Source organism: Pipistrellus hanaki (genome assembly GCF_964339955.1).
Source record: "Pipistrellus hanaki genome assembly, chromosome: 18".
In the NCBI taxonomy this organism is placed as follows: Eukaryota; Metazoa; Chordata; class Mammalia; order Chiroptera; family Vespertilionidae; genus Pipistrellus; species Pipistrellus hanaki.
Window position 1 is genome coordinate 70,361 of NC_140520.1, and position 67,575 is coordinate 137,935.

The 67,575-nt window shown below is 46.4% G+C and overlaps 8 protein-coding genes and 2 pseudogenes across 16 annotated transcripts; 4 read left to right on the top strand and 6 right to left on the bottom strand.

The window, feature by feature from the left end:
• Nucleotides 1-1,686: 1,686 nt before the first annotated feature.
• Nucleotides 1,687-13,736, bottom strand: ZKSCAN8 (zinc finger with KRAB and SCAN domains 8). Of its 3 annotated transcripts, none has more exons than XM_084865611.1 (6): nt 13,576-13,733; nt 10,030-10,539; nt 9,311-9,452; nt 8,738-8,826; nt 8,347-8,470; nt 1,687-7,694 (listed from the first exon to the last, which is right to left on the bottom strand). In XM_084865611.1, the coding sequence occupies exons 2-6, from the start codon at nt 10,444-10,446 to the stop codon at nt 6,733-6,735; spliced, it is 1,734 nt and encodes a 577-aa protein (XP_084721737.1). In that variant the 5' UTR covers nt 10,447-10,539; nt 13,576-13,733; the 3' UTR covers nt 1,687-6,732. The 3 variants fall into 3 exon arrangements, 2 of the variants coding, with proteins under 2 accessions (XP_084721737.1, XP_084721738.1); XM_084865612.1 differs by having other exon boundaries at nt 10,030-10,536; nt 13,576-13,732; XR_014793310.1 differs by lacking the exon at nt 8,738-8,826 and having other exon boundaries at nt 7,555-7,694; nt 13,576-13,736.
• Nucleotides 13,737-22,126: 8,390 nt separating this feature from the next.
• On the bottom strand, nt 22,127-29,204 carry ZNF165 (zinc finger protein 165). Of its 3 annotated transcripts, none has more exons than XM_084865243.1 (4): nt 28,341-29,204; nt 26,593-27,058; nt 26,198-26,336; nt 22,127-25,621 (listed from the first exon to the last, which is right to left on the bottom strand). In XM_084865243.1, exons 2-4 carry the CDS (start codon nt 26,998-27,000, stop codon nt 24,714-24,716), a joined length of 1,455 nt encoding a protein of 484 aa, XP_084721369.1. In that variant the 5' UTR covers nt 27,001-27,058; nt 28,341-29,204; the 3' UTR covers nt 22,127-24,713. The 3 variants fall into 3 exon arrangements, with proteins under 3 accessions (XP_084721369.1, XP_084721368.1, XP_084721367.1); XM_084865242.1 differs by having other exon boundaries at nt 27,853-29,204; XM_084865241.1 differs by having other exon boundaries at nt 27,788-29,203.
• Nucleotides 29,205-39,643: 10,439 nt separating this feature from the next.
• LOC311612665 (putative olfactory receptor 2W6) lies at nt 39,644-45,092 on the bottom strand. Its single transcript, XM_084865776.1, has 3 exons — nt 45,062-45,092; nt 40,920-41,848; nt 39,644-40,688 (listed from the first exon to the last, which is right to left on the bottom strand). The coding sequence occupies exons 2-3, from the start codon at nt 41,826-41,828 to the stop codon at nt 40,641-40,643; spliced, it is 957 nt and encodes a 318-aa protein (XP_084721902.1). The 5' UTR covers nt 41,829-41,848; nt 45,062-45,092; the 3' UTR covers nt 39,644-40,640.
• Nucleotides 45,093-49,734: 4,642 nt separating this feature from the next.
• Nucleotides 49,735-53,480, bottom strand: LOC311612510 (histone H2B type 1-C/E/F/G/I-like). Of its 3 annotated transcripts, XM_084865499.1 has the most exons (3): nt 52,967-53,480; nt 51,784-51,822; nt 49,735-49,995 (listed from the first exon to the last, which is right to left on the bottom strand). In XM_084865499.1, exons 1-3 carry the CDS (start codon nt 53,341-53,343, stop codon nt 49,896-49,898), a joined length of 516 nt encoding a protein of 171 aa, XP_084721625.1. In that variant the 5' UTR covers nt 53,344-53,480; the 3' UTR covers nt 49,735-49,895. The 3 variants fall into 3 exon arrangements, 2 of the variants coding, with proteins under 2 accessions (XP_084721625.1, XP_084721626.1); XM_084865500.1 differs by lacking the exon at nt 51,784-51,822; XR_014793298.1 differs by lacking the exons at nt 51,784-51,822; nt 52,967-53,480 and adding an exon at nt 52,101-52,450 and having other exon boundaries at nt 49,888-49,995.
• A 107-nt stretch (nt 53,481-53,587) lies between these two features.
• Nucleotides 53,588-54,447, top strand: LOC311612513 (histone H2A type 1-D). The gene has a single exon (XM_084865502.1). The coding sequence runs from the start codon at nt 53,670-53,672 to the stop codon at nt 54,060-54,062; it is 393 nt and encodes a 130-aa protein (XP_084721628.1). The 5' UTR covers nt 53,588-53,669; the 3' UTR covers nt 54,063-54,447.
• Nucleotides 54,448-54,543: 96 nt separating this feature from the next.
• On the top strand, nt 54,544-57,278 carry LOC311612511 (histone H3.1). The gene has a single exon (XM_084865501.1). The coding sequence runs from the start codon at nt 55,347-55,349 to the stop codon at nt 55,755-55,757; it is 411 nt and encodes a 136-aa protein (XP_084721627.1). The 5' UTR covers nt 54,544-55,346; the 3' UTR covers nt 55,758-57,278.
• Nucleotides 57,279-59,812: 2,534 nt separating this feature from the next.
• On the bottom strand, nt 59,813-60,173 carry LOC311613016 (histone H2A type 1-D-like; annotated as a pseudogene). The gene has a single exon. The product of its transcript is annotated as a histone H2A type 1-D-like (transcript).
• Nucleotides 60,174-60,329: 156 nt separating this feature from the next.
• Nucleotides 60,330-62,947, top strand: LOC311612595 (histone H2B type 1-C/E/F/G/I). Its single transcript, XM_084865649.1, has one exon. The coding sequence runs from the start codon at nt 60,490-60,492 to the stop codon at nt 60,868-60,870; it is 381 nt and encodes a 126-aa protein (XP_084721775.1). The 5' UTR covers nt 60,330-60,489; the 3' UTR covers nt 60,871-62,947.
• Nucleotides 62,944-65,850, top strand: LOC311612596 (histone H2A type 1-H-like; annotated as a pseudogene). The gene has a single exon. The product of its transcript is annotated as a histone H2A type 1-H-like (transcript).
• A 110-nt stretch (nt 65,851-65,960) lies between these two features.
• H1-5 (H1.5 linker histone, cluster member) lies at nt 65,961-67,281 on the bottom strand. The gene has a single exon (XM_084865629.1). It carries the CDS (start codon nt 66,744-66,746, stop codon nt 66,066-66,068), a length of 681 nt encoding a protein of 226 aa, XP_084721755.1. The 5' UTR covers nt 66,747-67,281; the 3' UTR covers nt 65,961-66,065.
• Between the last annotated feature and the right edge of the window lie 294 nt (nt 67,282-67,575).

Consider the following 67,575-nt stretch of genomic DNA (forward strand, 5'->3'; position numbering starts at 1 on the left):
CACTGCCTTGTGCCTGGCCACTCTAGGCCTGGTCGCCGCTGTTCCAACATTCTGTCCCTTTTTTCTCTTTTTTTTTTTTTCTTTTTTTTAAAAAAAAAACCAAACGCATTTATGTTGCAATGTTGGCTGGTGCGTTGAGTTCTGACTTAGTCTTTGATTTTTCAAGATCTTCTTTGTATTCTTTCTTAAGTAATTTTACTATCATTTGCTCTCACTTGATTTCTTCACATTGAGAACTTCTTTGGTTTCTTCCTCCTTGTCCTGGGAGCTCAGCAGGTTGGCCTGTGGCACCCCTTTGTTCTCCGCAGGCTCCTGTGCTGCTTCAGCCTGTTGCCGGGGTCGGCGCCGCCCAGGAAGCAGCCCCCGTCCTTGGCTCCATTGCCCGCGCTCAGCAGTCGAAGGCTCAGGGGCACCCCCCCACCTGGGGGCCCCGTCGCCCGGCTCCTTGCTGGCGCCCGGCTGGCCGGTGTCCGGCAGGGGCTCCTGCTCCTCGTCGCGTTCCTCCAGTCTGGAGCTTTCTTTCTCCCTCCCACTAGAGGAGTCCAGGATCAGAGTCAACAGACTGTCCTCTGCGCACAGTGTGCGCGACTCCGGGGGCTCGGCCTTTCGCCGCGCTCCCAGGACTCCACCTCACAGCTCCGTCTCCCCCTGCCCGAGCCTGGGTCCCCAGGGACTGGCCCAGACCTGGAGTTCGGGGCGGTCCGGACTGAGGCTCAGCGCCGCCGCCGGAGGCTTTGTTTCTTCCGGCTAGGGTAATCCAGCATCAGAGTCAACATTCAGTCCTCTGCGAGCCATGTGCGCGCGACTCCGGGGGCCCCGCATTTCGCCGTCCCCCGGGATTGTCTCCCCCTGCCGGAGCCTGGGTCCCCAGTGTCTGGCCCATAACTTGGGGCTCAGTGCTGCCGGTTCGGGGGTTCAGCCCAGGCTGGGGGTTCTATTTCCTTCCTGCTAGGGAACGCCAGGCAGCACCCAGCCCTCTCCTCCTCTCCGGCTGCGACCTCTCCGCGCGCGCGTGCGTGCGAGCGCGCCGCATGTCTCCGTACCTTAGGCTTTTTTTCAGCTCCTCTGATTTTCCTTCTGGTTTTCTCCCTCCTTCCTATTGTAGAGTTTTCAGTCAGTCGACTACCTGTAGCTCTGGGCAATGTCCACTCTACATTTTAGTTGTATTCCCTTGAAATTGTTGTGAGCTGCTGCGGCTAGGTGTATACCCGAGCAGCCATCTTGGATCCTCTCTCATCCATGTTTCTAACTCCCATTTTCTTCCTTTTTAAAATATATTTTATTGATTTTTTTTTTCAGAGAGGAAGAGAGATAGTTAGAAACATAGATCAGCTGCCTCTTACACACTCCCTACTGGGGATGTGCCTGCAACCAAGGTACTTGCACTTAACCAGAATCAAACCTGGGACCCTTCAGTCCGCAGGCCGACACTCTATCCACTGAGCCAAACCGGTTTTGGCACTATTTTTTTTTTTTCCTTAATAAAGAAGTCTGGCCAAATGAGGAGTTCATATTTCAACGTTTCACATATGCGCTCCTAAAATTGCAATTTTTGCCTTTACTCTTAGGTATAGGTAGTTAATGAGGAACTATGGAAATAGGTCTGTGACAAAGTACTAACAAGAGATATACATCCTTAAAAAAAGTGAAAATTTTCTATAGGTAATACCATAAATAATCCACACAATAATTGGACAAGCATTTATTAAATACCTACTGTGTGCTCAGCACCATATTAAGCAATAGGGGTGCAGAGATACAAATGTAAATTAATATTTCTGCCCTCAAGGAGCTTACAATTTAATTTTGGAAATAAATACAAATATGAAACTACAATACAGAGTGCTGGGAAATGATTCCAAATCTACACATTATTAGTAAGTGCTTGACCACAGTGTGAACTAAAAAGATCAGCGCTGAGGCAGAACAGAAAAGGGAGTCTTAGTGTAGGTGCAGTCAGTCAGGGAGGGCTCCCTCATAAGACATAAAGGAGACCAGACTTTGAATTCGGTGATGAACATGAGCTGGGGCCAAAGAGCAATCTAAGGAAAAGTAACAGCATGAGAAAGGCACAGAGGCAAGGTCAAGGGCCTGTAAGACAACAGTTAAGGTCACAGGAAATGTTACTGTGATGATGTAAGTGGAGATGTTGGAGAAGGAGGCTGCTACAGACAGAGCATGGAAGGCAGGTAACAGAGAACTTGGAACATCACTGCTTTGATAGGAATTATGTTCTGGGTTTTGTGGAGTGAAAATAAGACAATTAAAATGGAGTTTGAGAAAGATCATCTTGGATGCACACAAGATGAGAAACTTGAAGAGCAAGGACACTAGAAAGAAAGAATTGCAATCAACTGGGCCCCAGATAAATACAGATCTGAAAAAACTATGAGAAAATGTTGGAAGTTTTACATATTTTGTGCTGTAGATGAACTTACTACTGTCACCATAATTGTCCATCTCTAAACGTCCGGCCTCAGGAGAAAAGTTAGAATTGGAACAACTTAGCAATATTTTGGGCATGTAGAGTGGACTGGAACAAGACACCTCCACATTGTGGTAAGAAACAGCCATGGCCAGTTTAGATCAGTGGATAGAGTGTCAGCTCAGATTGAGGACTGCTGAGTTTGATTCCGGTCAAGGGCACCTGCTTTGGTTGCAGGCCCAATCCTTGAGGTTCATGTGGGAAGCAACCAATTGCTCTGTTTCTTTCACATTGATGTTTCTCTTTCTCTCTCCCTTTCATCCTGCCTGCCACTCTTTATAAAAATCAATGGAAAAATATCTTTGGGTGAGGATTAATAGAAAAAAAAAACATAAATGATAGTGAGTCTGATCAGGATAAAGAAATTAAGAAATGAAGCCTATATAAAAGGAAAATGGTGACTGGGAGACAAGGAGTGATGAATTCTATTTTCAAAGATCAAGTTGTGTAAGGCAACAGTGGGAAATATTAAGTTAATGACAATCAAAATGGATAAACTAGAGTGAGGACAGAAAAGCTAGTGAATATGCTCAGTGGAGAGGAGAAAATAGACCAATAGAGAAAAGCTAGAAATTGGAAAAAAGTGACCAAAAAGTGTCCCACAAGCTAAAGGAGAAGAGAATTCCTGAGATACAAGGTAAGTTCAAAGTATGCTGTGAAATACAGACCAAGGATAAGAACTAAAAAAGGTGTGATATCATCCAATGGTGATTGGAGGACAGTTCACTAGAGTGCTGAGTACAAAGTTCAGTTAAGGAGTTTTGAGAATAAATTACTGAGGAAAAGGATTGAACAATGGATGGCAGTTTCTAAAAACCATAAATGCTAGAAGGAAAACAGAGTGGTCTTTGGAAATGGAAGGTTTTACATATTTTATGCTGTGGATAAACTTACTACTGTCACTATAATTATCCATCTGTCTGGATGGTTGCATGGATATTTCATTTCCCTCAACATTTCTACTTTCTCTGGGGCAGTTTACAGGGAAGTGAATTTGGGTGTGCTTTATCCACCCAGTTACTCTTATAAACATTTTTACTTATGCACTTTAGTTTTCTAGTACTAAAATGCATCAGAAGTATCAATATTTAAAGGTAATGTAATTAAGCAAAATGGCATTTTCAACCAACCTTCCGGGAATTGTAATGGATTTGCCCTGTCCTGCACATTTCTGTCCCATTACTCCTGTATGAGGGACACACGATTCTTGATTCTCTTCTCAGGCCAGGCTAGAGTGCTCAATAGAGACCAATAGTCAGGAGCACAGACTCAAGAGCAAGGACGTATAGGTTCTAATCTCCGCTCTGTCACTTACCAGTTTTGTGACCTTGGTCAACCCATTTCCCTCTCTAAGCATGTCTTCTCATCTGTGAAATGGGGACTATATATCTATCAGAGTTAGAAATGCTTAACACAGGGTCTTACACAGTTAAGTGCTCCACAAACATCACTCAGTACTATCTGGAGCTTCAAAAGAAAGAGCAAAGCCCATGGCTCCACAGGGGAGTCAAGCACCACATTCTAGCACTGCCACCTTGCTCAAGAGAGGAAATCTCCCAGGTCTATGAAGAGGCGGCAGCAATCCGGAAGAACCATTTGTCACTCTAAGTCCATTTAAAACAAGGGCTGAAAAGCAGAGAAATTACTTCGCATTGTAATATAAACAGAACACGCAGGATAAGTGAACTTGGTGCATGTCATTGTCTTTTAATACTTGCCATTTTATGTGGGTGCTGAGTCATCCTAGATACTCTGTCAAGTCATTCTCTTTCTTTCTTTTTCTTTCTTTCTTTCTTTCTTTTTATAATATATTTTATTGACTTTTCACAGAGGAAGAGAGAGGGATAGAGTTAGAAACATTGATGAGAAAGAATCATCAATCAGTTGCTTTCCTGCACACCCCCTTCTGGGGATGTGCCTGCAACCAAGGTACATGCCCTTGACGAGAATTGAACCCTGGACCTTCCAGTCCGCAGGCAGATGCTCTATCCACTGAGCCAAACCAGTTTCGGCAAGTCACTCTTTTTCATTCATCGGTGTAACACTGATCTTTCTGGTCATATTTTCTTTTCTTTGAATTTCTTCTGGATGCTTACTATTCTGAGATTGAAATAATCTGGCTACACATGACTCTGAGTAAAGAGATGTTAGCTGGCACATCTGCAGTCATTACTTACTGGAATAGAAGACAATAGCACTCTAAGTTACAGGGAAGGGGAGTGCACATGCACACACAGAAACAGTCTCCCATTTCCATCTCATGGAACATTGGCTCACAGGTGGCATAGGACTCAAGCAGAATTAGTATCTTACAGAGCGTAAGGCACAATTGAAGAGCAATGACCTAGAGACTTCCATATTTATTAATTTCTAGCTTCTTGAAATTTTAAGTATAAGGGAATTATGAATAATAGTCCATGAAAGGGGGGGAAGGGAGGGAAGGAGAAAATTATTATGAATAACAGCATGAAGGACAACTGAAAGCACTGTCTGGAAAATTTACCAAGGAAACCAGGATGACAAATGATGGTGGGTAACAACAACTCAATGAAATAGGTGTAGGTAACCATGATGTTTGTGGTGAAGGTGGGCCAAAGGGCAGTGGAAGAAAGATATATTACAGGGAAGGAATTTATGATCTCAAAGATGGACCTCTGTGAAGGTTTTATGACTGATTTTAAAAAACATCAATCAATCAAAATATCACAATGAGCATTGTCCCTGTTCAGAATAGTCAGTGTGAAGTGATATAACTTGTCTTGGAGTTTTCAGCAGAACTTATAACTTATTCTGAGTAGAATTAATTAAATCAATTCCCATTATGAAAGATGACTTTGAAAGTAGCCAGAAGTTATTTGATTCAAAATTTGGTAAGTGGGTAATCAAAGTTAAAAAAAAAGGAGATGTGGCTCAAGATTAATAAAGAGTTTTCCCATGTGCTTTATCAAACAGGAATACCTGAAGGAATGCTTATTGCAGTGATGACACTACTAAAACAGTTACAACCACACAACTGAAAGCCTGTGTGGGTGTGTAAACTCTGATGTTGCTTTAAAGTAGCCTCCAAGATGAAAGGTTGTCCTGGTGACGATTAGTTTACCGTGGTCTTTGCTGGATTAAAGATGGAGTGTGCACCCAAATTAAGAAAATCGAGCAACAGTGAAGTGAGGTACTTGAGAGATCACCACTGTAACATATAAGCTAATGGCAAGAGGCATGTGAGGTACTGCCACCTGAGGAAGGGGGTCCAGGGTGGTAACAAGGGTGACCAACCATCTCTCAGGAACCATTGAGAGTAGCACTGAGATGGGCAAGGGGATGAGTGCACATTCTGTGTAAAGATTTGTATGCCTTCCTCAAGCCCACAGGCTCCCATGTGACACCATAACTAGAATGGTGTAAAGCACCCGTCTGTACCACAGCGTGCGTAGGGAGGTGGGAAGGATGACCAGATGTCACCACAAGGGGCAACCATCCAAGCTCAAGAGCAGGTGGACTGTCTGCACTCACCTTCCTTTGCACAGCCCACAACCATCACTAAGGCATCACTTCCTTGGCTGACTCAGGGTCTGGGGCTGGGGATGGAGGACACTTGTGGTGTTTAGTGAATCAATGGAGTCGGTGAAAGTGACATGAACAAAATGCTGGAGTGCTGTTAAAAACACAGCATTCTGAGTGTGAATGAGAATATGCACTTCACTGATTACCAGGAACATTAGAAGAAAATGCACACCTAAGCTTGAATACCTGTCTGTAAAATTCTCCCTAGAACTAGAATCTTAGAAAGATAAATATACACTAAGTCTCAAAGAGGCTGCTTTGAACTCTAAAGCAAGCTTCCTTGGTTGAAGAGCACACACATGCCCCTCCAGGAGACTAACTGGGGAGGGGGCCAGAGAGTGAGAGCAAGCAGGAGCCAGGAGCAAACTGACTTAAATCTACAACTACTAAGACAGAAGACAAAGTTTGGTGTTAGGTTCCTCAAGCCACCAGCAACTCACTCTTTAAGCTTCTAAGGAGTATGCTGGGCCACCCAGACACCTCCAGGACAGTCAAGCTAACCCACCTGCATTGAGGCACTGGGCCCAAAGTACTCAAGAGCTATTCTAACTGCCCCTGTTATAGATGCTGACCCTGCATCAGGTCAAGATAACAAACTTTCTGCCTTTTTACTGCACTGAAGGACCTCGCACAGCATGTGGTTCCTTTACTGTTGAATAATGCCCAAACTATGATTCAAATTTCCCCTAAACTCCTATAGACTCAGATTTTTCTCCAGTGTGGATTCTCTGATGTCGAATGAGACTGGACCTCTGAATAAAGGCTTTCCCACACTCATTACATTGATAGGGCTTCTCCCCTGTATGAATTCTCAGATGCTGAATGAGGCCAGTGTTTCCATTGAAAGCTTTTCCACATTCTTTGCATTTATAGGGTCTTTCTCCAGTGTGGATTCTCTGATGCTCAATAAGGCCTGACTTTTGACTGAAGGCCCTCCCACACTCATTGCATTTGTAGGGTTTTTCCCCAGTGTGGCTTCTCTGATGGCCAATAAGATGTGAGCTCCGCCTGAAGGTTTTCCCACACTCATCACACTCATAAGGTTTCTCCCCAGTGTGGATTCTCTGATGTCCAATGAGGTGTGAGCTATGACTAAAGGCTTTCCCACACTCATTACATTCATAGGGTCTCTCCCCACTGTGGATTCTCTGGTGCAGAATGAGGCCCGCACTCTGACTGAACGCCTTTCCACACTGATTGCACTGATACGGCTTCTCCCCAGTGTGGATTCTCTGGTGAAGGATCAAGCCTGTGTTTTGACTGAAGGCTTTGCCACACTCCTTACAGTGATAGCGTTTTACTTTGTTGTGGATATCCTGATGGGAAAGAAGGGCTGACCTGTAACTGAAGGCTTTCCCACACACATTACACTGATAAGGTTTCTCCCCAGTGTGGATTCTCCAGTGACGAACAAGGCCTGAGCTCTGAGCAAAGCTCTTTCCACATTCATCACATTTATGTCGTCTCTCCTGGGTGGGTTTCCCCCGCTGCCTCTCTAATCTGCCCAGAAGGTCTTGGGCTTCTCCACACCCAAGACCCCCGATAAGATCCCCGTTGCATTTGGCTGCTGTCTCTCCATGTAGTTGTGCTCCGGTAGATATTACCTGTTTTGAAGCTAATTCCTTGTTCTCATTCCTGGTTTCACCACCTGAAACAAATTTGTAATAAGTCGTCAAGCAAATGTTACTTCCTATTCTTTGTTAGGAGAAAGGAATCAAAGATAGGAGGAAAGGAAAATAAATATGGAACAGCTACACCAATTGCAAAGCTTACATTTTTCTCCAAGATGCCTTCATAGGAGCAAGTCAAACCCGAGTACCACTGGCTAACAGGGGAAGAAGTGCCGTGAAAAAGAGAAGGTATTGGAAAGGGGACTAAAGCAGGGAAGGGATCAGCTGAGAAGTGGAAATCAGGAAGTGGGAAGGAATATGGAACAATTAGAAGATCTAATGAGTGGGACAGAAATAGAAAAAAATTCCCAAACAGTCATAAAAAGGAAGGAGCATAAGAGGCTCAGGTGAGAGAAATCTATGTAAATATCCTATGGGAACTGGGACCAGAGGAAATGAGTGAACTCAGACAGCACTAAAAGTGTAAGCTAAATCAGTCCTGGATTTGAGTTCTGGTTCAATTTTAGACCTCAAGAAGATCAATATTGTATTTTTATGCTGAATCCTGAATTTACACTCAACTATGTCTTTCAGATAGCTCAAAATGTAAGTATACTTAAAAAACAAGCAAACAGACAAATGGCCAAACAAAAATCCTTAACTATGATTAATAACTGGAGTGCAACTCACCCAGGGAGAACATGCTTCTGTTACTCTCTGGCCTGTCATCTCTCTTCAGATCCTTCTGTGATGGATCAAGAAGCCACTCCTCTCGAATCAGGGATACAGCCATGTCTTCAATCTTCTCCAGAGTCTGAAACAAAAGAAACTCCCATTTGAGGACTGGATTGTTCCACAGCTCAAACCCAGGGTGCCACCGACCCACCAGGGTTACACATGGTCAAGAGCTGGGGATGTACTGATCAGCTGGGAAGAGGAAAACGTAACAAGTCAAATACCAATCTGTCTCTATCCCAAAGGATTTGGGCAAGTTCCAGGGTGAGCTCTGCTGCAGGCAGTCCACAGGCCACGCTCGTGACCAAGGGCAGCGACGGGGCTTCAGTGAACGGAGCAGACTCACCTGGAGCCCTGCAGTTAGAAGTGACGCAGCCACCTGGTTTCCAGGACTTCCTTTCTGGGAAGGGGTGGGACTGTGAGAAGCAGACAGAACTGAGGAGGAGAGAGAAGCTGTGAATAAGGCAGCCTTGTGTTGTGCTTGCAGGAGTCAGTAGTAACTCATTCTAAAACTATCTGTATTTCAGCCGAAATGCATGCCACAGATATCACTGTGAAATGGTGATAGCTTGCCTCTGGCTCCACACCTATGGTTGTCCATGAAACATCCACTTTGATGTCCCTCTCAGCCTGACGTTGCACATAAAACATACAAATTGCATGGCTTCCTAATAGGAACTGATGCATAATTTCTCCTCTGACCGAAGCTACATTCTGTCCTTGTGCCAGTCACAAGATCCCTTTAGTCCCAGTCTCTTGACAACCTCTATTTACTGTGATACAGCCTTGGGATTGACAGTCTGTGTGCGAAGCTTACATAAACACACCACAACTAAGAATGGTCTGTAAAGAGTGGTTCCCAGGAGCGAAGCGGGGTTCCTTCCTCCACCCTCCTCGTCAGTGAAACCTGGCTCCTCACCTCTGTCCCAGGGCCCGTGGAGCTCGGGAGCCATGTGCCCGGTTGCCGGAGGCTGAAGTGGAGCATCTGGAGGCTCTGGTGCGGGTTCCGAGTGCACTACCTCCTCCCAGAGGATCCTGTGACCATGTGCATGAGCCGGGACCTGGACACAACGAGCAGCTGCGTTACGAGGAACCCCTCTGAGAAGCGAGGTGAAGAGGGCCCAAAGCACATTTTCAGGATGCATGCTCAGCAAGGAAGCAGCAGACCTCACTGATTTCCTCTAGCAGCAAGGAGCACACACACGTTGATTTGCACAGAAACCGAAGGAAAACTTGATGCCCTCCCCGTGTCCAACATATACTGTGCACTCCCAAGGCCAGGGAAGAATGACTATCAGGAGCAAAGCAGAGCTATTCTGATGAGGAATTAAGAAACCTGAGCTCTGGTCTCAGATCTACCTTTAATGTTTGGGTGTCCCTGACAAAGTAACTTAAGCTCTCTATGCACCTTGCAAATAGGAGCAATAGCACAGCATAATAAGGAGAAAAATGGATTTATACTTTAAAAAATAATTCTGTAAATATAAGACAGGTCACACTGTGACTGCTCTTGTCCTCCAACAGCAGGAACGCATGCCTAGCATTGGCCTAGCATTGATGTTCTCACTGCAGTGCAAACGCCCCTCCGCCCAATCGCCAGGATGCCCACGCACAGCACACACGCTGCCTGCCACTTACTGGCCGTCCTAGGATGTCAATCTGCCTCTCCAGATCCTCCAATAAGGTCACCACCTCCTCCCCACTCTCCAGCTGATGTTCCTTCACCAGGGCCTGCAGCTCCATGGGCAGGATGCTCAGGAACTGCTCCAGGACCAGCAGCTCCAGGATCTGCTCCTTGCTGTTCAAATCTGGCCTCAGCCACTGATGGCAAAGTGCCCGGAGTTGGATCAGAGCTTCCCGGGGTCCTTGTGTCTCCTGGTAGCACAGCTTCCTGAATCGCAAGCGGAACAGCTCTTGGCCAGGAGGGTTGTGTTCATGTGGGCTGGATTCCTGGTCCCAGCCATGATCTTCCTCAACCTTGACAATTACAAGGTCCTCTTCAGGAGCCTGGTCGGATGGAGATGGGGCTAAAGACTTTCTTGATTTTTCAGCCATGTAGGGCTGGGAAAGATGAGGAGACTTGCGTCCACCACCGTCTTTATTTTCTTAAAAGAAGGACCTTCTGAGGGCCTCTTCTTTAAAGGACTTCTTTACAAATAGAAAATGCTAGTGTTAGGGGAAGTCAAAGGTCACACTAAGACATCTTAACAAGCTCCCTACAATGCCATGCACGTCACAGCTCAAATGTTTGAGTGACCCTCTATACTCTTGCAGAAGGATTGTCTTACCTCGATAGCCTTCTGTCATACCCACCCATCTAGGGAATAACCCCTTCTTTCTGTTTTCTCTCATTGGGGATGTGGAACATGAGTAAACAAAGTCAGGAAACCAGATAGACTGCATCTAATAGAAGTTCTGGCCCTCAGAGTGGCTGACAAATTTTTTCAGCATTTGCACATCAGCTTCACTGTTTCTACACACTTCAACTCTCAACCTGTCCCTCACTCTCAACAGATGAGAGTAATTCTACTTATATAAAAGCCTAAGCGACCATTACGACCCAATGACCAGAATGACTGACTAGTCGCTATGACACACACTGATCACCAGGGGCCAGACACTCAACACAGGAGCTGCCCCCTGGTGGTCAGTGTGCTCCCACAATGGGAGTGCCGCTCGGCCAGAAGCCACTCAGGCAGAAGCTGCTCATCCACAAGCCAGGCTCACGGAGCAGGCGCAGCAGGGCTGGGGTGAGTGGGAGCGGTGGAAGGCATCCAGCATGGCCAAAGAGTCCACCAGGGACCTCCAAGCCGGCAAGGTGCAACCCTGGCTGCAGAAGGGACACTTGCAAATATTTTTTTAGGAAGCTGCAAGGAGGACAAAATTTCCCACGTGACTTCAAAGCAGCTCAAGAAACATGAAAACTCCTCAGGCACTTGGGTGTGGGCTCCCAATTTCCTTTCAATGTGTACAAAAATCTGTGCACTAGTTTCCAGATAATTTAGCTCAAGGTACTGACAAGGACTATCCTTCTGCTGACATTCATTACCCTTCCTGGGCACCAACCTTCACTCCGATCTCAGGGCTAACTTCTAGTGTGGACCCTTTTCCAACCTTTGTCTCTTTAGAACACTGGTCCTGCATCTCCTAGGAACCTGGATGCCCCGTCACCACCTGCAATCCCAAAGTCAGGTCCCCAACACTACTGACCTACCAGAATGTTTTATAAATAAAGTCATACAGCAGAAAGTCTCTGGAGGCTGGCATCTTTCGGTCAACATAATACATCTAAGATCATCAATGTTGTTGCATGTTATCAGTAGTTTATTCTAATATACTAGAGGCCCAGTGCATGAGATTCGTGTGTGTGTGTGTGTGGGGGGGGGGGGGGGGGAAGGGGTCCCCTAGGCCCAGCATGCACCCTTTCCAATCTGGGATCCCTTGGGGGATATCCCACTGCCTCTCGCAATCTGGGACCACTGGCTCCTAATTGCTTACCTGCCTGCCTGCCTGATGGCCCCTAACTGCTCTCCTACAGGCCTGATTGCTGCTAACTGCTCCCCTGCTGGCCTGATCACCCATAACCACCTATGCCCTACCCTGCACTCAGGACACAGGCTTTCCTCCCTCTGGCCAGCCGCTGGCACCCAGGACCTGTGCTGGCTTCACCTGGGCCTGCTGCAGCCACAAAGAACCATGGGCAGGCGGCTTTGCCTGGGAAGCAGCCATAGGTGCACAGGACCATGGGGCAGGTAGCTTGTTCCTCTCCTGGGCCACAGCCACAGGCATTGGCACCCGTGACTGTGGGGCAGGCAGCTTGTCCCTCCCCCAGGCTGCAGCCTGGCTGGTCCCCATTCCTCTCTCCCCAGTGTTGATTGTCTGAACTGTTTTGGTGTGAGTGTGAGGGTGTGATGACCATGTGCATATTAGCTCTTTTTTATACAGGATATTTATTTCCTTAAGAGCTAAGACATCTCAGTGTATGCACATCTGTATTTATTAAGCTGGTAGCACCTTGTGGGTAGAGACTGCTTCTTAAATCTCCTTTTAACAATACTCAGTCACTTTATTGATTTAGAAGTTAGAAGAGTCTGCCGAAACCGGTTTGGCTCAGTGGTAGAGCGTCGGTCTGCGGACTGAAAGGTCCCGGGTTCGATTCCGGTCAAGGGCATGTACGTTGGTTGCGGGCACATCCCCGATGGGGGGTGTGCAGGAGGCAGCTGGTCAATGTTTCTCTCTCATCAATGTTTCTAGCTCTCTATCTCTCTCCCTTCCTCTCTGTAAAAAATCAATAAAATATATTTAAAAAAAAAAAAAAAAAGAAGAAGAAGAAGTTAGAAGAGTCCATCTGTAAGGCTTCTGCTTTAAACTCTATAACCCTGAGAACCCCTGAAGGAACAGCTCAGTTTGTGAGAGCATTAATTTTTCAATAGGTGAGGAAGAAACATTTTCTTTTTTCAGACTAGTTAAGTATAATTTGAGATGTTTGGGAACTGATAAACAAAACAGAACAAGAGGAGCTTTTCCAGGTTTACAAGACTAAAAAGGTGGGAGAAGCAAACACCGGCCACTCTGTGTCTCTCAGACCAGAGGCTGAACGCTTTGGCGTCCAGACTTCACCCGTAGCCACACCGGAAGCTCACGGTGTGTTTGCCACAAACATGCATATTAACCGGCTGTTTGGAGGCGGTGGCGGCAGTGGCTCAGGAGACACCCGAGTGGAAAAGGGACACCTGCTTCCGGGTAAATCCGGAAAGGCGAGCTCTGCACCGCCGGCGGTGCCGGAAGTTCCTTTCTGTGCAATTACACAGACACCACCCCCATTTCCTGAATTCCCCACGAAGAGCTGAATGACACAGCAGCAAAAATAGGTTTCTTCCTTAGATCACCGGGGCTTCCCATAGAAAAATATGTCTCTTTAAAAAATGAAAAAAGGGAGACTTTTACTGTGAGGAAGGCAGCCTTGCTGCACAAAGTAACTCTCTCGGCGGGAACAGCTGTTTGTCTTATTTTAGGACTAACCCGTGAGCGACAAAGAAACGAGCCTCGCAAAGGCCACGCAGAAGTCCGGGGGCGCTGCCCGGCCGGGATCCCTGATCCCCGCGGTTCGGCCCCGCGGAGGCCTCGGGCGGCCCCGCAGCGGGCGGGCCACGGAGCGCCTTCAGGCGGGCGGACAGCACTTACCGAGCTCCAGCACGGACCACGCGGGGCAAGGAGACCGCGGGCGGCGGGCGGACCGGGGAGAACCGGCAGAAAAGGGACGAGAGCAGCACCCACCAGGCCCTCCGGCCCAACTTCCGCACCAGCTGGGGGACTCCAGCCGTCAGCGCGCTCCTCTCACGGACACTTCCGGCCTCTCTGGGAAGCCGGGAGGACTGAGCGCTCTATGGTCGACGCCAGAACAATTCCGGTCTCTCTGGGAAGTCGGGAGGACTGAATGCTCTATGGTCGGCGCCCCGGCTCCTCAGCGCCTGCGCCTAGCAGGGTCTCCGCTGAGGAGCATGGAGGGAAGGTGCCCCGGGCGGGCGCTATGGCCGGTCTGGATGGTTCCGGTTACAGGCCCCTGGAGTTGGGTCTTCTCTCCAAATACACACCCAGTCTTAGAGAAATTCCTGTTCATCATCGCTCATAATTTTAAAAATCCGAAACATGCCCTTTATGTTGCCATTCTTCACAAGGAATCAGCCCTGGCTGGGCTGCTCAGTGGGTAGCGCGGACTGAGGGTAGGGTTGGACTCAGTTGGGAGCATGTGCCTGGGCCCCTGCGGGCGGCAATCAATTAATGCGGTTCTCACAGGGATGTTTCTGACTTTTGGGTGACAATTAATAAAGAAAAACAAGGGCTCAATGGAAAGAACCTCCGGCCGCCGACTCAGGGTCCCCGTTCTGTCCAGGTCGAGGGCACGTCCCCTCGATTGCAGGCTGGATCCTAAGGGAAGGCAGCCAGTGAGTGTGTCTTTCTCACATGGATGTCTCTCTCCCCAAAATCAATGGAAGTACCCTCAGGGGAGGACTGAGGAACAAACATCACAATTCACTGAATATAAATTTTTTTAGGATCTTTAGCCCATCTTCCACCCCTTTCTCTCTCCACGAACTGCACTCGCTTACAACACCTGCGTCTGCAGCTCCCCCGTGCTAACCAGGACAAACTTGCACTCACTTATCCCTTATCCCTTATATCCCTTATACCGGTCTTATCTGTTTTCCTATCCACCATCAAATCTGTTTTCCTAACCACCATCAAATCTGTTTTCCTAACCACCTTCAATTCTGTGCCCCTCCAACCTTCACCTTCTTTGCCCTTTCTGACCCTGCAGATGGTACAGCCAATGTTTCTGCTCAGTGCTCACTCCTAACCGAGAAGTAATCTGTCCAAACACTAGTTTTCATTTGTTCTAACATATAATCACAACTAAACAAATACTGCAAGTGGAGAAGTGTCAGTACCTCTAAACTCTTTCAAAACACTCATATTTGCCCTTTATTTCATAGCTACTGACTCACAGCTGGAAGTAACTAGCAGCAAACTAGAACTCTGCTCTCAGGTGTTTTTGTTTTGTTTTTTACGTTAAAAATATTTTACAACACAAAGTTGTAGTTCAGAAGCAAAATAGCACACCTGATTTGTGCATTTTACTAATGATAATGAGGGTTTTTTTTAATGTGCACATTTAATAAAATATTTTTATTTTATTTTTTTGGAGAAGAGGGGGAGAGAGGGGAAGACATTGATGTAGGAAATTTCTCTTGGCTGCCTCCTGCACGCACTCTGACTAGGAATGGAACCCACAACCTGGGCATATGTCCTGACAGAAATCAAACTGGTGACCTTCTGGTACACAGGACAATGCTCAACCAATTGAACCAAACCAGCCAAAGCTAATAAAAATAAATTTCAAAAAGTAAAATAGTACTTTCACACTGCACTCCTCCCAAGATGACCACTTTAACTGCTTCCCTTAAACTCAGCTTCATGTTTATTTGCAAATAACATGGCAACACTGCCATTTCTTGATTTCCTATGTACAGATAATATATATTACCTGTTAACTTCCTTCTATGGAAAATAAGCACTTAACTCTTCTAACCACTGCTGGAATTAGCCACATCCGGGTTCAGCATTGTACCAGAGTTGTATCAGAGTTGCAGGGTCCAACAACAACAGCCACACTCTTTTTGTTAGTTCATATATTTTATTAATTTTACAGAGGAAGAGAAAGGGAAATACCCTCAGATGAGGATTACAAGCCCTTGACCAGAATTGAATGCAGGACTGTTCAGTCCTTGGGCCAACGCTAAATCCACTGTGCCAAACCAGTTAGGGACAGCCACACTCTTTTTATGTAGAAGTGATAGTAACCTAAGCTTTTAATTTAAATTATCTTATATAATAAAAGCCTAATATGCTAAGTGTCCAGTCATCCATTCAACCAATCGAAGCATAATATGCTAATGATATGCTAAGGCCACTCCATACCTTGCTAGGATGTGCACTAACCAGCAGCCCATTGGGTCTGAGTGAGCAGGCCAGATATGCCCTGGAGCCCTCGTGTGGCCCCTCCCTTCCCCTAATTGTGCACCAGCGGGGTCCCTCGGCCGGCAGCCTCTTGCAGCCTGGGTCCCCTAGGGGGATGTTGGAGAGCCAGTTTCAGCCTGATTCCACAGGCCAGACCAAGGGACCACACTGGTGTATGAATTGGTGCACCAGGACTCGTTAGGTTATATTTACTTTAATAATCATCTTCTTTCAATTAGAACACAACCATTTTTTTTTTTTTTTTTTTAAGGCTGAAAAGGTAACAATATTACTAAACTGCTTTCTTCTGGAGTATTTCCATTGTCTTTCCTGCTGCTATTGCAGCCTCCTCAGGTGTCTCTTTTGCTACTTCCCTGAACTCAGAATCACACAGTATCAAAGCCAGATGGCACCTTACTGGTGTCTGATGGGGACAGCAATGCCTTTACAACTTTTTGTAGCAATAAAAATAGTCCACACCTCTGTTGTCCAATACAGTAGCTGCTTGCCACGTGGGACTAAGAACACAGACATGTTCTTAGTCATGTCACCAGGAACTGAACTTACCATCCTATGTGTGTTGTTTAGATATATATGGCCACTTGTGGATACTGGCTACATCGGACAAACCTCTGCCTCAGTTTACAGCAGCAATTTACAATATTTCTCATCTCATGGCACACATAAACTGTACTAAAACTCTTTGGCACACCAAGATATCTATATTTTTTGCTGATCTGGCAATAAAAAGGGGTATAACATTGGTTAATTGATACATAGTGTTGGCTGCTATCATTTTCTTTTATTTGACATTCAAGGGAAAGGAGGTCAGTGCCCCTGACTACAGTCAGGGTTGCAATGTTTTTTGTTTGTTTGTTTGTTTTTCCTTTTTTTTCTTTTCCTTTTTTTGGGGGGATTGCATGTTTTAAAAACTCCTGCAGGCAGAAACCAGTTTGGCTCACTGGGTAGAGTGTCAGTCTGAAAGGTCCTGGGTTTGATTCCGGTCAAGGGCATGTACATTGGTTGAGGGCACATCCCCAGTAGGGGATGTGCAGGAGACAGCTGGTTGATGTTTCTTTCTCATTGATGTTTCTAACTCTCTATCCCTCTCCCTTCCTCTCTAAAAAAATCAATAAAATATATTTTAAAAATAAATAAATAAAAAAGAAAAACTCCTGCAGCACACTGGTTGGAAATTGCTAGTTTACAGGGAATGGGGACTCAGAAGAGAAGTGACTTATCTGAAGTTAAGGATCCCTGATACACTCATTAACCCCTGTTCTGGCAGCTCCTATTCCTCACTCTGCTTTCCTTATTCGGTGTTCTTTAGTCTGCTGACTTTTCAGTTGCCTCCTTTCTGTCAGTGCTAAAGAAAAAAATTGCACAAAATGAATATGTACCATAGTTGAAGATGAAAAAAACCAATAAATATTTAGGCCATTATATCAATAATGATGGGAAAAAATAGTAGCCTTATTTCTTTAAAGAAAAAAAAAATATTTTCACCTGGATGGCATGGCTTGGTGGTTGAGCATCAGCCTAAGAACCAGGAGGACCCAATTTGATTCCTAGTCATGGCACATGCCTGGGTCATTGGCTCCATCCCCAGTAGGGGTAGGGGTGTGTGTGCAGGAGGCAGCCAATCCATGGTTATGTGTTATCATGATGTTTCTCTCTCTCTCTCTTCCTCTCTGAAATCAATTAAAACATATTTTTAAAAGTTCTCAGCACCCAGGCTGGTTTTCCTCAGTGGCTAGTGTTGCCAATTGGATTCCAGGTCAAAGGCACATACCTTGGTTGGAGGTTCCCCAGCCCACATAGAGGCACGTGCAAGAGGCACCGAATGACATGCCTCTCACATCCATGTTTCTCTCTTTCTTTCCCCCTCCCCCGCTTCCCTTCCACTCTCTCTAGAAATCAATACAAAAAAAATATCCTCCAGTGAGGATTTAAAAATAAAAAGTTTTCATTGACTTGACTTTAGAGAGAGAGGAAGAGGGAGAGGGAGAAACATTGCTGTACCCAGAACAGGGATCAGATTTGTGACCTTTCAATACAAGACGCTCCACCAAACGAGTCACAACAGCCAGGACTTAGTTCCTATTTTCAAAAGCAATTTTCATCTATTTCAACTTACGACACAGCCTGTGGGCCTATCCCATCATCGACAATTCAAAGAACGGAAATGAAGGCAGAGAACTGAAATGCCTTTGCCTAAAGTCGTATACTGAGTGGTCAATAAAAAGGGCTGAGAGTTGGAATTCACTGTCTTTCAACCAGAAAACAGTAATCTTGGACTGGAATAAGTACTGTTATTTATGGTGGTCAAGGCTTTCTGAAGTAACTTAAAAAAAAAACTACACTTTTACTAATTTTTTTTAGAGAGAGAGGAAAGAAGGAAGAGTGAGGGAGGGAAATATTGATGTGAGAGTGAAACATTGATCAGCTGCCTCTTGCATACCCCCCTACTAGGGATCAAGCCTGCAACCTGGGCATTTACCCTGACAGGGAATTAACCAGCAACCTTTGTGTGCATGGGTCAACGCCCAATGGAGCCGCACCAGCCAGGGCTCTGAAGTAAGAAACTGAACTGCTTTAGAAATAAAAGCAAATTTTATTCAGATTCTGTGGTACCAGAGAAATTTATAACGATGATGGAAGCTTTGCCTACATTCAGGATACTCATACGGTCCCTAATAAGGCCTGAATAGCTCAGGAACTGTTGTTACTGACCCCCTATTGGTAGAGCCTTTTTGCTACATGAATTCTTTGATGTTGAATAAGGGCTGAATTTACCCAAAAAGGCCTCCTGTACTCATAACATTCATAGGGCTTTTCACCTGTGTGGATTCTCTGATGCTGAATAAGACCTGAGCTTCCACTAAAATCTTTCCCACATTCTTCACATTTATAGGGTTTCACTCCAGTATGCACTCTGTGATGTGGCCACTTCCTCAATGGTCAGTAGTTTCTGAAAAAAAGTGAAATCGCTCCACTCAAGGATATTTCTCCTGAAGGAATCTCATTTTAGGACCAAGAGTAAAGGGCAGGATTTGTAACCATGTAGGTATAATACAGGGAAAAGTGGTATGCTTTCTGTCAATGAGAGACATTACAAGAAAAGGAAAAAGGAAAAAACAACCAGAGAGATGACTGAAGAATGAGGAGGACACAGCAAAGTCAGAACTTACCCGGGCATAGAAGCCAGGCACCCGACCTGGAGTGTCACGAGAGGCACAATCACAGGCAACCTGGGTCGTGGGCTGCCATCCGTAAAGGGCAGAGACCCGAGACCAGGCCAAGAAGGAATGTTGTCAAAAGGAGATGAGCTTGCTCTGTCAGTGCACTCAGTGGTTAGAGCAGGGCCACTCACCAAAGGGTCTTGGGTTCACTTCCTGTCAAATATATGTGTGTGTGTGTGTGTGTGTGTGTGTGTGTGTATAAACATTGATGTGGATTGCAGATACATTCAGGAGGCAATCAATCTGTGTGTCTCTCACATACATGTTTCTCTCTCTATACATCCCCCTTCTACTCTCTCAAAAATCAATGGAAAGATATCCTTGGGTTGGGATTAACAAAACAAAACAAACAAAAAAGAGATGAGCTTTCCTTGGGGCTCCTTTAGGGACAGGCCCTGCAATAATTTCTTCACCAAACCAGCTGGCCACACTGGTTAAGAATTCTCATGTTCACTGGTTGTATTCTTCAGGGCACTTTACACTTCAGTGTATACTTTAGCTACCTCACATATGTCCCAGTGCAGATTAAGGCAAATTACACATAGACACACATGTGTGCAAGGGCTAGTCTTTTGAGAAAATAGCAAACAACTCCCGTAGATGGGATCTAAAGAGCATCGCTGACAGAACTAAACCACCATCAGCATGAGAAGCAGTTTTATGGATTACAAAAAAGCACAGAACATAAACTCAGTTTCTAACTTACTAAAAAAAAGATTGGGAAAATAGTGTCCTTCTAGTCAGCTCCAAAAACAGATAAGAACAAAATCTCTCTGCAGACCGAAGGACAAACTGCGCAACCGTGGCCTTGGCAACAGAGGACAGCGGCGAACCAAGCACTCCACGCGGAGGACGGGCCCCAGCTCACGTGTGATCGATCCTAGAGGAATAAGCCAAGATAAAGAACATGAAGCTGATTCTAAATGCTGCCTTCCAAGCAATAAAACATAGTGAGTTAGCCAGTCAGACTGTAACACCTTCCCCATTTACCCGGAATGCAAACCGAACTGGCCCGTCACCGAACAGAACCACCAGTAGTCCCGGATCCAGAACATGCGCCGTCTGTGTCCGTGAGCCACACGGACCTGTCAGACCAGAGCGTGCGGGAGATGGCGCGGCGCGTCCCGCGCGGACTGTACAAGGAGTAGCTCACACGTTCGCCGATCTGGATTCCCAGGCCACCGCGCCCACTCTTCCTGGCGACTGGGGCAACTGAGGGAACTAACCGGCCCTCCCCACCTCAGCCCGCGAGAAAATGTGTCAGCGGACCCAATGAGAAGGAAGTGCGAATGTCAACCAGCCCAGCTGAAGGGCCACCCCTGAAACCTACCCCCCAAAGCAGAACCTAAAACTAACCTAGAAAAGTGTACTGATTATCCCAATCCCGAGGATGTGCTCATATAAACCCCGTCTGAAGGAAATATATTCAAGAATCCGGTCCGGCGGAAGTGCTTACGTAAACTGGGTCCGGCGGAAGTGCATCGAAGAATCCGGTCCGGAGGAAGTGCTCACGTAAACTGGGTCACGTGAACTGGGTCCGGCAGAAGTGCTCACGTGAACTGGGTCCGGCAGAAGTGCTCACGTAAGCTGGGTCACGTGAACTGGGTCCGGCGGAAGTGCTCACGTAAACTGGGTCCGGCGGAAGTGCTCGCGTAAATTGGGTCCGGCGGAAGTGTATCGAAGAATCCGGTCCGGAGGAAGTGCTCATGTAAACTGGGTCCGGCGGAAGTGTTCATGTAAAGAGATTCCGGCGGAAGTGCTCGTGTAAACTGGGTCCGGCGGAAGTGTTCATGTAAAGAGATTCCGGCGGAAGTGCTCGTGTAAACTGGGACCGGCCGAAGTGCATCGAAGAATCCGATTCGGAGGAAGTGTTAATGTAAATAAAGTACGCCGGAAGTGCTCACGAAACTGGGTCCACCGGAAGTGCTCACGTAAATAGCGGGAGTGCTCATGTATATTGGGCTCGGCGGAAGTTTTCATGTAAATAGTGCTCACATAATTATATATATATTTATATATTTTTTTTTAATATATATTTTTTATTTTTTTACAGAGAGGAAGAGCGAGGGATAGAGAGAAACACCGAGAGAGAATCATCGATCAGCTGCTTCTTGCATACCCCCTACTGGGGATGTGCCTGCAAACAAGCCCTTGACCGGAATCGAACCTGGGACCTTTCAGTCCACAGGCAGACGCTCTATCCACTGAGCGACCGGTTTTGGCGAGTGCTCATATAATTAAACTCCAGAGGAAGCGCACCCAAGAATCCAGTCCGGCAGAAGTGTTCATATAAGGAGTCCGGCGGAAGTGTTCATGTAAACAGAGTCCGGCGGCAGTGCTCATGTAAACAGGAAGTGCATCAACGAACCTGATCCGGAGGAAGTTGTCATGTACGTTCGGTTTGGCAGAAGTACATCCAAGATTCCGGCCCGGCGGAAGTGCTCATGTATATTGGGCCCGGAGAAAATGCACTTTCCCAGGAAGTGTTCACAGAAATAGGGACCGGACTCTGCCCGGCAGAAGTGGACCCGGAAACCCGCTTGGCCCTGCCCCTTACCTCCCTATAGCACCCGGTTCCCGCCTGCTCCTAGCGCCTCCTGCTGCCACGCTGCTAATTGTAGAGAGGGTGGCGGGTCAGACAGGTGCTAAGTGAATTGTGCGCCTCAGCGCTGTCTCGCGCCTCTTCCGTGTATACCGTTGCAGCTTATTTCAGGAGACAAGAGTAGTACGGAAAATAAGAAATTTGTTCCAAAGAAGCAAATATTTAAGAAACTTCATCTACATAGACAAGTGCAAGCGACATAATTTGCAGGCTTCATGCAAAAGAAAATGTGGAAGCCCTTGGTTAAAAACATCATGTTAAAGGTATTAAACTATAAAACCTTTTTTATCCCCACCCCACATATTCTCTTGATTTGTCATGTTTTTGTTATTTAATGTCATTTGAAATAAGAGAAAAATTTAAAAGATCACTATGAGTTTTTCTATTCACCTTTATATTGTGCAATGCCAGTTTAAAAGCAAATATAAACACATTTAACTTGTATATAGAAACATAAAAATTATGGACAATTCATAACTTGAGGCTCCCAAAACGGGACAGGATAAAGTAGGTTTACAGTTGTGAGTATGCAAGTTTATTTTTGTATTATTTGTATTAGAACTATAAACCTACTTTTGCTTGCCCCATAACCTCAGTGGACATGCTGTACACTTGAACTTACCCTTTTAATTTTGTACATACCAAAGCACCAAAGAAATAAGACAAAGGCAGTTGAGGCTTGTCTGTCATCCTGAGCTGAGGAATGGGAGGGGGGAGGGGGCCTGGTGCTCCAGAGGAAGTGATTCCCAAGAAGTTAAGGGCAGATGTTTGGTTTTCAGAGGGTTGCCCTACACATACATAAAGGTCACTCAGGTAAAAGTTAACTTTCTTCATAGCTCTCTTTCTAGGACAGGCCCCCAATAAAAATTTTGCATAGTTAAGGGAGAGGTAAAACTTTTTCCTGAGTCTGCTGGGTTTCAATTTCCTTCAGCTCAAAATAATTCACATGCCAAAGTGGCCCAAAACTCCCCTTCATATTCTGAGCCTGTGAACTCCCAAGACTCACAGGCCCACTGAAATTTGTGCTCATGGGGAACACCAAGAGGGGAGCAAAGAAATATAGATATGTCCTCCGCTCAAGTACATGCCCCATTTTCCTATTTAATTCACTTAAGCACAAGTTTAAAGATAAAATTGGGAGTCCTGGCTGCTGCTTCTCAGTGGTCACAGCTTCAGCTGGAGCATCGGTCTCAGGTTTGAGCCCCAGTCAAGGGCATGCACCTGGGTTGCAGGTTCAATCCCCAGCCCAGACAGTTGGGGCAAGTTCGAGAAGCAACCAATTGATGTTTCTCAATGCCTCTCTCTCTTTCTTTCCCCTCCCCCACCCTACCTCCCTTCCACTCTAAAAATCTATGGGGAAAGATATCCTTGGGTGACCATTAATAAAAACAACAAAGACGGAATGCGTTTTAAGGCTGGGACAACAGCATTAAGCCAAGCTCAGGGCCTTCTGGGCACTCAGGGATGTGGTGACAGCAATCACCACCTTTGAGGTGAGACCTGCACATGAGTCACTGGGGATACGAGGAAGGCAACTGCCTCAAACAGGTGATAAATGTTGGGAAAATCCCACCTGAAATACAAATCTTATCAAACACAGGGGAAACTGTATCTCAGGACAAGAGAGAACTCAAGTTAAGAGAACTGTAGTTCTCACCATAGAAAGTGTGAGAAAACCTACTTTTGTTGCTCCCCTGAAACTCTCTGCCACAGTGAAGAATACAGGAAAGCTTCTATCGAAAGCACTGGCCTCGCCCAGCATTTGAGAATCCAGAGGAAAGAAAGTCCTCATATGTGATGAGAGTGGGAAAGGTTCCAGATGGCTCAACTCTGAGAAGGTACCAGACTGCCCTCATGACTGCACACTGGCAGTTTCATTGAGGATTTAGTAATAAGATGTCCTGGATATGAGCAAGAGAAGCTTGAAGGTCGTGTCCTTTGGACACGGCAATTTTTCCAAAGCCAAACCTTGGAATGGAGATGATCCTTTAGACAAGCAGTCATAAAACTACTCTGCAGCGGGCCAGGCCACCTTGGGTACTGGCTTAGTGTCTCCATATGAGCAGTCTTTTCACCTCATAATCTTGTAACTGTTGACAAGTTGCTGAATTCCTTTTAACTCAAAATTTTCTTCAACCAAATGAGGATAACCACTACTCTACCATTCAACAGGGCATCACAGGATAAATGGGAACACGTGCAAGGAATATAGAACCAATGCACTCCTGTGCTGGTTTAAAGTTTCAGAGCCTTTGTTTTTGCTACCAACTCACCCTGCCCTCACTTTTCAGTGGCCAGTTGAGAGGCCCCACACTGCAGTCTGTCCATCCAGCCCAAGAAGGTGTCCACAAACCCCAGCACACACGGCAGGAAGGTTCCGGTCACAGGACTGCATCCATCTCCTCCAGATCTAGGTTCCCTCCCACTTGAACACATTGCTCACCTCTGCCCCCACCTCTTGCCTCATTTCCTTCCACTCCCCCTTCCTGTTGGAATCTCTGACTCCCACCTCTTGCCTTGGGTGTACTTCCTGGCACAACCTGGATGCAGATTACACCCTACTTGTCGGAAGGCCACCTGCCGAGTCCCCTCACACAACCCTCCGGTCTGTCCTGTTGCAGAGCAGCCTTGTGCAGAACCACTACGTGGGGCTGAGGATCACCCTCACTCTGAGTCCCCCCCACTCTGTGGTCATGATTATTTTCTAACGTCCTTCTTCGTCCTTTCTCCACTGCTGGACTAACCTATTTACTCGCCTCCCCCAACTCTGCTCTTCTGGATTGGCAGCCCAGCCTCTCAGAAAGCAGAGGACAGACCACAGGCAGGATCACATATGAGAGGACCAGAGGGAGGAAAGAGACTCTGGCTGTTCTGTCACGCACCCTACCCAGGATTTACTTTGCATTCAATGTTTCCCACATTTTGCTATTTCCTTAGCATTCCATAGGAATTTAAGTTCCTCACATGAATAGGCTTTCCCTCTTGTGAATTCTCTGATGTTGGCTGAGGTGCGAGCTCTGACTGAAGGCTCTTCCGCACTCATTGCATGCATAGGGTTTCTCTCCAGTGTGGACTCTCAGGTGTCGAATAAGGTGTGAGCTCACCCTGAATGTTTTCCCACACTCACTGCATGCATAGGGTTTCTCTCTGGTGTGGATTCTCTGATGCAGGATGAGGTGTGAGTTCAGGCTGAAGGCTCTTCCACATTCTTTGCATTCAAAGGGTCTCTCCCCAGAGTGGATTCTCTGGTGTCTAATGAGATCTGATCTCCCCCCAAAGCCTTTTCCACACTCGTTACACTCATAGGGTCTCTCTCCAGTGTGGATTTTCTGGTGTCTAGTAAGCTTTGAGCTGTGCCTGAAAGCTTTCCCACACTCACTACATTGATGGGTTTTCTCTCCACTGAAAACTGCTGTCTGTTTAATAAGGTTTGAGTGCTTGAGAGATTTTCCACATTGGGGAGTTTTTCCTCCAACATAAATTCTTTGATGCATAATAAAACCTGAATTCCACTTGAGACTTTGGTCATAGGTACTGTGTTTACAAGATTTGTGGTGTATAATTTCATTTGGGTTCAGGTTTATGCTTCTGTCACATCCATTGTGACTTATTATTTCACCTGGAGGTATATTTTTGTGGGTGAGGACTTTGCTAAAACCTCCATCCTGAGCAGATGACGGTCTCCGGGACTCCCCAGGTTCGTTTTCCTGTTGCTGCTTTATCTGCCCTGCAGACTTGAGGATGTCCCAAGGTTCAGCAGACTCCTCTGATGCAAATGTCAAAGGCTGTCCTGATACAATTCTCTGTGAACCTGTGTTTTCATAAACTTCCAGACTTGACAGAGACTCATTGTTTTCACTCTCATTATCTAAAATGACAATAATGACAGAAGAGGTTTGCTGAGCTGGGAAAAAAAAAAATTGTTCAAAAACACTCAAGATAGTTACAAATTGGTACTTCATTTGGCCATTCCAAAAACATGGCCTTTCAAATGAGAGGCATGAACCACAGAAGAACAAATCAGAACAAGCCAGTCCTGTGTGCGGTGGTCGGCAGAGAGGAGGCACACACCAGGATGAGCAGATGAAACAAAAGTCAGGGAAGAGGATCCTCACCAGCAAGAACAGGAAGGAAGACAAAATAGGAATAAAGAACTGAGGGACCAAGGGGGACTCTGGATTGAGGATGCATAGTAACGGTAGGCTTAGAGAAAGAAAGGGCGGCACCATCTTCAGAGAAGGCAGAGGAGGATGCAGATGGGTGAGAAGAGTCAAGTTATAAATGACTCTGGAGTGTGCGTACATGGAGCTGAAAGCATCCATCCACCCATCCACCCACCCACCCACCCACTTCTGGTTGGCCAAGAAAAGGACCGCCTACAGTATTGGAACTTCAGTCTAAGCAGGGAGGGCCCCTGTCCCTCCCTCTGAGGACATGACTTTACCGAAGTCCCGTGGGAGAGGGCGTTCTGAAGAACCCTGAAGGTCCTTGGTGTCCGCTGGCTGGAGCTGGTCAGTCAATGCTGGTCCAGGAGGTGCAACCTTTCTCCTGAGTATTTCCTGCCCGTGCCCAGGGACTGGAACCTGAAAGAAATAAAGTGCATCTGGATTTATGAGAGCATCACTGTTGGAACTAAACATTTCCCCCAAACAAAGAGAATATCCTGTAGGAACACAAAACCGGGGAAGGAAGAATCAAGCCTGACTCAGTGGTAAGATATGACACAGAAGCAAACAGAGAGCAAAGGAGACATAAATGCATCCCGGACGAGGAGCTCAGACCTCCCCCTGTGGGACGCCATCCATCCTGGAGGCCTTAGCTCACCCATCGTCTCTGTACCTGGAGCACAGCTTCACCGCTGCCTCTCTCATCTTCCAGCGCTGTCACCACCTCCTCCCCACTCCGTGGGCACTGCTCTCGCACCAGGGCCTGCAGCTCCACGGGCAGGATGCTCAGGAGCTGCTCCAGCACCAGCAGCTCCAGCATCTGCTCCTTGCTGTGCGTCTCAGGCTGCAGCCACAGCCCACAGAGCTCACGGAGCCGGCACAGTGCCTGGCGGGGCCCAGGTGCTTCGTGGTAGCTGAAATGCCTGAACAGCTGCCGGCACAGCTCCTGTTTGAGAAAATCACTTTTCTCTGAGCAAGCGTTCTGCCCCCAGACAAAATCTTCCTCCTCTACCTTCACTCTCAGAAGCCCTTCATCCTCCTGAGGATTCTGAGCTGCAACTTTCTTGGACTCTGTCATCATCTTGGGTTTGAATGATCACAAAACCCACTTCTGCCTTGAGAAGGGTCTTTTTAGTTTCCTGGGGTGGGGGGGGGGGGGAGAGAAGGGGAAATACTATTATTGTCTGGAAGATGAAAGACCACATTATGAAACTAGTCATTTTTTAGTACACAAAGAGGTACTGGGCATTTACTATGTGTAAAAAGGCTAAAATGCCTGCTTTGGGAATACAACTGTTACAAAAATCTTACCTTAAAGCAGTTTAACACTCAAACTTAAAAGCAAGATAATTTAGGAAGTATTCGAAATCCCGCCCCTAGCATATGCCATAAGTTTAGCTCAAATAAACTCATAAAAAATAAAAAAATAAAAAACCCGACACCAAGGTAATTTAAATGAGAAACACTTAAATATAATATAAATACAACATAATACTGAATGTTGACATGCTACATGCAGTTAAATTATTTCTAAGTTATACAGACATTAAGGACCAGGGAAAAATGATAGAAGACTTTGGAAAATTGCTTTTAAATGGCCAACACCACAGAGGAAAATGCGCTGTCCTTCTCACTGGGTGACCAAGGACCCCCTGCAGCCCTTGGGACAGTTTGAGAAGAGTCCCTGTCCCGGCCCTCCAGGGACATGCCCTCCCCGACGCCCAGGGCGAGGCGGGTGTGCAGGGGTGCACGGGCAGGGGGTGGCTGATGGCTGCTGCTCACACCGGGCATCGCCCACGGGGAAGTCCTGCCGGCAGGCGTTCCCTCACTTCGCACCCATTGAAAAGTCACCACTCAGGGAGCAATACCCGGGCCGCGGGGTCGGATGGTGCTTGTCCCACTGGCTCCGAGCTCACACACCAGCCACGCGCACCTCGCGAAGCCCGTGTCCGGGAGGAACCGCGAAGCCGACGCGCAGAGCGACGACCGGAGACCGCGGGACAGACCGCCGGGCCGGAGGGGGCGGAGTCGGCGTGGCGTCGCCGCAGCCCCGTCCTCGGGACTCACTTCCTCGTAATAATCCCGAGAACAATTGTCTAGACTCTGGCGAGAAGCAGGCGCTCGGGGCGCGCTGCGGACGGAAGCGCGGAGCCGGAGCAGGCATCACCCCCGCGGTGTCCCCACGGCCAGGCCATTCAGCGCCCGGGAGCCCCGAACCCACGATGCAGGGCGGCCCGCCCCTCCCGGCCACGCCCCCGCCCCTCGGGAGGCCCTAATGCGCGCTGAACTGTGGAAACCACAGGCTCCACTGCAAGGGGCGGGTGCGAATGCCCTCCGGACGCCGAAACTAGTTCCACCTTCCCGAGGGAACACGGCGGGAGACAAAGGGCTGGTCACCCAGATCCCCAAGCCCGGACTTACCTTTCCCACGGGACTGGTTCCGATCGGACACTTCCGCTGGAAGGACAACGTCGCGTCACCTGTTCACTTTTCCGTCTGAGTCTGCGCGGAAGACACGCCAGCTTTGGACTGCGATTCCCAGAATCCCCGGGGCTCCTCGGCGCTCGGACTCCATTTCCCAGCATCTCGGTCCGGGTCCTGGCCTGGGGCTCCTGGCGCATGCGCAGGGCCTCCGCCGCCATCCGGGGCGGGGAATTCCAGCCCCGCCTGACGGGCACCGCGCTCACGTCACCTTTGCAAAGCCTCCCTGGACTTTCCCGGACCCCGACTAATCACCAAGCCCGGGAACAACGGGATTAGTTACAACCCCTGCCTTTCCTCGTATTACTTTAGTTTTACTTTGTATCTTTTTGATCTGTCATTGTTCTGATGTGTCTAAGCGTTTACAGGTTTTCAATTTCAAATTCACCATTATGCAAAGCAAATTCACCCTTTTGCAAAATTCTCCGTTTCTTCCAGTATTTTTTTGCGAAGGTCATTTGGAGGCTGTGTGCTCATATCCTCCCATTGTCTCTGTTGCTATAAACTCTTGCTCTGAACCGTCCCTGGTGGACTGAATACTTTTTCTTTTCAGCTACCCCCTTTCTTGTTTCTTTTCTGCACTTTCAGCTTACTGCGAGAGCATTCCTTTCCCTCCAGTCTATAGCCATGTCCTTTCTCTTGTTAAAGATCATTCATTATCTTCTGACCTTCCACCCACCTACAGGCTTTCCACTTCAAATTCATCCTTTTGCAAAGCTAATTTACGCTTTTGCAAAGCAAAATTTTCTACTAAAATAATTTCAACAGCTTTGTAATAAAAATAAATCTTAAGCAAAGTTGTTAAATTTTTTATTGCATGAATACTGGCATAGTAATAAACATAAAATACTTTTTAACGTCAGAAATATTATTTACTTATGTCCCTTATAATGGTTCTCCCGCCACCACTTATAGCAATTTCATATAGGTATTCATAAAGTAATTGGCACTTCCTTCAAACCATGCAGGTTTAACTGATGTTATTGATCATTCTGTAGCAACTATTACTCCAAAAGATTGTCACAATTGCCTGACAACATTAAGAGTTTACTTGAGGTATGTGGGTGTATATTTACAATGAAACTGAGTTTTATCCAGCTGCATTAGGAGCGGCACTGGGTTGACAAGTTGTGATACTGCAAATGTTGGCTAAGGAAGACAAAGAAGGATAGTATTGAGGCAAGTAAGAAAAAGTGGTAAACTCAATGGGTGGGAGAGGTGGGATGGTAAAGAGTAAGTCAGCCGGGAAAATAAAAGTTGTTGCTTAACAGGGATGTTAGAAACTGGGATTATGAAGAGGATTCAGTTGGTCAAGTCAGAAGTTTAAGCATCACCCAGCAGTCAGTCCTTTTCCTCATTGTTTGCATGGGATAAATACTCCGTGGGTTATCCTGCTCATGTCTCGATATTTTTTTAATATGTTTTTACTTTCCATTGCCACGGCTCACCCATGTTACTACAGTGATTTCCTAATTTCTCTCTTAGCCACAAGCCTGTTCCCCTCAAATTTATTCCCACATGCCAGTGCTAATGCTGGTACAAAAGTGTAAGTCTGTTAATGGCATATCCCAGTTTCAACGAGAGCAGGGACTCACTTCTGCCCAAGCCCCCCACTGCAATCATTGTAAAGTTTAAACTGTTAATAGGGCTCACAGCTCCCTGCAAAATCACCCCAACCAATGAAAAACTTTCTTCACATTTTATTTCATTTGAGATTTATCTGCTTAGGCATTTTCTGTACTGTAATATGTACCTTTGCATGAACAGACCATAAGGCACTAATCAGGTCTCTTACTGATATCCATTTAGGTGCTTTCCAATTCTCTGCTATTACAAGTAAAGCAAACATAACATTCTATTGTAGTTAACTCTTGAGTATATGTGGGAGACGTTTTCTATATGTATGAAATTTATCAGACACAGTGATGAGGAAAATAAAATATGGGGGGAGGAGGGGAAGACTTAGCAGCCTGACTCTGTACCTAGTTAATCAATATCCCTAATACACATTCTTATTAGCCTGTAATCAAGTCACTGCCCCTTCCTTAATTATCTGGTCTTGCAAGACCTATTGACCTAAATATTCACATTTTACTCATTAAACCATAACCATACCCAACCCCCGGGTCTGTTATCAGCCCTGGCGCCAGGCCAGGCCTTTAGGTGTGGTCTCACAGCCCCCATCCCAGCACATGAGGCTTTTTGCAAAGCCCCCAGAAGGTCTGGAAGTCTGAACCATATTTGAGGGACAAAGAAAACCAAAGGGTATAAAGGGAAAGCTTCCTCCCTATTGGCTCGCTCAGGATTTTGACACAGGCTTCCCTGAGTCATGGTCCTAGTGCATCTAGACATGAATGGGTTTTCCTGTGTATCCGAGCACTCCTGTGTATTGTTCAGTCACCTGGTAAATTCTGCAACAACAGTATATGTGAGTCTTCAAGTTTATTATATATCACCTGTTTTGAGAGATTTATATTTCTCCATTTTATTTTTAAATTACATATACATCCTGGTCAAAAACTAAGAAATGTGTACTAATGGTAGAGATACATGAAGAAGAAATACGGTATAGTCACCACTTTATTGTCCAAATGAAGTCAATACTTTTGCTCTCAGAATTTACTCCTTCAAAAATTACTTATTCCTATTTTTGTTTCAAAATGTCTTTTGAAAAATGTAGTGAGTCTTTCCAGACCTTCTTTACTGTACTCTATACATTAACTGATAGCATCAACAAATATTGATGACCTATGTGTGAACACTTTGCAAGCAGCAGGGCAGTGAACACAATACTGATGGGAAGTGAAAAACATCAGAGTGGAAGCAAGGAGCCACTAACAACCTTAAGAGACTGAGAAATAGTGTCCCTGGGAGAGACCAGCTCTTCTCCATGCTCCAGCTAAGTCCCTGCTGGGTAAAATGGCATCCTGACAGGAGGGATGACGCTCCAGGGATTTGGGAAAGTTGGGCTTTGGTGGTGCAGAAGATACTGCAGGGTGAACCCCAGGGCGGTTGAGCGGCTCTGAGGCTGACTGGTGCCTGCCCCACTCGCTCCCAGGACAATCAGCCCTTAATCAAGGGTCTTCTTCTGAGACAGATAACCCCAGAGATTACTCCATTTTATGAACTATAGTGAAAACCATCAGGAACTTTTAATCGCTGAACACCTGCAGAGTACAGGTTAATGAGTTCTACTCTTCTCAGGGTGAGTTCCCCTGTGGACATGGAGAAGACAAGCTGGTTTTATTCGCAGCTCCTTGTTAATCATTATTCTAATGAGATCTCTACGGTTTTGTTCTTCCAAGTTCCCTAAAGAACTGCAGAAGTTTGAAATTGCTCTTCTGACACCTAGTTGTAGATACTACTCACTGATTACATCATCCACAATCTCTTAGCACTCCCCACAATTACCCAGAGGAAATCAATGAGTCAACGTGACCATAGTTCAATTTTACCAGAAAGCAGAAATGGCCCTAAGAAAAACTGCTTTTGTCAATAGAGCCAAGCATTTCTCATTACTCAGTTTATCCAATCTAAATTCCATCCATCCTTTCTCATCCCTATAACCTAACTGTCAGGGTAGATAGGTCAATTGTTCAATGAACGGACAGACAGACTCTGTTTTCTTTTCACTTAGAAAATGTGTGTGTGTGCGTGTGTGTGTGTGTGTGTGTGTGTGTGAGTGAGAGAGAGAGAGAGAGAAACAGAGACAGAGACAGAGACTGAAAGAGAGAGAGAGAATCAATTCCCTGCATGTTCTTCTTAGTTATTTACATTAATTAATTTTATGTAAATACAAAGAACTGCAAACCATTTAAAAGTACTGTTATACCTGGTCTTCCTTCCAAACTAATGTGCACCATTACATTGCAAAAAAGCAAAAAGGAAGTTAAGCTAATTAGTTTAATTTTTAAAACCCTAGTAGTTTGTGTAAACATGCTTTTGGTAGTACTGTGTCTACAGGTTCCATTTGAGCCTGTTGCAGAATTTACCAGGCGGCTGGAAAATGCGCAAGTACTCAGAGATTCAGGTAAAACCCTTTATTTAAAGCAGCACTGCTGCTGAGACCGGTTTGGCTCAGTGGATAGAGCGTCAGCCTCTGGACTGAAAGGTCCCGGTTTCGATTCCGATCAAGCGCATGTACCTTGGTTGTGGGCACATCCCTGGTGGGGGTGGTGCAATAGGCAGCTGATCAATGATTCTCTCTCATCGATGTTTCTAACTCTCATCACCCCTTTCTTCCTCTCTGTAAAAAATCAATAAGATATACTTTTAAAAATAAATAAATAAAGCAGCAGTGCTGGCCCAAACTTCTCTCATGATGAGAATCACCTGGTGGAGTTGTTAAAATACAGATTCCTGAATTAACTACTTAAGTATACAATTTTACCTATATGTTCCCAAAAATTCTAGTTTAACACTTCTTAGTTGGGATTCAGGAATCTGTATTTTAGCAATTCCACCAGGTGATTATCATCATGAGAGAAGTTTGGGAAACACTGCCCTAGACCATGAGATATATTCCTAATTTTCTTTGTTTCCTAACTACCGGCCTTTTGTGTTGGGCTTTCACAGCCCCTTCTGAGTCAGTAGGAATGGGGAAGTGAGATTGTATCTAAATGCCTGGCCTGGGTGGTGCCAGGGCCCCCTCCCCTCTGGCCAAGCTGCCAAACTCCTGGCCTGTGGCCCCTGCAAACGGGGAGTCCCAGGAAAACAGGCTATTGCCTAAGGAAGGGCAGTGACTTGGTTATAGGCTGACAAGAGTGTGCACTAGGACACCGGTCACTGGACAGACTCAGATTGCTAGCTCCCTCCCCCGTCCCTCCCCAGCTCCCGGTTTACTACCTATGTTCCTCCTCAAGCCCACAGAATTAACATGAAGTTTACTTCACAGGGGACATACAAATCCCCAGTGGAAACTGCTAGATTTTTAAAGAAATAAATATTTATTGTTCAGATTACAGTTGTTCCTCTTTTTTCTCCCCATAGCCCCTCAACCCCGTTCCCACTCCACCCCATGTCCTTACCCTCCTCCCCTCCCCACCCCCCCCGCCCCAGCCACTGTCCTCATCCATAGGTGTAAGATTTTTGTCCAATCTCTTCCCATACCCCCTACATTCCCTCCCCCTGAGAATTGTCAGCCCACTCCCTTTCTATGCCCCTGATTCTATTACATTCACCATTTATTCTGTTCCTCAAATTTTTAAAAAATAAATCTTCATTGTTCAGATTATTACAAATGTGTTGCTCTCTCCCCCCCCCCCTCAATTGCTCCCCTCCACCAGGTTCCCACCCCACCCTCTGTCCTTTCCCCATCCCCCATTGTCCTCATCCATAGGTGCACAGTTTTTGTTCAGTCTTTTCCCACATCCCCCTCTCCCCTTTTCCCCGAGAATCATCAGTCCACTCTCCTTCCATACCTCTGATTCTATTATATTCACCAGTTAATATTGTTCATCAGATTTTTAAATTCCCTTGGTTTTTAGATTCACTTGTTGATAGTTACGTATTTGTTGTTCATAATTTTTATCTTTATCTTCTTTCTCTTCAATTCGTATAATTCTGGTTTGGCGGTGATGAACTCTTTTAGCTTTTTTTTTTTATTTGTGAAGCTCTTTATCTGGCCTTCGATTCTGAGTGATAGCTTTGCTAGGTAGATTATTTTTGGCTGTAGGTTCTTGCTATTCATCACCTTGAATATTTCTTGCCATTTCCATCTGGCCGCATGGTTTCTGTTGAGAAATCAGCTGACAATTGTATGGGTGCTCCTTTATAGGTAACTACCTGCTTTGCTCTTGCTGCTTTTAATATTCTCTCTTTGTCTTTTGCTCTTGGAATTTTAATTATGATGTGTCTTGGTGTGGTCCTCCTTGGATTCCTTTTGTTTGGGGTTCTGTGGGCTTCCTGGACTTGTAAGTCTATTTCTTTCCCCAGGTGGGGAAAGTTTTCTGTCACTATTTCTTCCAGTATTCTTTCAGTATTTTGTTCTCTCTTTTCTGGGATCCCCATAATTCTGATGTTGGTTCACTTGAAATTGTCCCAGAGGTTTCTTACAATATCTTCAACTTTCTGGATTCTCTTTTCTTGCTTCTGTGGAGGAGTGTCCTCTGGCTCTTTGTGTTCTAAATCTTTGTCTTGATTATTGCGATCTTCCAGTCTGTTTTTAGGACTCTGTGTAACATTTTTTATTTCAGACAATGTTTTCTTCATTTCTAGTTGATCCCTTATTATTTCTAGTTGCTCCCTTTTCATATCCTCATAGGTCTCATTTATTTTATCAGCCTTTTTTAGGATATTTTTGAATAACATTATAACTATAGTTTTAAACTCAATGTCCAATCTTTTCTTTTCCTCCATCTCCTTCCTTTGTGTCCTTCCTCTTGTCTGCATTTTAGTTGTTTCCCTGATTTGATGGAATAGTTTTGTGTGCTAGTTGTTCTGTTAGAGCCCAGTAGCAGAGCCTTCCCAGTTACCTGCAGTGGACAATCTTGGTGTAGCCCTTTGTGAGCTGTGTGTGCAATTGTTAAGCCTTGTCTTGTTGTTAAGCCTTGCTTATTGTTGGTATCACTGGGAAGCATTGATCTCCAAGTCAATTGGCTGTGAGGATCAGCAGTGTCTCAGCTAGGAGGACTTCTGTACTCTGCTTGGATGGGGCGGGGTCTCGGGGTGGCGCAGACAATCTTTGGTTCCCTGTCATTCTCACCTTAGAAAAGTCCTGTTCACTGTGAGTTTCAGAAGATTGGTTGCAGGCGCGTGCACTACTTTGGTAAAGGTGCAGACAAGCTTTGGATTCTGGCAAGTCCCTCCTTAGAGAAAGCCAGCCTCTGGGAGAGCTTCTGTGCTCAGCTTGGATGGGGCGGAATCTATGGTTGATGCATAAAAGCTTTGTTTTCCCGTAGGCTCCTCACCAAGTCCCGCAGAAATGGCCTCTGGCTTAACACACCTCGGAGAGATCTCTGCCCGCTGCCTGACAGTCTGGCCTCTCCCTGTCTGGAGCTGTCTATCAGAGCAATAGGGTGGTTCTGTTTTCCTCTTGAGCAAGAAAGCCAGCCACACATTAGCTGTCCGCCCTCTCCACGCCAGGAGTAAGCCAGTAGCAAACTCAGCTCGGCCCTTCCTCTCCCCGCACCGGGAGTAAGCCAGCGCCTTTTCACACGCACAGTTCTCCGTACCTTCACAATTCCTGAGGTTCAGCATGCCTTCTCTCTCCTTCCCAGATGGCAGAGCCTCCTCTCAGCTAGCCATCCGGTGCTTCAGGGCAATGCCTCCCCTATTTTCCAGTTCTAAATTCAAATTTGTTGTGGTAGGCTGCATTTGAGTGTCTACCCTATGCCTCCATCTTGGTTTCTCTCTCTGTTCCTCAGATTTTTTATTCACTTCACTTTTTAGATTCATTTGTTGATAGATATGTATTTGTTGTCACTTTGTTGTTATAATTTTTATCTTTACCTTTTTCTTCTTATCTCTCTTCTTTAGGAATACCCTTCAGCATTTCATATAATATTGGTTTGGCAGTGATGAACTCCTTTAGCTTTTTCTTATCTGTGAAGCTCTTTATCTGACCTTCAATTCAAAAGGTAGCTTTTCTGGGTAGAGTAATCTTGGTTGTAGGTTCTTGCTATTCATCACTTTGAATATTTCTGGCCTGCATAGTTTCTGTTGAGAAATCAAATGACAGTCGTATGGGTACTCTCTTGTAGGTAACTAACTGTTTTTCTCTTGCTGCTTTTAAGATTCTCTCTTTGTCTTTTGCCATTGGCATTTTAATTATGACGTGTCTTTGTGTGGTCATCTTTGGATTCCTCTTGTTTGGGATTCTCTGCACTTCCTGGGCTTGTAAGTCTATTTCTTTCATCTGGTAGAAGAAGTTTTCTGTCTTTATTTCTTCAAATAGATTTTTAATATCTTGTTCTCTCTCTTCTTCTGGCACCCTCATAATTTGGATGTTGGTACACTGGAAGTTTCCCAGAGGCTCCTTACAATTCAAATTTTTTAATTTCTTTTTCTTTTTTGCTTTTCCAGTTGGGTGTTTTTTGCTTCTTCATATTTCAAAAGTTTGACTTGATTCCTGGGATCCTCTAGTCTGCTGTTGGATTTCTGTATATTATTCTTTATAAGTCAGTGTATGCTTAATTTCTGATTGGTCCTTTTTCATATCCTTGAGGGTATCACTAAATTTCTCAAAGGTTTCTAGAATATTCTTGAGTAAGCTCATAACCATGGTTTTGAACCCTATATCCAGTCATTTGCTTTCCTCTATTTCTTTCATTCATGACATGTTTCCTTGTCTCCACATCTTGGCTGCTTCCCTATGTTGATAGAGTGGCCTTGTGTAATAGGTGTCCTATAGGGCCCAGTGGGTCAGCCTCCCCAGTCACTTGAGGTGGACACTCTTGGTGCACCCTTTTATGGACTGCGTGCACAGTGTTGTAGTTAAGCCTTGATTGCTGTTGGTATCACTGGGAGGAATTGACTTCCAGGTCAATTGGCTGTGAAGATCAGCTGTGTCTACGATGGGAGAACTGCTGTGCTGGTGACACCCTTATGGGGCAGGACTTGCTTCAGTGGGGCTTTGGTGCTCACTGAGTCTGCCCCTGAGTGTGTCGCTTATGGAAGTGAAGAACTGTAATCTGGATGGTCTCACACTGACCACTGGATACACTGGCTCTTGGATCTCCAAGGAGGTGCAAAGTCAGTCACTGCCTGAGGCCACCCAGCAGGAGCTTCAGAGAGATGTGCAGATTCCTCCTCTTTGTTTGGGGTTTGGAGGTGCCCAGATGAGGCCCAGCTGTGAAGCAAGGCAGGCTGCTGCTGCCAGGCTTTGGGCCTTCTTTTGGAAACTTTGGAGCTCTCTGATCCAGCTGCAGTTTGTTAGGTTTTAGTCTGCAAAAGGACAGACCATTCATATGCAAAAGCCACTATACACAGCTTGTTGTGGGGTTGTAAAATGGGTGGGGTGGGGTCTCAGGGAATCACCAGGGCAGAGAAAACAGCAATGGCTGCTAGTCAGCCCTGCATCAGAGAGGTTCCCAGTTCTCTGTGTCACTCAGCTCATGCAGGAACAATGATTGGTGCGAAAGCTGCCTTTGAGTTCAGGTCCAGTTTCTCCCCATATGAGTCTGGGTCCCGGGAATCTTGCCAGGAACTGGAGTTCAGAGCAATTAGGAGCTTGTACCTCCCTCCCAATTGAAAAAAAAAATCAACAGCATATCCAGTTGCCAGCCAATTTTGTGCTTGCCTCCACACCTCTACACCTCTGTACCTCCTACCAGTTTCAATGCACTTTTTTCTTTCCTTCTAGTTGTGGAACTGTCACTCAGCCAGCTTTCCCATAGTTCTGGATGATATTTGTTTTGTCTTTAGTTGTATTTTTGTTTGTTTGTTTGTTTGTTTGTTTTTGTTTTTGTTTTTGTTTTTAAAGATGGGGATTCTTTTTTCTTTTTAAAAAAATATATTTTATTGATTTTTTACAGAGAGGAAGAGAAAGTGATAGAGAGTTAGAAACATTTATGATCAGCTGCCTCTTGCACACCCTACTGGGGATGTGCCCACAACCAAGGTACATGCCCTTGACCGGAATCGAACCCAGGACCTTTCAGTCCGCAGGCCCATGCTCTATTCACTGAGCCAAACCAGTCTCGACTAGTTGTAGTTTTTATGTGGTGTTTACTTATGCCGCCATCTTGGTTGTCTCTCTGTGCTAGATTTTATCAATCAAATTGTGATTTGGTTCAGTTCTACAAATTGATTCTCTACTTTGATTAAAATAACAACAACAACATGTGTTTTCTTTAAATGTCACTCTATGAAAGAGGCAAAGTTATTTATTTTCTACCAAATAAAGTCCAGGGTGTTTGAAGAAATAATGGAGTAATTGATGTAATTGTGTGGTTACATGAATGTGGGTCAGAAAACCAGGCAGCTGAGGAGCCCTGGAGCAATGGGGTCCCATATCACAAACGCAGACCCATGGGCTCTGGGAATCTGTAACTGGCCACTGTGATTTTCATGAGAGATGCAAAGATGTATCATCTTTGTGAGATGAAAATCACTGCTGTAATAAAGTAAAAGACAAAAAAGATGGGTGTTCTTTCCAATAAAGAGCTGGCAAAACCCATGAGCCATGAAGCAGAAGCCAAGAGGGCACAAGGACGGGATGGGGACGTGTGATCAGAGATCTTCAAACAGCAGTGCCGCGGTCATGCCACAGATCCTGAGACAATGTGTTCGCAGGTCCCACCCTTAGAGAGATTACAGCTGGACAACACAGCCACCACAAGAGATAGATTTGCCTGTTACTGAGGTTACCCGGGAGCAGGGGAGCGATGCTGGCAGGGTGGCATGGATCTGGAAAATGGGCTGGAGAGGAAAAGGTGCATTTGGGTGTGAAGATGTGGGCCCAGGAAGGACAAAGTGGTGATGGTGTGTTTCCCAGCAGAGTGAAGATAAAGGAGATTAAAGAACCACAAAGAGAACTAGCTCCAGGTGAGGCCTCATCAGAGAAATGCAGAACTTCCATTTTCTGTGTCAGCCTTTGTCAGCACACATTTCAAGACCAAGCATTTAGCATTTCAAAAGTTACCTGCTTTGGCCCCCACCAGTGGCTGCTTTGTCCAGAAGGATGTCCAGAGGACGGCTGGTCTAATTAGCATATTGCATATTTATTATTATAGATGTGCTGTATCTTTTTGTGCCAGTAGGATACATGCTGTACCTTGTTTTTCAGTAGAAGAGATGGACCATGCTAAGCAACAAGGCTCCACATTCTGGAGACTGGCCCTTAATAAACATCACCACTGCTTAAAGCTACCTCTTTTTTTATTTTATTGATTTTTTAGAGAGGAAGGGAGAGGGATAGAGAGTTAGAAACATCGATGAGAGAAAAACATCGATCAGCTGCCTCCTGCACACTCCACACAGGGGATGTGACCGCAACCTTTGACCGGAATCAAACCTGGGGCCCTTCAGTCTGCAGGTCGACGCTCTATCCACTGAGCCAAAGCATTTAGAGCTGGGCTAACTATTACTGAGTTTATGAAGTAGGAAGAATCAACTGCATTTGGGGGGAAATAACAAAATATTTTCAATAATCAGAACCAAACCACAAAGCCATTCTCACAAGCCCTAACTAACCTACAATACAATCTGTTCTATCTGAACAAAGTGTAACAATTACTGCTCAGAATAGGAATATGCATGATATCTGAAAATGATATATTTGGAGAACAACTTATTAGGTATTTGCTTTTGTTTTCTTCTGAGGACTCTAGATTGATCGAAACTTGCTTAAAATTTTTGAGGGAGTTTAACTGAGAAATTGCTAAGTTCTTCTTTTACCCAGTTCCTAATGACAACGGTGGCAATACTCCTAAATTTCTGTCACAACTAGTCAGGGACCGCAATCACTCATGTGAACGTGAAGAAGCCAACATCGCCCAGTCATAAAGATGCCCACACCTCCCCAGAGTGCATCTTCTCCTCAGCCTCAGTTCAAGATCATCCTGATCATGTACGGGGAGAGCAGGGAGGAACAATCTTCAAAAACTTGAAGACAACCCCTTAGTTTTCTTCTGTCATAAATGAAGTGTGAAGTATTGACTATAAGCAAGAAACTCTTCCTTTTATAGGAAGCAAATACCTTATGGTCTTTCTTTGCATCCTTTCTTCTTTATTCTCTACTTTATTGAAATCACAGGAGAAGGTGCTCCGCCTCCCGGGGTGCAAGGAGGTACCCCAATGGGGGGCGGAGGGCAGGGCCCTCGCCTGACTTGCAGCGTCCCCCCCGCCACCCTGCCTGTGTCCACCCCGGGGCTGCCTGAGCCGAGGCCGGTTGGAGCAGGCCCCCCCTGTCTCTGACTCCGCTCCTGGCCTCACCTGCATGGATAACCTCCTCCTGTCCGTCTGGTCGTGACCCATTTGGGTGTCCCAGCCTAATTTGCATATTAAAGTCATTAAACTCAATTATAGACATTATTCCAAGTATGCAGGACCCACATAGGAACCTGAGTGCGGTGCGGGAGGCACCGGGCGGTAGATCATCTTGCCTCTTCTTCGGGCGTTTGGCACTTACTATAAAAACACCTGAACTTTCGGGAGAGAGTCAGCACTTCACTCCTCCTGAGTGCGTTCTTCTCAGATGCCCTGAGGGCTGCTCAGTATACATCGCTGTCCCAGAAGCTCGCCCAGGCACAGCATGCCGGGTTCTACGTCCAGGGCACCAGGCATTTTCGCAAGCAGAGCTCATGGCCGGGTCCACGGTTGGAGCTTCCCCTGCGAGGAAGGCTTGACCTGGGGGGATCCGAAAGGAATACAGGTGACTGTGGACGTGGGAACATTGCATCATCTCCACAGAGCTAGCCCACGGCCTTCCCCGTCCCCTTACGTGTCTCTCCAGCCGCAGATGCCAGAGCGCGCCGCGTGCGCTCGGTCCAACAAGAGGTACCGGAGACCCGTCTAAAGCGGATCCCACCAGGGGACCGCTTCCGACTAGGCCTCTGCGCCCCCCTTCCCCAGCAGCACCTTCCTCGCCGCCTCGTGGACGTCCCTGTTCCGCAGGGTGTAGATGAGGGGGTTCACGCTGGGCGTGACGATGGTGTAGAGCAGCGTCAGGAACTTGCCCCGGTCCTGGGCCCGCGGGCTGGGCGGCTGCAGGTACATGTAGATGATGGTGCCGTAGAAGAGCGCGACTACGGCCAGGTGCGCGCCGCAGGTGCGCACGGCTTTGCGCCGGCCCGCCCCGGTCCGGATCCGGCGCACGGCGCGCGCGATGTGCCCGTAGGAGACGAGGATGAGGGCGAGCGGGGCCAGGACGATGGGCACAGCCAGGGCGAAGGCCAGCGCCTCCAGGGCCGCGGTGTCCACGCAGGCCATGCCCACCAGGGCCGGCATCTCGCAGAGGAAGTGGTCCACGCGTCGGCGCCCGCAGCGGGGCAGCAGCAGCGTCTGGGGCGCCATGACGAGCGCATTGGCGAAGCCGCTGAGCCAGGCCAGCGCCGCCAGCTGCCCGCAGCGCCGTGGGCGCAGGAGCACGGCGTAGCGCAGCGGCTGGCACACGGCGGCGCGGCGGTCGTAGGCCATGACGGCCAGCAGCACGCACTCCACCCCGCCCAGCGCCAGGACCACGAAGAGCTGCGTGGCGCAGCCCGGGGCGCTGATGGTCTTGTCGGGGCCCCGCAGGTTGTGCAGCAGCTGCGGGACGGAGCCCGTGGTGAAGCACAGGTCCAGGACCGAGAGGTTGGCCAGGAAGAAGTACATGGGCGTGTGCAGCCGCGCGTCCAGCGCCGACAGCAGGATGATGGTCCCGTTCCCCAGGAGCGTCAGTAGGTAAAACGCCAGGACGACCGCGAAGAGGACCGGCTCCAGGCGGGGACGGTCCGAGAAGCCCACCAGGACGAAGCCTCCGGGAGAGCTCGCGTTGTCCCTCTCCATCACCTGGGGCCACGTGCTCCCTGTCAGGAGAGAGATGAGCACAGGTGACAAGAGTGGCTACGCTCCCTCCGAGTGGATGACATAGAGCCACGAAAAGGTGGGGGTGCTGGGGGCCCCACCCAGACTTTCCATCAGCAGCGCTACTGTTTTGTTGGGTCTGAGGAGTCCAGTATTTGGGAGGTTTTCAGGCTCCTGGCTGTGATTATTCACCAACCTTTTGCATCATTCTTTTAAAAATTTCAGAGAGGGAGAGGGAGAGAGAGGGGAACATCAGCGATGAGAGAGAATCATTAATTGGCTGCCTCATGCGATCAAGCCCACAACTCAGGCACGTGCCTGTGACTGGGATTGAACCCCTGACTCTTCAGTCCACAGACTGATGCTCTATCCACTAAGCCAAACCAGCTAGGGATGCTTCATTCTTTTCAGATTGGCAGGAATGAACACTCCAAATTGTCTACCTTTTCCTTTTTGTTTTTTAATGAGAAGCACCAAATCTGGTAGTCACATGTAAGCCATAGATAGGACAGATGGCTTGTGTCTCCACATCAGAGAATTCAGCTTGCTGTTGGCAGAAATCTCATTCCAAACAGCGTCTCACCAACACTGGGGAAACCAGTCATATCCAACTCCAGGGCAAAAGTGCTCCAGGGCGTGGTCGGCAAACTCATTAGTCAACAGAGCCAAATACCAACAGCACAACGATTGAAATTTCTTTTGAGAGCCAAATTTTTAAAATTTAAACTTGTTCTAATGCCACTTCTTCAAAATAGACTCGCCCAGGCCATGGTATTTTGTGGAAGAGCCACATTTAAGGGGCCAAAGAGCCAGCCGCATGTGGCTCGAAAGACACAGTTTGCCAACCACGGACCCAGGGACTCTTAGAAAGAAGATGACCTCTCCAAAACTGGTTTGGCTCAGTGGTAGAGCATCTGTCTGCGGACTGAAGGGTCCCAGGTTCTATTCCTGCCAAGGGCATGTACCTTGGTTGTGGGCACATCCCCGGTAGGGGCTGTGCAAGAGGCGGCTGGTTGATGTTTCTCTCTCATCGACGTTTCTAGCTATCTCTCTCCCTTCCTCTCTGTAAAAAATCAACTATATATATATGTATATATCTATATATGAAGATGACCTCATTACTGTGAGAGCAGCATTCAATTCCTTCATCCTCTTTATTCAGCACCCCCCCCACCATGACCCCCCCATGACCCCCTCATGCCCCCTGCCACGCCCTATCCTAAAGCTCTGATGAAGTGATGTTTTAAATCCTCATGTTGTATTTTAACCTGGGGTTGGGTGACTTTTCTGAAGTGAAGAATGCTCTCATAAAGACAAAAAAGATACAAGTAAAGCTATTGCCAGAACTCAATCCCAATGGAACTAATATCAGTGTTTGTGTTAAGAGTCTCCCTCCCCTCTTGTTTTCATTTTTCCTCACAAAGAACTCCGCTTCCAGGAAAGCCACATGAATTGTTTATGCATGAATCGCTTATGACCCTACAGAATCGAAAGATTTTTTTTTAGTCTTTGACACTTCATTTAAAAAATACATGTATATTTATTGATTTCAGAGAGGAAGAGAGAGAAACATCAGTGATGAGAGTCATTCATTGATCAGCTGCCTCCTGCACAACCCCTACTGAGGATTGCACCCCCTCTACTGGGAATTGCATATTCCACACTGGGGACTGAGCCCGCAACCTGGGTATGTGGTGTGACTGGGAATCTAACTGCAATCTCCTAGTTCATAGGTTGATGCTCAGCCACTGAGCCACTCTGGAAAGGCTCTTTGTGACACTATACTTTGTGACACTACACTTTTAATTACTGGACACTGTTTTTATGTCTTGGGGGACTTTATTGTATATTGTAAGTTATCCAGGGGCAAAGTATCATTCTGATTGTTTTGTATATTTACCTAAGCAGTTACTAAGAAGTAAGAGTTCTGTCGCTTAGTAAAAGGGAATGTATTCCATCTCTCAGGTGACTGGGGCACAAAATAGGGTTCCGCTGCTCTAGGAATGCTTCAGTAATTAAATCAGGTTGTGGCATGTGTTCCCAACAAGAGTTCTGACTAAGGCTTTCCACCTCAGAGCGGATGCTTATTGGAAATTACAGGATTGTCCAAGTTCTCACTCCAGAGACTTCAGCAACGACCCCAGTGCAATGGACGCACAAGACACTATCTCCGGGAAGGATCATTCAGTGATTAGGTAACTGATAGCCAACACTTGCAGTGAAGCCAGCACGCCAGCATTTCGAGCTTTCTCTCCACCTCTTGCAAAGTGGAAACTATATATATAATAATTAAGAAAAAGGAAATATGTATATACAAACAACCTGGGAGGGTAGATACCACACCAATGACAGTGAATGTCTCTGGGGTGGGAAACTGAGTCAGAGATGGGGACTCTCTTTATATCTTCAACATTTTACTTCTTTAAAAACAGCTGGAAGTATAATCATAATGAATAACTATTAATTCTGAAGAGAGTGGAGTATATGTATACATTTTCTACTAGTCTTTGTAAGTTTGCATATGTTTTAAATATTTCAAAATAGGAAAGAAAAAAATAACAGTATAAAGTACAAATCTTTCAATATTAAAGTAACTAATGCTTATGGGCCTCGTGAAGTAGGCAGGAATGTTAACCAGTTGACATAGTTCACCTCATTTCATGCTCAAAGCAGCTCCAGGGGGTCAGAGGGTCATTGTGGGATATCCCAGAATAAGCTATGGAAGCCAGAGTAACACAGACCCTCCTGGTTGGAGCTCAAAGTCCAGTGTTATCAAGTGTCAACATGAACAGCCCAGTTACTGAGAGCCTATTATTCAACATCCTCTCTGGCGACACAGACCAGAATCAGTATTTTTAAATATATATATTGTATTGATATTTTAGACAGAGGAAGGAAGGGTGAGAGAGCAATAAACGTCAATCAGCTGCCTCCTGCACATTCCCTACTGGGTATGTGCCTACAACCAAGGTATGTGCCCTTGTCTGGAACTGAACCTGGGATCCTTGAGTCTACAGGCTGATGCTCTATCCACTAAGCCAAACTGGTTAAGGCTCAGTATTTTATTATTAAGGTTTTTCCAGTTCAGTAGATTCCATTCCTCTTTTAATTCATGTTTTTGATAAGAACTCTATTAAGTGAGTTCAAAATCTCTCTGCAGCTTTCCCATAGAATGAGTGATATTTAATCACCATCTTTACTGATCGTTAACTTACCAGATTTGATGACAGCCTGAGATACGCCATGTCCACCATTCTGTCTCTTCCTGGGACTTCACTTGGGATGATCAGAGTGGAAAAGGAAAAAGCAAGGGTGACATTCAGGAAATCTTTGAGGATGGGAAGGAGAGAAAGAGCAGCAGGACCTGGATGGAGAGAGAACGTTGGTGAGCAAACAGCAGTTACGCCACGTGAGGTCCCTGAACAGCCACCTCCCCTCCTGCTCTCGGAAGGGAGATGGGCTCTGAGGTTCCCTCAGCACCAGGGAACACACCCAGCTCCCAGGGTTCGAGCTGGAAAAGAAAGAACTTCTTATGGGTTTCATGTTGATATAGGATTAGACACTTCCTTTTCTACCTCTCCCTGTGGAGTAAAACTTTCTCTTTTTTAAATTCCCTGAACTAATTATCTCTAACAAGGGTTGGGAGAGTGTGAGGTCTCAGAGGAAAGATTACTCTTCCCAAAGCGTGCGTGCGCGCGCGCGCACACACACACACACACACACACGAGAGAGAGAGAGAGAGAGAGAGAGAGAGAGAGAGAGAGAGAGAGAGAGAGAGAGAGAGAGAGAGAGAGGCCCTTCTCACTGAGTCTCATTAAGACCAGGACTCAGTACTGAGCATTAGGGCTCAGAAAGTGGCCACCTCTCTTTTCCTTCAGAAGAGCCCGGAACCTATGAAAGATGTGGGAGGACCTGGTGTGTGGTCTCCTCCATGACCTGTGTCCTCTGCGCCCTGCTAACAGGGCAGAGAAGGGCTGGTCAGAATCCTTCACCATTTTATTTGCTCAGATGAGTTTCTTCTGCAATTTTAAGTTTCATAATAATAAAGTTTAACTTGAATATTTTCTATTTAAGACAGATGTGTCAAGAGGAGGGTGGATAAAATGTAGAGATTGACTTTTTAAATTAATACAAAAACAAAATAGTCGAACATATTAGAATAATCTTATTTCAATTTGCCACATTGGGTGTAAAATTATTACGATTATCTTAAGAAAGTTACTATGAAATGTTAACGAAAAAAAACACACCATTGAAACCTGTAAAGAATTTTTGTGAGTTTATTTGAGCCAAACTGTCGACATATGCCGGGAAGCAGAACCTCAACGAATTGAGATAATGCTCCGGAGAATGGTTACATTTCTTTATACATTGCAATCAAAGGAAAGGCGGGTTACATTTCTATATTTATACATTGCAATCAAAGGAAACGGACATAGGTGAGTTACATGAAATTCATTGGTGATAGATTAGGGAGGGCGGACAGAGCAAAGCGGGGAAAGCCCTGGGATAGGATAAAAGGTGACATGATGGACCTGAGCTTCTTTTACAGAGATGGATACAGGATACTCTAACATAATTAACAGTTGACAATTAACTTGATAACAATAACAATGAGGGGATGTCTCGAGGCCATTTGTTGTGCCCTGAGGGGTCTGGGGTAAAAAGGAAGTTACAAGTTACCCAGACATCTCACAGATATGTTATTTTAGATGCTTGAAGTTAAACGGGCTCAGTAAAGTAGATCAAAGTTGATCTTTGTCAGGTGAAATATCTGGGACATGACTACCTACTAAAACCTGTTAAATATTTAATTTTCAAACCATCTTTTGTGGTTATCTTAGGTCTCTGGGTTTGCAAGACCGCCACTCAGGCCTTCCCTGAGCCCGTCAGGTCAGCATGTGGCTCTTTTCTTTCATAGTATCTGACTGACAAATGACATTTGGTGTCGCTAGAATAAATGAGCAGTTTTGGTTTTTAAGAAAGACACACACACACACACACACACACACACACACACACAAATAAAATAAAATAGGATTCCTGTGCTCCTTCAGATCACTTTACTGTCTGTTACAGTCCTGGGTGAACAAGGTAGAAAGAGGTGCATCTCAGAAGTATGTTTTCTACAGGGTTTCCACTTCAGATTCACCCTTTGCAGAGCAAATTCACCCTTTGCAAAGCAAATTTTCCTTTTGCAAGTAAAACTCAATTCACCCTTTACAAAGCAAATTTACCTTTTTGCAAAGCAAATTCACCCTTTGCAAAGCAAAAATTTCCGCTAAAATAATTTCAAAAGCTTTGTAACAAAAATAAATCTTATGCAAAGTTAAAGTTGTTAAAATTAAATATTTCATTGTATCTATATAGTAATAAACATAAAATACTTTTTTAACGTTCAGAAATACATATTTATAATTTCCCTTATAATGTTTTTCCATGTTGAGATTCAAGAATCTTGTCACGGATTACTTTTAAAGTTACACACAGATTTTCTTCAATTACTTGCTCAATTTCATTTAATATCATAGTGTTTAATTTGCTATTACTCTCACCTCCATGTTTGTTTGTTTTTTCTATCAACACATAACCATTCTTCTTATACTGGTAAATAATTAACTTTGCTATATTGTTTTTAATACTGACGATTACAGGTGATTCATTTACTGTTCTACCATCACCATAACATTTTATTAAAACCGTTTTTTAAATTGTGGTTTGTACGATCATATGTTGGTGGATTATTACATCGGACAACAGGGCTTTTTGATTTGGATTCCTCAATTTCCAGGGCATTCCTCAGCATATGTGTGTGGGCAGTGAGCTTCCAGAGCTTGATTCAGTGTTTGATGTATCCATTTTCAGGGTCTGAAAAAATATTCAGGATTTATGTAAAAATACCTTAATGGAATCAAACTATGCAAAAAGCCTATGAACAGTATCACAAAGTTAGGTTCAGAGAAAAAAGAGAACATGTTGATGTGATGTATGTTTTTCCTTGTGTACGGTATAATGAAAGGGAAAATAAGACATTGTGTGTGTGTGTGTGTGTGTGGCGGGGCGGCTAGCAATCTGAATCTGTGCCAGTTATAGTTTTGCATAATTATCAAGCAACAGTGACCAAGGTAGCTATAGCCAAGCCTTTGGGGGAAAGGCATGCAGAAGTTAACACTGGGGGGGGGGGGGGGTGAGGAAACCACACACACACACACACACACACACACACACAAGTTAACTCTGGAAAAAGGAATAGTTTGAATGGGAAACCAGAGTCTAAAAGAAAAATGAAGTTAATTATCCAAAGGGAAGCCCCAGGGCTCACTACTTAGAGCCCAATGATCCAAGTCAAGTTACTGAACATTAGTGACTTTTTTTTTTAAACCTGAAAAACAAATGGAGGTAATACTTGTGTTTCAAGGTTGTGGTGAGGCCCAAGTGAAGAATTATGTTACCAGCAATGAAAAAGGAAGAACTTTACCATTTGCAACAGCCTGGAGGGACCTGGAGAGTATTATGCTGAGCGAAATAAGCCAGTCGGAGAAAGATAAGTATCACATGATCGATCCTACTCAAATGTGGAATCTAATGAACCAAATAAGCTGATGATCAAAAACAGACCCAGACCCAGAGCCATAGAAGCCTGGAACAGTCTGTTAAACCTCAGAGGGAAGGCAGGGGATGATGGATGGGAAGGGACCTACAAATGGACTTTTGTGTATATATGCATAACCTGGGGACACAGTCAATGGGGTTGTGAGGGCCTGGGGGAGGATGGGAACGGCCTGGAGGAGGTTAATGAGGGAAAGGAAGAACTATGTCATATTTTCAACAAAAAAGATTTTAAAAATCAAATAAGGGGCCGAAACTGGTTTGGCTCAGTGGATAGAGCGTCCGCCTGCGGACTGGAAGGTTCCAGGTTCGATTCCAGTCAAGGGCATGTACCTTAGTTGCTGGCACATCCCCTACGATGATCGAAGATTCTCTCTCATGGATGTTTCTAACTCTCTATCCCTCTCTCTTCCTCTCTGTAAAAAATCAATAAAATATATTTTTAAAAAATCAAATAAAGGGGAGTTGCGGGGGGCGGGATTATGCTACTAAACCAAGAGTTCATTCCCCCGGCGCTGGATGAGCCTAACCCTGCACACTAAGGATTGCAGTGGAGAAATGAGAGTGGCTTTGTGCTCACAGACTAAGCCGGGAGAGCGGGAAGGTTATTGCTCAGCAGCCCAAACCTCATCCAGGGTCCGGGATCCAGGGCGGATTAAGACAGTTCAGGGGAGACAGGTGAGGGGAAGCCGGGCCCCAAGGTTTAACTGGAGGGCGTCGGAATAAAGGGGCGTCAGCACCAGGTCTTCCTGGACAGCGAATCACCCCACCCCACCCCCCACCCCGCACCCCCGGCCCCAAGGACTCCAGGTTCAAGGTCCGGTCATGTCCTGGGTCTTGGGTGCCAGGGGAGACGTGGGGGAGGGGGGCACCCCGAGAAGTTCTCCCCTCTTAGCATGCCTCAGACTTGCAGTTTTGCCATTTTGAGCTGTTCCTGCGGTTACAAACCCAAATCCCAGAACCACCGGAGCTGTGAGCCCTCCTAGGCCCTCAACCTGAACTCGAACGAAGAAGCGAGTGTGCAGACTCTCGGGAGTGTGTCCGGGTGTTTCTTCCCGGGCTTGCAGGGATGCTGGTGAAGAAACATCACCCAAAGTCACTGGCTATTCGTTAGGAAAAAGGAATGGAAGCTAGGTTCTGCTCAATGAGAACGAAACGCCATCTAAACATGTTTGTGTTTTTTTTGAAAATTAGTTAATAATTCAGCAAAAATAGGAGGAAAAACATCCATTCCAGGTGCCAGCCCAGGCTTCCTGACACTTGGGCATTGGTGGTTCAGTGGTAGAATTCTCGCCTGCCACGCGGGAGGCCCGGGTTCGATTCCCGGCCAATGCAACTTTTTTGTTTTGTTTTGTCCTTCCAATATCGTTGAAATATCCATTTCAAAAGTCGGGGACTTTCCACACTCAAAATTTGGCTTCTTGCACGGAGTTGTTCATGTCAGGCGAGGGGCAGGCTGGAAACCGGCTGTTTTCTAATAGAAACATCGACGTTTTTGTCTTCAGAATATTTGGACTCGATGTACTCTGGACTCATCGTTCTGTTCGGAGACAATAACATCAATAAATATTTTTTTTAAGAAGAAAAAAATCATTTTAAATTTATAAACTTTTAAAGGGAAGTAAAATCAAGGGATGGTTTTAAAACAGTACCCCCCACAGGGAGCAGAGTGGCGCAGCGGAAGCGTGCTGGGCCCATAACCCAGAGGTCGATGGATCGAAACCATCCTCTGCTAGTTGTTTTTCCAAAATTATGTCGGACATCTAGAAATAAATTTTATGCAACTTTCTGTGTGTGTCTTCTCTTCTCCTGCTCCCCACACCCGTGGTGGTGTCTCTAGCTAATGAAATCTTAGATAACTGCAAGCAACTTTTGAGACAAAAAAATAAAACACACCACACGTTTTTCTACATGACATAAAGCATCTTTCTTTTCTTTTTTTCTTTTTTAAAATATATTTTATTGATTTTTTTACAGAGAGGAAGAGAGAGCTAGAAATGTCGATGAGAGAGAAACATCGACCAGTTGCCTCCTGCACAGCCCCTACTGGGTCTGTGCCGGAAACCAAGGTACATGCCCTTGACCGGAATCCATCCCGGGTCCCTTCAGTCTGCAGAACGAGACTCTATCCACTGAGCCAAACCGGTTTCAGCTTAAAGCATCTTTCTTAAAAGTTTACATTTTTATTTTGATGTTTGGTTTTCATTTTTTTTTAAAATATATATTTTATTGATTTTTTTTTTTTAATCGAAAGGATGGGAGAGGGATAGAGAGCCAGAAACATCGATGAGAGAGAAACATCAACCAGCCGCCTCCTGCACAGCCCCTACTGGGAGATGTGCCCGCAACCCAGGTACACGTCCTTGACAGGAATCCAACCCAGAACCCCTCACTCCACAAGCCAACACTCTATTCACTGAGCCAAACGGTTTCGGCTGATGTTTGGCTTTCAAATCCATGTATTTGTAGGCTGGATTATTAACTTAAATTTCCTTTTACATGCAAAATAAATAACACAATGAAAAGGTTCTAATTGAGGAAATGTCATAGTACCCTCTCTGAGCGCAGAAACTATTAATCCATCAGCTGAGGGATGTCCATCTCTGCCTACCACTATACTGTAAACAAGAATGTAGGTTTAGAGTTCGAAAGGACTGTGTATATATATATATATATATATATATATATAGAGAGAGAGAGAGAGAGAGAGAGAGAGAGAGAGACGGCCTGAGGTCCCTAGTCAAGCCCCACCAGCAGGGGGAGCACCCCCAGGTCCCCCATCAAGCCCCGCTGGGTAAGGGGTGCAACCTGAGGTCTCACATCAAGCCCCGCCAGGCGGAGTGTGTTTTCTGAGGTCCTCAACCTGGTGCCCGGGGTAGGGGGAGTGGCCTGAAATCCCCTATCTAGCCCCAAGGGGACAGAGAGGATGTAGCCTCAGGTCCCTGTTGATTGCTCCTTAAGGCTCCTTATGGGAACTTGGCCTCAGCTGTGGGTGCAGTCATCTTTGTGATGGAGTGATGGTCAATTAGCATATCCCTACTTTATTAGGTAAGATTGTTACCTGTTAACTATCCTGTCCTCATCTGTGTGTGTAAAGGAAACACATATCTATCATTTTAATGTTTAGCCAATCACAGGTTTCCCCACTTTGCTTTCTCTCACCTCCCAGATCTACCACCAACAGATTTCGGATAACACACTTGAGGGTAATTTATAAAAATAGGTGAAAAACCACCATTCTCTGGTGTATTATCTTAATTTATTGAGGTTCTGCTTCCCGGCAAAACCTCAATGCATTAAGTGGACAGTTCGGGTCCAATAAACTCACAAACATTCTTTGCAGGTTTGATGTTCCTCATGTGAACAGCTGCAATGTAAGGAACACGGAGTCAGCGACTAGCAAGCCTTGCTATGCTGGCCAAGGACAGTGACGATGGTCAAAGGTCACAGCATGACACAAAAATGACAGGACACCCAGGACAAAGACGGAGCTGGTGCTCACACCTCCATCTCTCCAGAAGGGATGAGGGAGGCTGAGGGTGCTCTCTCTTTGAAATTGAGGATATGAGAACGGAGGCCCAATTGGGAGGGAGCTTCCCGTCCCCTCTGGGGTGCTGGCTGCCCGGCCTTCGGCCCATTTCCTACCCGAAGGGGCTCTTCTGGGTCCCCTCCTGGTTCTACACGGATCTGACATGAGTCTCAGGGTCTCTGATCCTGGACTCGAGATCGCAGCCCAGCACTGGCCTTGCTCAGCGAGTCCGGGCGCCCTCCCTCCCGCTCGTCCGCTCGTCCGGAGAAACAGGGAGAAGTCGGCTGAGTGGCTGGGCTCCTCCTCCCACAGGGTCTGTTAGAGGAGCCCACACACGTCCTGTTTAGCTCAGGGGTTGGCTGCAGGGCCCGAGGATTCCTACACTTAACGGGGGGGGGGGGGGGGGGGGGCGGGGGGGGCGGTTTTATCTCAGACAGACCTACCAGGAAAATCGCCCAGAGGTCTGTCTGGCACATTGGAACCCAGGGCGGGCTTTTCAAACATTCCTGGCGCCCAATGAGAGCGGGGTGGAAACAAAAACGAAATATTGGCTGTTGTGGCAGGAGGCCAAACGCAACGCCTCTTCCAAACTGCCTGAAAGAACCAAACTAAAAAAATCAAAAAGCAACATGCATACACACACACGAGTTGGGGGTACAAAATGTTAACTAGTGAATGTAGAGGAAAATATTCAGTGTTCTATTCTTATAACCTTACTATAGGTTTAAAAAGTTTTAAATAATAGGGGGGGGGGGGGAAAGAACCCGACTGAACTGGCAGACACTGGCACCTACTCATCCAAGCACGATTTCCCTCTCTCCAGGGGCGTTCCTCGCTCAAACCAGCCCTACCACTCTCTCCCCTCCCTCCACCCGCATCCGTTAAGAAAACTCAGAGGGAAACTGAGCCAGCTGTTTCTGTGAAGGCGTGGGTGGCTCTGAAAAGAGCCTTTGGGGTTGGGAGCCGGGCCTCGGCGCCTCACTTGGAGCTGGTGTACTTGGTGACGGCCTTGGTGCCCTCGGACACGGCGTGCTTGGCCAGCTCGCCGGGCAGCAGCAGGCGCACGGCCGTCTGGATCTCGCGGGACGTGATGGTGGAGCGCTTGTTGTAGTGCGCCAGGCGCGACGCCTCGCCCGCGATGCGCTCGAAGATGTCGTTGACGAACGAGTTCATGATGCCCATGGCCTTGGACGAGATGCCTGTGTCGGGGTGCACCTGCTTGAGCACCTTGTACACGTACACCGAGTAGCTCTCCTTGCGGCTGCGCTTGCGCTTCTTGCCGTCCTTCTTCTGCGCCTTGGTCACCGCCTTCTTGGAGCCCTTCTTCGGGGCGGGCGCCGACTTAGCGGGCTCGGGCATGGTCGGGAGGAGCCGCCGAAGAAGCTGGAGAGCCACTGGGAGGACGAGAGTGAGTGAGGCTGCGAAAGTCCTCTTTCCCGGCTCCTTAAAGGAGGCGGGAGTGAAGGCGTGTCCGACCGGGTGCGAGTCCCGGCACGTCACAGGGTGTCGTCCATTGAGAACCAGGGCATTTCAGACCCGGGACTCCATTGGCTCAGGGAAAGGCTGTGACCCGCCGCCAATGGCACAGACTCACTTTCGCGCCCCGGCGCGACTATAAAGGGGGCGGCTCCGGGCGCTTCAAGGCAGACCCAGGTCTGAGCAGAAGCTTTCTTTTTGCCGTCACCATGTCTGGACGCGGGAAGCAGGGCGGCAAGGCGCGCGCCAAGGCCAAGACGCGGTCCTCTCGGGCCGGCCTGCAGTTCCCCGTGGGCCGCGTGCACCGCCTGCTCCGCAAGGGCAACTACTCGGAGCGGGTCGGGGCCGGCGCGCCCGTGTACCTGGCGGCCGTGCTGGAGTACCTGACGGCCGAGATCCTGGAGCTGGCGGGCAACGCGGCCCGCGACAACAAGAAGACGCGCATCATCCCGCGCCACCTGCAGCTGGCCATCCGCAACGACGAGGAGCTCAACAAGCTGCTGGGCAAGGTGACCATCGCGCAGGGCGGCGTGCTGCCCAACATCCAGGCCGTGCTGCTGCCCAAGAAGACCGAGAGCCACCACAAGGCCAAGGGCAAGTGAGGAGCAAGTCGCAGCCTTCAGAACCAAAGGCTCTTTTCAGAGCCACCCACCTCCTCAGCGAAAGGGCTTGCACTTTCTCTTTGTTTAAACAGCTGCTGGAGAGTGGCTTTTACCGGGTTTCGTCAGTAGATGTCAGTAAACACCCCATGAGTGAAATTTAACCAAACATTAAAAAGATACATTAAGCCGAAAAGTTAGCAGCCAAGTAGAAACAAAAGGTGTTAGATTTCAGGTAATTAAGGCAATCAATGAAGCAATACCCCCAGGTTAAGTCAAGAAATACATTGTGTACAATGGGAATGGTTGGACAAAGTTGACTATTTAAGTGCAAATGTAGTTAATGACCTGCGGCAATAAAACTATCTTTCAGTCTGTTGGGTAGTTTTGCATCTTAACAGGATAATCACCTGTACGTGGGTCTGCAACTCCACTGGGCCTTAACTGTTTGCAAATAGGAAAACAATACTGGTTGTAGTCATGCACATTTCTTTATTTTTGTCTGGTCTTTCCTCTTTCATTAGCCCCATGTCCTTAGGCAGAACTTAATAACAGTCTTTAGCATTACTTTAAAAAGGCTCTTAGAAATCTTTGCATCATTTACAAATTTGAGTATTTTTCAAACTTCATTTTTCACAAGCCTCAAAAGTGTAAAACGTAGTGGAATGCTTTCTATGAGGAAGTGGGTGATAAATATATTAATGAAGTTGCCACAGAAAATAAAATCACTTCAATTAATGGTCTTGTTACATTTAGGAAAAGTATATGAAAACAGGAAATGCAAAATTCTCCAAGTTCGGTGGTGGGGGAAGGGATAGTTTAAGGTCAAACGTGGAAATCAAGCTATTTACGTTGAAATGCGTCTTCTTAAATTTGAATGAGGCAAAAACATGTCCCTTAGCCAATCACATCCAGCGCGCGCCTTTTCAAACGGAACATAGGAAAGGCAGGTTAAGCGCCAAAATTTACAATTCTTCTCAAGCGAACAACATATGTCATTGTTGCCGGGATGACGCCAAAATATAGTGGAAGAGACGGTATAAAGACGATAGTAACGAAAGACGGTAGAAAACAGTCTGCTGAAAGTGTGCTTGGGAAGAAAAAGTTAATTTTCGGTCTTAACCCACCGGAAGTCCCACCTATCCGGAAGGGATTGCCGTTCGCAGTAACTTAGTCTGAGACTTGATGGACAGATAACTGTTCCAATCAGAGCGGGTCTCGCCTTATATAAACTGGTTGAGCTCCAGCTTCCTCACTCCTCTCTAGGTTAAGGGCTCCTCATTCCCAATGGCTCGTACGAAGCAGACGGCGCGCAAGTCCACGGGCGGGAAGGCGCCCCGCAAGCAGCTGGCCACCAAGGCGGCCCGCAAGAGCGCGCCGGCCACGGGCGGCGTGAAGAAGCCGCACCGCTACCGGCCCGGCACCGTGGCGCTGCGCGAGATCCGGCGCTACCAGAAGTCCACGGAGCTGCTGATCCGCAAGCTTCCGTTCCAGCGCCTGGTGCGCGAGATCGCGCAGGACTTCAAGACCGACCTGCGCTTCCAGAGCTCGGCCGTCATGGCGCTGCAGGAGGCGTGCGAGGCCTACCTGGTGGGGCTGTTCGAGGACACCAACCTGTGCGCCATCCACGCCAAGCGCGTCACCATCATGCCCAAGGACATCCAGCTCGCGCGCCGCATCCGCGGGGAGCGGGCCTGAGCTCCGTCCTTCGCACCAACACGGAAACCCAAAGGCTCTTTTCAGAGCCACTTCCCTCCTCCCTGGCAGGGGCTGCTGCACTCCTACTGGCGGGTTAATAACGCAGACCTCAGCGCAGTATGGAGGGAAATGGGGACGGGTCCCTGGCCTTCCCTCCAGAACTTTGGGTATCTATCCCTTTCTTCAATCAATGGAGTGTAAAGATTGGAAAGGCCTCACTGAGTTCAGTGTTTACATTATGGTTGCTATTTAGGAAAACTTAAGTTGTTTAAGGAACTGGCTTGGGACACTAGCAGTTTCAAAGGCAACAATGTATCTGCAAAGATAGTCTCCGCTTGGACCCTTGTTATCCACGTGGAAAGAGGTAAAGGGAAGGAATCTCCACAGGAAAGGGATTCAGCCCATCCCATAACAAGGGCTTCAAGGAGTAGATATTGGCACCTACTTTACTTCGGATATTCACAAATGTGGCAGTCATGAAGAGGTTTACAGTTTTCAGTTTTCACATTTTGCATATGAATCTCACAGTAACTCTGTACTCCCTCTCCAACTCTAAAAGGCCCTCAAATATTAGGGATGAAGCCCATGCAGTTTTCTTTAAACATCAGGGAAGGAAAGGAGATGGGAAGTCAGCTTCCAATGGCTGTAGATAAACAGTTGAATTAGGGTTATTCTGGTTCTCACTTGCCTTAGTGGCCCAAATGACAGTTCAGTTCTGTAGTAGTTTATTCACTTTTAAGGGGAAAGTCTTATTTTTTAAATGGAGACAGCATAGTGACTAATACAGGAATTGTTTTCAAACTTCAGTTTTAATCAGATAATAATGCAAATTAAAACCTTGAAATACTGCATAACACCCAGCAGATGATCAAAGTCAGAAAGTTGGGTTTGCCAAGCATTGCATGAGGAGTGGAGAAAAGTGGTTTACCGATGTGGGGGCTGGGTGAAAAATGTGAAGGGATTAAAGTAAAAAGATTTGGGAAATGCCGAGACAAGGAAACAGATCAGAAACGAAAGAAATGGAGGACAAAAAGCGACTGGATATAGAGTTCAAAACCACACTTATAAGGTTTTTCAAGAATTTCATAGAAAAGGCCGATAAAATAAAGGAGACCTATGAGGATATGAAAAGGGATCAACAAGAAATAATAAGGGATCAACAAGAAATAAAGAATATGTTGTCTCAAATAAAAAATATTATACAGAGTCCTAAAAACAGAATGGAAAATCGCAAGAATCAAGTCAAAGATTTGGAACATAAAGAGCCAGAAGACACTCTGCAGAAGCAAGAAGACAAGAGAATCCAGAAAGTTGAAGATAGTATAAGAAACCTCTGGGACAACTTCAAGCAAAGCAACATCAGAATTATGGGGGTCCCAGAAGAAGAGAGAGAGCAAGATACCGAAAACATACTGGAAGAAATAGTGACAAAAAACTTACCCCACCTGGTGAAAGAGTTAGACTTACAAGTCCAGGAAGCACACAGAACCCCAAACAAAAGGAATCCAAAGAGGACCACACCAAGACAAATCATAATTAAAATTCCAAGAGCAAAAGACAAAGAGAGAATATTAAAAGCAGCAAGAGCAAAACAGGTAGTTACCTATAAAGGAGCACCCATACAATTGTCAGCTGATTTCTGAACAGAAACCATGCGGCCAGATGGGAATGGCAAGAAATATTCAATGGCAAGAAATAATGAATAGCAAGAACCTACAGCCAAAAATAATCTACCCAGCAAAGCTATCACTCAGAATTGAAGACCAGATAAAGAGCTTCACTAATAATAATAATAATAAAAAAGCTAAAGGAGTTAATCACCACCAAACAAGAATTATATGAATTGCTGAAGGGGGTTTTTTCGGAAGAGAAAGAAAATAAAGATAAAAATTATGAACAACAAATACGTAACTATCAACAATTGAATCTAAAAACCAAGGGAATTCAAAAAAATCTGATGAACAATATTAACTGGTGAATATAATAGAATCAGAGGTTTGGAAGGGGAGTGAACTGATGATTCTCGGGGGGAAAGGAGAGTGGGGGATGTGGGAAGAGACTGAACATAAACTGTGCACCTATGGATAAGGACAATGGGAGGTGGGGAAAGGGCAGAGGGTGGGGTGGGAACCTGGTCAAGGGGAGCAATGGAAGGGTGAAAAATGAGGAACATTTGTAATAATATGACCAATAAAGATTTATTTAAATATATATATAATCTTTTTTGAAAATAACCAATGGAAAAATATCCATTTTTTAACATCTATTTTGGATTTTTTTTTCTTCAAAAAACAGACTATGGGGGAGGGAATGGGAGGAAAAAAATAAAATAAAATAAAAACATTTGGGAGTCATCAGTAAATAAAAGTATTTAAAGGAAATAAGTGCCTACAGATCTCTCCTGGTTCTTCCCTGCATCTTAACCTCTAATTTAGTGCCAATATCCAATTTTGGTTCATTTGTGTGTACACACCAGAAGCCCTGGATCTGGCAATGCTAATTCGGTGCTGGAATTCCTGTACTTTCCTTCAATTTCCAGTTCTTTAGCCCTCAGCCCAGAGGTTATCTCTTACACATCTGATTCCTCCCTATGTTTCCTTAGCATCCTGTCTACTTTTCTTGCTACATTGTGCTTTATTTGCTTTTGTGTTACTCCCCCTTATATGGAGTTACTTTAGAACAAGCAGTGTCTTACTAACATATTCTTAACTGGTGGGATCTAAGGGTGAAGTACATTATTTGTCAAAAGTATAAATGCATTACAATTAAAAATAAAAAAAAACCCAGAAGAAATAGTCTTTGTGCCTGCATTTCTTGAAATGGCAAACTGGGAAGTGGCCGAAATGTTCCCATCTTTTCCAAGGCCTAGATTAAAAGGACCAGGCCATGCTGGTATAGACAGGAGAAACACACCACAATGTTTGACCTCTCTTTCTCAAACAGCCTCAGCTTTATTCAGAGAAGTTTGTTCATATTTTTAAAACTGTAGGTCTCCACCATCACTGCTCTTGGATTCACTCCTTAGCATCTACTAGTCATTGGTACTGTAATGGACAATCAATGGGTCAGTGCTGCCTGTCATACATCAGCCAATTCATCAGGGACAGAGTTGAATCTATATGAGCATTTATTCTAATACTGCTGGCAGTATGGGAGAGCAGTAGGTCACTCACAAAAATCTGCTCTGCACCCCTCCATAAACCAGCTGCTTATATTGGGTAGGACAAAGATTACATGGGAAGTAAGCAAAAGGGTATGGCAAATGGGCTGTTTACAGGTAATGTAGGCTGGAGATTTGCAAAGGCTTGCAAGTATGAAAATGCTAGGGTTCTTCAAAGCGCTGGTAGTTCTGGTTTCCCTAACAAGGTTGTTCATCTTTTCCTAAGAATAGGCTGCTCCCTGATGAGAACAGGCTGCATTTCCAGGTAAGCTCCCAGGTTCCACCTGCAACTCCCCACCAGGTTAGAACGTGCCTTCTTTAACCAGAACAAAGCAATCATGGGTAACAAAGCATGGTTAATATTTCTTACACTTACAGCTGGTCCCCAACATTGTATTTCTGTCGCCACCACTGTGACATGCGGACATCTAGCATGCCTGATGCAATACATATATTGTCAAGTAGTCCTAGAAATCAGGTGCTTTAACATTTAAGACAATAACCGATTCAAGGTTCAAGATTCGCCACCTTCCTAATGGCACACAACTGGTGTCTATGGAAACCATCCCTGCTCATGTGCCAAGAGATGCTCAGATTTGGTGGCGCGTGTCACTTAAGCTTACTTCCAGTATGGACCTGGGCGAACATCTCGAGCACGGCGGTGGAATTCTAGCACGTCTAGAACACAAACATGTCAAATTGCCTGCATCGCAAAAGCTGCTGTGTGCCAATTCTGCAATGTGGACAAACTGAGGCAGACAGTGAAGGTGCCTGATGTTTACTGAATAGGAAAGAGGTGGAAGTGATTGAAAACAAGTAGGTCGTGCTGCCTTTCTGGTGACTATGAAGGGGGCTCTGAAAAGTCCTTTTGTTCACTTGCTTCCAAACGTGGTCTTCACTTGGCCTTGTGGTTGCTCTCGGTCTTCTTGGGCAGCAGCACGGCCTGCTTGTTGGGCAGCACGCCGCCCTGCGCAATGGTCACCTTGCCCAACAGCTTATTGAGCTCCTCATCGTTGCGGATGGCCACCTGCAGGTGGCGCAGGATGATGCGCGTCTTCTTGTTGTCGCGGGCCACGTTGCCTGCCAGCTGCAGGATCTGGGCCGTCAGGTACTCCAGCGGCCGCCAGGTACGCAGGCGCGCCCACCCCGACCCGCTCCGAGTAGTTGCCCTTGCGGAGCAGGCGGTGCACGCGGCCCACGGGGAACTGCAGCCCGGCCCGCGAGGACCGCGTCTTGGCCTTCCTATGCCCAGACATCCTGACTACAAACTTCACTGCAAGTGGCTGCGAAAGCGAAAGTGCTCGGGCGGCACTTTTTATAAAAGTTTGTGGCGCGAAAAAGCAGATGTGTCATTGGTTAGGGTTTCAGCTACATCTTAACCAGTGAAAGTGCAATTTGGGATTCTGGCGCTCTGATTGGGCAGAGATAAGTTTGCAGATTGCTCTCCAATAACCAACAGACACAGGACTTTGGTTCATCACCTGATTTGCATGCGAGGTTGTATATAAATAGAACACAGCGTGCCCCGTCCTTACTATTCTCCCCACCTACCTCCTCCACCCAGCTTCCAGCATGCCTGAGCCCGCCAAGTCCGCTCCCGCCCCGAAGAAGGGCTCCAAGAAGGCGGTGACCAAGGCGCAGAAGAAGGACGGCAAGAAGCGCAAGCGCAGCCGCAAGGAGAGCTACTCGGTGTACGTGTACAAGGTGCTCAAGCAGGTGCACCCTGACACCGGCATCTCGTCCAAGGCCATGGGCATCATGAACTCGTTCGTCAACGACATCTTCGAGCGCATCGCGGGCGAGGCGTCGCGCCTGGCGCACTACAACAAGCGCTCCACCATCACGTCCCGTGAGATCCAGACGGCCGTGCGCCTGCTGCTGCCCGGCGAGCTGGCCAAGCACGCCGTGTCCGAGGGCACCAAGGCCGTCACCAAGTACACCAGCTCCAAGTGAGGCGTCGCGGCCTGATTCCTAACCCCAAAGGCTCTTTTCAGAGCCACTCCATCTTCTAAAGAGAACTGTGACTCACTTTTCACACCGGTCGGGTAAGTGTTATTCGCAGCAAAGTGCTTGGCGTGTTATCTTTCGATCTAGTTGTAAACTTCGTTCAATACAACGCAGGACATGCTGAGGCCGCCGTCCACATTTTGAGGTTGGTCTAAGTGTCAGGTTCTTTTCATACCAATGTGGTAAAGAATAGCAAAGTCCTCATCATTAAGACAATTAAATTGCATGTTAACCTGATGAAGGCTTCTTTAAGGTTCAATGTCCCATAATGCAATGTGTTCCTTGCTGGTGTGGCCCGTGGCGCCCACTGAAAATATCCGCTATCTTTCCTGTGGCGGGGTGGACAGTGCTAGTGCTCTTCTTTCTGTGTGCTTGTTTCTTAAATTTTAAGTTGGAAAGACAAAAGAAAAGTGAACCCCGTTCAAATTATCTGAGGCATCAGTCCTGTCAGGTGGGCAGCTGTACCAGCCAATCCAGACATACAAGAAGTTTGGAAGGAACAACAGATTACCCTGTGCCATTCTGTTACTTTTATGCGACTCAGGATTCATTGGAGAATTCTGGGCCTTGAGGCTTTGTGAGAGGAACCGCCGTTTTTACCCACTTCTCATTTCTGAGTGAAATTACTATTTGTCAAATTGAACCCAGGTTTTTCCTCTTACCTGGCATGTGTTCTTTCTCTACTAAATGCAATAAAGTTTTAAGGATTGGGAAGTAGATCAGAAAAAAACAAAAACAAACAAACAAAAAAAAAAAAAACCAAGAACAGTGGCCCAGGCTTTGGTAACTGGTGCTGGAAGCCTTCGATGGCATCCCTGCCCTGGCACTGCCTGTGTCTGGCAGCTACCGTTCAGGGCACAGAAAAATAAAAAGGAGCCGATGGCTATTTCCACCTCCAACCCAGGATGTCTAACATCATAGCTATTTAAAACAGCATAGCTATTTAAAACTTTGGGTCTTTTCCCAGGATTGTCATGGAATGACTCCCACCTGTATTTGCTGAAGGGTTCTGATGATGCCCTGTATGCAATTATGGTCCCCTTGGTGATTTAATTCCACTCCCAGGTGTTCAATTGGCAGTGAGGTATGTGAGAACTGAGCAATGCTATTTTTAATAGCAAAATACTAGAAGCAACATGTATTCATGGCCAATATGTTTATTGGGGTGCATTCACACAGTGGGATAGAGATAGCACAGAAACGGATTTAAATACACAGTACTTTAGAAACATAAACTTCAGAAGGTTGATATATATGTGGTACCTTTTGATAAATCCTCCCTTCCCCCAACTGATGGACGGAGGATGACATAAACTGCACCTGTGGCCTGGACATTCTTGAGCACCTAACCAGGCACCTTATATGACTATACATTGAACCATCAACCCCTAAGCCCCCTATTCCTAAGTACCTAAGTGCCTGATCATGCGCCTCATGAAACCACCAATCAGCGTGTGCCGAGTACCCTAAGCCCTATCCCTTCCCATTCCAAAAGGTGTATTCACTTCTGCACGTGTGTTCTCTTCCTTTGCAAGGCAGCCCGGCAGGGTCCTTCTCTAATAAAGCCTGTGTCCTGGTTTTCGACCCTTCTGTCTCATCTTTCACCTTTTTTTTTATAAGCTTGAAAATAAAACCAAATTTCTCTTAAAGCATGTGTGTGATTTTTTTCTTAAATTTTAAGAGGTAGTTTCATAAGTAACTTTTTAAATATCAGACAGTGCCTACCTCTGATCCATGCAGGGCAAGGGAATGAATGCAGAAAAGCTCCAAGGTAGAAATAGAGGTTGTATAAAACAAGTTCCAAGCATCTTCTATGTAGCCATAAGGAAATCCTGCGAGGACCCCACATCTACTGGCACATCTCTCAATAGTATGACTTTCTCCGAGAGTGTAGAAGAAAAAGGCTGACAGATGCCATTGGAAAGACATGTAGATTCAGAAAATGATAGATTTTAGCTTAGTCAGCAGCCAATCCTTTCCAGCTGTTAACTCAGGTTCTCATAGAACCTCTGACAGCCCTCTGCAAGGCCATGCATGTGTTTGCACAACATGCATGTATTTAGTCTATATCACTTGTCGGAAAATTCATTAGTCAGCAGAGCCAAATATCAACAATACAATGATTGAAATTTCTTTTGAGAGCCGAAAACCCACTTCTGTGCATGGGCCACAGTTTCAATAGCACTGTACATGCACACCCACATGTGGTATTTTGTGGAAGAGCCACACCCAAGGGGCCAAAGAGCCACATGTGGCTCAAAAGCCTCAGTTTGCCAACCCCTGGTCTAAGCAAGGGAACTCTGTAGTGAAGTAGCTAAAGGTCAGTTCCCAGGGGAGGGGTATTAACTCAATTATTTGGCCAGACCTAACATTAGCAACAAGGTCAGAGTCCTGCACCTGGTGCAGAACTTACCAGTAGTGCCAGGTGAGCGAGCAGGTGAAGAAGGCCCAGACTTCCTGGTTTGCTCAGGCTGAGAACATACAATTCCTGTGGACAGGGGGCTGGAAATGCAGACTCTTCTATGAGCCGAGCCAGCAAAAGCCACCTGTATGGGGGCAGAGAGAAATGATGATTCCTGTTGATTTTGCCCATGTTTGTTGTGATTAGGAGTGAGGTCAGGGAGGGCTCCCTGGGTAAGGTTTTCATAGAATTCTCTTCTTTTAACTAAGGAAAATGCATAAAATACCCACTGCAGACCAGAGACCTGTGTGAGGGGAATAACCCAGGAGTCTCCTTCCTGGCAGTTGGCAGGCATGGTGTGGAGTGGAAATTTCTGGAAAGAGGCCATGAGCCCCAGGACTGAGCAGGGCCAGCTCAGACCCATCCACACATTTCTCCCCTGGGTCCTCTGCCCTCTGCCCAGGTTCAAGATTTTAGGAATTCCTGTGGATTAGGCTCTCACATTCTGTGTAAAAGGATGGTTAGAGCCCTCACACCTGTCAGAATGGCTATTGTCAACAAACCAACCAATGAGAAGTGCTGGCGGGATGTAGAGAACAAGAAACCCTCGTGCACTGCTGGTGGGTCTGCAGACTGGTGCAGCCATTAAGGAAAACAGTATGGAGTTTCCTCAAGAGATTAAAAATTGGTACTCCCATTTGACTTAGAAATCCCATTTCTGGGAATATAACCTAAGAAACCTGAAAATCTCATCAGAAAGAATATATGCATCCCTATGTTCATAGCGGCACAATTTACAACAGTTAAGACTTAGAAACAGCCCAAGTGCCCATCAGCAGATGAGTGGTTAAAACAACAACGACAAAAAGCCTGGTACATCTACACAATAGAGTACTTACACAGCTGTTAAAAAAAAAAAAAAAAAAAAAAAAAAAAAAAAAAAGAGCTCTTATCATTCCCAACAGCATGAATGGATAGGAAGGGTATTATGCTCAGCAAAATAAGTCAGAGAAAGATAAGTATCCCATGATCCCACTCATATGTGGAATTTAATGAACCTAATAAGCTGATGAACAAAATAGACATATTATAGAAGCATGAACAGACTTGAACTTCAGAGGGAAGGCAAGGATGGGTGGGTGGGAAGACATCAACCAATGAATTTGTGTGCATATATGCCTAACCCGTAGGAGTATGGGGATGGGAGTGGCTGGAAGAGGCTCATAGGAGAAAAAGGAGGACCTATGTAATACTTTCAACAATAAAAATTAAAAGGATGGTGACTCCAGCCCTCAGGTTTCCCTGAAACCTTTCTCCATATCCCTTGTCTCTGAAGCAGAAGTCACAGGACGATTGTTGGTGACAATCTGAGCTTAGGTGTCAGTGGATCTGAGACTCAATGGGGGAGAATCTCAAACAAGAGACTCCTGTTAGTCTTGGAGAGGGCAAGAGAAGACACCTCTGGACCCACTGGAATGGAACCAGGGCCTTCTGGTGTAAAGCTAACTACTACACGACAAAAACACATACTCAGGATGTTTCTCAGTCAGTACAGTAGGACATTTTATAATTATTTGATTCAAAAGTAAATTTGGTGGGTGCTTGGGGTTTTTTGGCACTACATTTTATTTCCCAGGCAATTCCCTAGGGGGTAAATTGGAAATATCCTCAAATAGAATCATAGTAAAAGCACAAGATAAAAATTCACTAAAACCTTATTTTAATCCTATGATCACTTCTATGTCTTTCGTTCATTCCAGGATTATGTAAGGATGCGCTGCATATCTTGCCTTCTTTCCTCTGAGCTTTGGCCACTGCCTTCTTGAAGTCATTTTGGGGAGGCCAGCACCGAGTTGGCATAGACTTAAATCAGGGGACATTGTGGGTGAAAGAAAATGTAAGAGCAGAGGAAATGTATCCTATTTATATACAACCTCGCATGCAAATCAGGTAATGATCCAAAGTCCTGTGTGTGTTATTGGAGAGCAATCGGGCAAACTTAGCACTGCCCAATCAGAGCGCCAGAATCCCAAATTGCACTTTCACTGGTTAAGATGTAGCTGAAACCTTAACCAATGACACATCCGCTTTTTCGCGCCACAAACTTTTATAAAAAGTGCCACCCGAGCACTTTCGCTTTCGCAGCCACTTGCAGTGAAGTTTGTAGTCAGGATGTCTGGGCGCGGGAAGCTGGGCGGCAAGGCGCGCGCCAAGGCCAAGACGCGGTCCTCCCGGGCCGGGCTGCAGTTCCCCATAGGCCGCGAGCACCGCCTGCTCCCTATTCGTAGCGGGTCGGGGCGGGCGCACCCGCGTACCTGACTGCCCCCATCCTGGAGGTGGCGGGCAACGCGTCCCGCGACAAGACGCGCATCATCCCGCGCCACCTGCAGGTGGCCATCCGCAACAACGAGCTCAACAAGCTGCTGTGCAAGGTGACCATCTCGCAGGGTGGTTTGCTGCCCAACAAGGCTAGAGCAAGTGAGGGGAAGGAAGCCACAACCAAGAAAGGCTCTTTTTAGAGCCATCAACGCTTTCATTGAAAAGCCTTTGCACGTAAAACACGTTTTTTGTGCGAACTGGTTAAATCAACGGAATGAAGGGAGATGAGATCCTATTGATTTGTAAATCGATAGAAACTACAAGCCCTAAGCAGTGCAGGGAGTGCCCAGCTGTTTCCAGAGGCCTATGGGTGGCTCTGAAAAGAGCCTTTGGGTTTGGTGGCTGTCAGGAGGCAAACATCCTACTTCTTTTTCGGAGCCGCCTTCTTGCCCTTCGCGGTCTTAGGTTTGGCTACCTTGGGCTTGGCCGTTTTGGCTTTGGCGGCCTTGGCTTTCACAGCCTTGGGCTTGGCGGGGCTCTTGGCCGCCTTCTTGGGCTTGGCAGCGGCCTTGGGCTTCTTGGGGCTCTTGGTCACCTTCTTGGCACCGGCGGCAGCAGGCTTCTTTGCCTTCTTGGGGGTCTTCTTCACGGCCTTCTTGGCGCCCGTCGCCTTCTTGAGCTTCTTGGGGGTTGAGCCCGCAGGCTTCCTGGGCTTGGCCGCGCCCGCCTTTTTGGCCTTGGGCTTGGCCTCGCCGGAGGCCGCCTTCTTGCTGATCTTGAAGGAGCCAGAGGCGCCGGTGCCCTTGGTCTGCAGCAGGGTGCCCTTGCTCACCAGGCTCTTGAGGCCCAGTTTGATGCGGCTGTTGTTCTTGTCCACGTCGTAGCCCGCGGCCGCCAGCGCCTTCTTGAGCGCGGCCAGCGAGAGCCCGTTGCGCTCCTTGGAGGCGGCGACCGCCTTGGTGATGAGCTCGGACACGGGCGGCCCGGACGCCTTGCGCTTGGCCGCAGCCCCGCCCGCCGCCTTCTTAGTCGCCTTCTTCTTGGCGGGGGACTTCTCCACGGGCGCCGGGGTGGCGGCCTCGGTAGGGGCTGTCTCCGACATGGCGCTGAGAGTGGCTGAAAGAGCAGAGAAAGAGAAAGTTCCTATCAAACCGAGAGAGGGCGGTTGTGGGCTGCCAGCCGGGCCGGACTTATATAAGCCGATGCCGCGCTGTGATTGGTGGCGCGCCCTATCCACCGCCCTCGGGCGGCCACCTTTAACGGCTGGATTTACAAACTGTGTTTCTCAACCCCCAGATTCCGCTTAAATGTTCAAAACTGGGATACAGAATGTGAAGCTTTGAAGCTCCAAGGGCGGAAAGCAGACTCCCGGCTCGCTGACTTGTGCCTTTGTGCAACCCGTGCCACGGATAAAAGATTTTTTTTTTTTTTAATCGCTACCATTTCCCATAGAAGTCCACCTGGTTTAGAGTATCACACTACTTAGTTACGTGTGGCAACAAATTTCTACTAAATATCAAGGGAACCTTTTTTAAGAAGCTTTGTCCCTCAATTTGGCCTTTTATTTTTACAAGAGGAAAGACACGAGGTTCCGTGGTTTGGATAGTAACTTTGTTTCTAACTGTAGCAATAACACGGGTCTCAGGGCACCTGGTCATCAGGTAGATCTCACTTTGAAACCTGTTCTGCTTCCTAGGAGTTTCCAGGAGCCTCCGTCTTAGAGGCAGGTATTTTGCAGCTTGGAAAAGTGCAGTTGCACCAGGAAAAAGAAATTATTTTGGCTTCAGGATCCAAAGACATAGATTCAAATTCAAACTTGAATTTTATATGTTTTTTATTAAGATGTGTTCTCTCTTTAGTCCCTACCCAAATCTATTAAAATAAGGATGAAAAAATGTTTAGTCCAGATAATCTTTTATTTTAAAAAATCT

Bases quoted from the DNA above. Each gene is read 5' to 3' on its own strand.
- LOC311612511 (XM_084865501.1), top strand. From the start codon at position 55,347: ATGGCTCGTACGAAGCAGACGGCGCGCAAGTCCACGGGCGGGAAGGCG.
- LOC311612595 (XM_084865649.1), top strand. From the start codon at position 60,490: ATGCCTGAGCCCGCCAAGTCCGCTCCCGCCCCGAAGAAGGGCTCCAAG.
- LOC311612510 (XM_084865499.1), bottom strand. From the start codon at position 53,343: ATGCCCGAGCCCGCTAAGTCGGCGCCCGCCCCGAAGAAGGGCTCCAAG. The intron at 51,823-52,966 runs GTGAGGCGCCGA...CTTACATTGCAG, and splicing joins ACCAAGTACACCAGCTCCAA to CTGTTCACATGAGGAACATC. The intron at 49,996-51,783 runs GTGAGTTTATTG...GTCTCCGAACAG, and splicing joins CAAACCTGCAAAGAATGTTT to AACGATGAGTCCAGAGTACA.
- LOC311612513 (XM_084865502.1), top strand. From the start codon at position 53,670: ATGTCTGGACGCGGGAAGCAGGGCGGCAAGGCGCGCGCCAAGGCCAAG.
- H1-5 (XM_084865629.1), bottom strand. From the start codon at position 66,746: ATGTCGGAGACAGCCCCTACCGAGGCCGCCACCCCGGCGCCCGTGGAG.
- ZNF165 (XM_084865243.1), bottom strand. From the start codon at position 27,000: ATGATGACAGAGTCCAAGAAAGTTGCAGCTCAGAATCCTCAGGAGGAT. The intron at 26,337-26,592 runs GTACAGAGACGA...TATTTCTTTCAG, and splicing joins GCGGTGAAGCTGTGCTCCAG to GTTCCAGTCCCTGGGCACGG. The intron at 25,622-26,197 runs GTAAAGTCATGT...TTGTCATTTTAG, and splicing joins CCCTCTCCCACGGGACTTCG to ATAATGAGAGTGAAAACAAT.
- LOC311612665 (XM_084865776.1), bottom strand. From the start codon at position 41,828: ATGGAGAGGGACAACGCGAGCTCTCCCGGAGGCTTCGTCCTGGTGGGC. The intron at 40,689-40,919 runs GTGCTGCTGGGG...GGATCCCCCCAG, and splicing joins TCCACGAGGCGGCGAGGAAG to GTCAAGCCTTCCTCGCAGGG.
- ZKSCAN8 (XM_084865611.1), bottom strand. From the start codon at position 10,446: ATGGCTGAAAAATCAAGAAAGTCTTTAGCCCCATCTCCATCCGACCAG. The intron at 9,453-10,029 runs GTAAGTGGCAGG...CGTTGTGTCCAG, and splicing joins TTGACATCCTAGGACGGCCA to GTCCCGGCTCATGCACATGG. The intron at 7,695-8,346 runs GTGAGTTGCACT...AATTTGTTTCAG, and splicing joins CAGAAGCATGTTCTCCCTGG to GTGGTGAAACCAGGAATGAG.